The sequence below is a fragment of the Capsicum annuum genome, chromosome 2, assembly GCF_002878395.1.
Source record: "Capsicum annuum cultivar UCD-10X-F1 chromosome 2, UCD10Xv1.1, whole genome shotgun sequence".
Taxonomy (NCBI): domain Eukaryota; kingdom Viridiplantae; phylum Streptophyta; class Magnoliopsida; order Solanales; family Solanaceae; genus Capsicum; species Capsicum annuum.
The window spans coordinates 128,172,146-128,229,320 of record NC_061112.1 but is presented as its reverse complement, the minus strand read 5'-3'; the positions used below and the strand labels follow the sequence as shown (position 1 = coordinate 128,229,320).

Genomic DNA, 57,175 nt, shown 5'->3' with positions numbered 1-57,175 from the left:
CGTCTATGGTGAATAGTGAAGTGATTTGAAAGTGGAATTGTGAAAGTTATTCTTTCGAAAGATTTAAATGATATTTACATTATGAGAATTGATATTCTTGATGAACTGAAAGTGATTGACAAATTATATGATGACTCACATGTGTTATTGTACTTATTCATCCTCTCATGATTATGATGATTTTTTTCGGGCTATGTGAGTCTTTCATACATCCTACATATTTCTTATAAATATTTATGATGATGATGTTTATAAAACTGCATACACACCCATATACTCGGTCCCTTTCCATGGTACTAACCCACATCTTCGGATGTGGGCTATATTTTCTCGGAATGTAGGTTCAGGTGCTCAGTTCCAGGTTCGACAGTGATTCTTCGGGTACGTTGTTCTACATCATCTGTTGTGGTGATTCCTCATGTTCCGAGGACGTGATGTCTGATGTTGGTTTCACGAAATTATTTACATTTGATAATTGAGTGTGAGTCAGTTGGGGCATGTCTCAATGGCTCGCTGGTTTTATTGATTTTCTTAGAGGCTTGTCAGACTAGTATAGATATTGGGAGCTGACTAATAATTCATATTTTGTTATCTTTCTGAAATTCGTTTATTCTTGGATGATGATTACTCTGTTGATATTTGAGGGTTATTTATGGAAACCCCATTGATTTGTGTTGAACTGAATGAAAATGGCTCAAAGGGTTAGCTTGGGGCTACTCGTAACCTCAAACACCTTGTGACGCTCCGGGACCCGTTTTCCGGGGCATTACATCCGCATACATGCGTTTAGATTTTATGGTGGTAGTGTTAATTTGCTAGTGATTTACTTATTTTTATTATAGATTGCTGATTAGTTAAAATTATTGTCGTGGCATGATTTTTTTTATCCATTGCTCGCATATGTACACACGGTAAATATGGATTGCATTTTATTCCCTAGGGGCTAGAATTAGGATGTTTACCTATACCAGATGCATCACATTGCAATTCACATAGTTGTGTAATGTGGTCTTAACTTGGTGTTGTAAGTTGAATGTGAGGCCTATAGGGTATAGTAGACTATTGGTACTATGGTAATGTAGGAATTGGGCATAAATGAAATTGGCTGCAAGTTATCAGTAGTAGGTTATTGTGTTGTAGTTGTTATGGTTAGGTAAACTTGAGGCATAAGAAGATAGGTGATTTGAGACTATGGTTTGTTTGGTACGGATTGTTTTGTATTGTATTACATTTATTATAATGTGATTATAGTTGGTACCTGTCGAGCTTATAGATCCTGGATTGGTTGTTGGTTGATTGACTATTAATATTAGTTTTACGACTTATCTCATAGTAGATTAACGCCCAAAAAGCGGGGTCTATGTAAGTGACTTAAGCACGTTGTGAGATTGAGTAAGATTAGTAAACATAGCCTTCATCAAATTGTAGAGATCCATTTTAAGTAAAGAAACATATTTTCAAAAGAAAACACATAGCTCTGCAACTTTTGTTATGGACCCGAAATGGAGGACAAGTTTTATTTTGTTTTTTTCCAACATAAAAATCCTCTTGTGTTACTATTAGTATTCCAATGATATCTTTATTTAAAAAATGTATTTTGCGGTGATTGCGGACTCTTTGCAACCCCAACACGTTTACCTATAACTTTCATGAAGGCCATAAAGTTTGATTCCGCCATTTACCTATTCCAAACTAAGTCGCAACGCTAAATAGTGGGTCTGTCCAGATTTACCGCTTTAAGGATTTATTATAGTTTGCACAAACTAAGGTTACTTTAGATGCTAACCTTGATTCATATCAACGTACAGGAGTCATTGAGAATTGGTGAGGTATTTAATGGCGTGTCAAGGGTGTATATACTTGTTTATAATTTTAGGAACTTGAAATAATTAATTGGATTAGGCTATGGTTTGGTTGTTTATAAGACTAAGGTTTTCGTATAACTTGAACTTTTACTCTAGTTACCTACTAGTGTATTTGAAATGTCTATTGTATTATACCATCCAATTGTTTACTTGATCATTTGGTTAACAATCACATATACCTCGATTCGATATCACTTCTGTCATGTTAGGATAACGTGACCTTGTAGAGTTCTCATTAGTTTAGTTATATAATTCTATGTTCTTAATGGAAATCTGCAATTATTCCTAATTGAAATCTATCCACGTGCCTCAATAGTTTCCATGCTCACGTGCCATTTTTAAGTGTTCTCGTATAGTAAGCATTTATTAAATAGTCCATACCTTTTTATTTGAGAAATTACATGTCACCGTTCGAAATGCACACCTTTGAAATATTTAAATGTATTTTAAATGAACTATGTGCTAAATAGAATTATTTTGCCCCCCTTTTTATATACCATAGTGGTTCTCATTTATTGCCCTAGAGTCTTCACTTCTCACACGTCTTCACGGCTGGGTTGTGTATATTCATTGTGTCTAATAAAGTTCAATGAGTCCTATAAGTTCTAGAGTATCATATCAAAGTCTCTTTTTACTCCCTATATCATTATTGTTGCCTCGAGTATTTTATCTATATGTCTACCTCACATGTCCATAGTTTCAAAAGATCAAGGGAACTATGATCGCCAAGGTAACAATCTCAAAAGTTAAATAAGCAAAGTAACGTTAATCCGTGCTTATGGGTGGCAGCCCAAGGGGTTCTTATACCTAGCACAGGGCCGATCCCAGTTGATGTGTTTATAGGTGGCAGCCCAAGGGGAGGGCCAATCCCAGTTGATGTGTTTATGGGTAGCAGCCCAAGGGGTTTTGATACCTAGCACATGGCCAATCCCAGTTAATGTGTTTATGGGTGGCAGCTCAGGGGTTATGATACCTAGCATGAGCCGATCCCGATTGATGTATTTGTGAGGGTCTTCCTCTTCTACCATTGATTAGCTTGTCATTATATCATATGTTTCAAAGTTTGTAAAACTACGTAATGAATTTAATGTACATGATTCCATAATTATAAGGAAAAGGTGGTCTTCTATTCTTATCCATATATACATTGATATCTGATTTCATTTGAGCTTTTATTTTACATATAGTTACTTTATGCCTTACATACTCAGTACATTATTTCGTACTAATATCCCCATTGCCTGGGGGGAACTGCAATTATGCCTGCAGGTTATAGATTGAAGAAAGGTCCGTGTCGTATAATGATCGAGTTCAACTTATGATTGGTATTCTTCGTTCTTTCCAGAGTTGCCGAGTCTAGAATTTACCTTGGCTTGTATAATTAATGAATACTACGGGGTCTGTCCCGGCTAGGGATTAGTGATTTCTCATTATAGAGGCTTGTAGACGATTATTTTTGTGGGTCAGGTAATCGGTTATAGTCCAATTGAACTTTTATTATACTTTTATTGCATTCTTGTTATCTTCATTATGCTCCATTCTTTTAAAATTCAACTTGGCCTTGTCAGTCCACTAATGTTATTTGGTTGTATTTCGGTTAAATGGTATAGTCAAGTGTGGTATCAGGTACCAGGCGCATCTCTGAAATTTTGGGGTGTGACACAAATATCCTATTTAGTGTAATGTTTGAACTCAATAAAGTAAGGTACACGCGCGAAGCGCGTACACCTAAACTAGTAAGGAGAATAAGAGGGGACATGCATATACAAGATCATTAAGTACAAGTAAAAGAAGATAAGATAATTACATAGATGACAAGTCAATATAGCAATACAACACAATATAAACACAATAAAGTAAGTGCAATGTATATGATGATCATGATGCATGAGATCATCGCACAACCTCTGGGATCGTCGTACAATCCTCGTATACACCTACGGAGGCAAGCCTCTCAACGCAGGACCCATGAAGGATTCGTTAACCCGTATACAATCCACATATCTCATATCTCTTTTTCGATACATCCCTCGAAAAGAGTTTTATAAGGGTTATAATATCTCCTCTCCAACACTTTTCTCGGGAAGGGGTTTATAAAAAGTGTTGTCGGTATTTCTCAGATGGTGCCACGGCGATACCAATGTTTTATGAATGAGTATGCAGATATGAGGATGTAAGGCTTACAACCAATCACAATGAGTTTTTCCACAACCAACCATAATTATATATATATATATATATATATATATATATATATGTATGTATGTGTATATATATATATATATATATATTCACAATCAAGTGAGCTAATATTCACTCATTATTTTCATTTAATTTATGAATTTTCACATGTCTCATATAACAACAAGTGTGAATATATCACAATATACCAATGATACCACATTAGGCATTTCAACAACACAGTAAAATTATTCACATATATTCAAGGCTATCAACATCACATAGGACCCCACACGGTCGCACATATCACATAATATCTCAATTTCAATAGTTACATTACATATAGGCCCCCCACAGGCACAACACATATATAGCCATTTTTCATGATTAGTTCTCACCCTTAACATAAACTTTGTATCATCATTTACTACCCAACTTAGTCTGAAAGAGTTAAGTCATAACCTGTATCAAAAGTCAAAACTGGTCTGCTACACTTTGAATCCACGACTTTACTTTTCACGAATAATTCTGAACTCCACTAAAAACATCAATATAGAATCTATACATCAAAATAAAACCAACGACACCCATATTGACTATTTTTTGTTCGGGATCAAAACGAACCCCCGAAATGAATTTTCGAAAAGAAGAACAAAATTGTAACTTTACTTTAAAAAATGTGTTCTTCATATTTTTAGGAACCTACAGCTGAAAATTCAAGTAAAAAACGAGGATCAATTCGAAGTAAAATTATTTTTAAGCTTTACCAGGTAAAATCTTTGAAATTCAGGTTAAAATCAAGAATCAGAGTTGTTTTGAAGGTTAAATTGATGAAAAAATTACTAATTATAAGATTAAACTATTATTCAAGTGAAAAGGAGTGAAATTGGAGTTTAAAATCAAGCCTTAAGATTTTTTATTTTTGAGAAAAAAGTGTTCTTACCTTAAATTCGTAATAGAATCAAGAAATGAATGTTAATCTAGCTTCTCAAGCTCCACTTTTAAGCTCCCACACTATTAGGGTTTAACTCTCAAAAGAAAGGTGAAAGAATGAGAAAAAACTGGATAAAAAGGCTATTTATACTATACTCGAATACCAGGTAAAGTAAGGCATAAATCGTACTTAGGGAATGCAATTTACCCTTTAAATTTTCTAATTGCACCAGCAACCTAGTGCACCAGATTCTTAAGTCCAAACGGACTTCGACGGGGTATTCAAAATTTTGAGGGCATAATCCTAATATGTTGTAATGTAACTTGACTGACGGAAACTTATTGATGAAACATCACAAATAAAAGAGAGCACACATACAATCCAAATAGTTACAACCACAACGTATCGTATTATGTCCAATTTATAGAAGTATTTACCTTGTATAAAATTGGATTAATAAGAAGCCAAATACCAGTCCAACTAATAGAAGTATTATGGCAAAATGGCTCATTGGGCCCCTGTACTAGGTCGATTTTGTAAGTTAGACACTTCTACTTACATGTTTGTCATCTAGACCCCTGAACCCATTAAAATATAACATTTTAAGCCCTTTTTGGAGAGTGTACCACACTCTCCCACGTCAGCTGCCACATCAGCTGTCACGTGTGTCACGTCATCTGCCACGTCATTTTCAAGCATTTCATAAAATTCCAAGTCATTTTTAAAATGTTACATAACAAATTAGATATTAAAATTAATTTAATTAAATAAGAAAAATTTGAATAATCATGTTTTTATTTTTACTCACAAATTAAAGATCAAATTCATTCCAAATAATTAAAATTCTTCTACAACTATTTTAAATTTTTAACTATAAATTCATATATACAAACATAATGAATTTTTTATTTTTAAATTTGAATATCTTTAACAAATTCACAAAAATTTTAAGTTTTTTCAAGTTTATTCATTAAATTCACTAATTTTTCAATATTCACTATCACTCACTTTCAATTCAAATTTAAATTTTAATCCCCTAAAAAATATAAAAAAAAATTCAAATTTTATTTTAATCCCCCAAAAATATGAAAAAATTTAAATTAAGAGGAAAAATTAAAAAAATAAAATAAAATTTGAATGGGTGGAGGGCTGGAAATGGGGTGGGGTGCTGGGAATGGGGCTGGGTGGGGTGGGGGTGTTGGGAACAGGGCTGGGGTGGTGAGGGGGTGCTGGTAATGGGGCTGGGTGGGGTGAGGGGTGCTTGGAACGGGGCTGGGGTGGGGTGGGGTGCTGGGGCAGGGGCGAGGTGGGGTGGGGGGTGTCGGGACGGGGATGGGTGGGGTGGGGGAGTGGCTGGATAAGGGTTGGGGGTTGGGTGGGGGTGCTGGGACAGGGGCGGGGTAGGGTGGGGGTGTTGGGACGGGGGTGGGTGGGGGGGGGGGGGGGTGGGGGGGGGCGGGGGGTTGGGGAATTGCCTTTTTTTTAAAAAAAATTTATTATTTTTTAATTTTTTAAAATATTTTTAAATTTAAAAACTGAAAAAAAAAATTGAGTGTCATTTTTTTAAAAAATTATTTTAATATAAAATTAGCCCAAAATTGACCCCCACTCGCACTTCAGGCGTGTGACTACACTCTTTTTGTGCTAGTCAGCATTTGAATGCCACATAGGCTCGGTCAACGGTCGATCAAAGGATGCAAAATGTTACTTTTTAATGAGTTCAAGCGTCCAGATGACAAACATGTAAGTAGAAGTGTCAAACCTATAAAACCGACATATTACAGAGTTGCACTGAACCATTTTGCCAAGTACTTTATCAAATACCTTCTATAACAGTGGTTGATACACTAATTAATAATTATGGTTTGTAAGTTACAAGATTTTCTATTTCAACAATAAAGTTGGAAAGAATTCAAGTTTGTGTTGAGTACTTGGATTTTTTAAGTTGTTAGTATTTGAAAATTGAGGCCACCTGTAACCTGATTGTATAAAATAAGTTCACATGTCAATATGTGTCTACTCTTTGGAATAAAACTGGGCACATTCATGAATACAGTACTTGATTAGTATTGTGGACTTGTCACTTTGCAAGTATTCTAGATTTGCGAAGGTCAGATGAAAGTGGTCTAAACTAGTAGATTCGGTTCATGGAAATAACTTTAAGATGTCCTGTTGAGTTATATTTTATACACCCATGTAGAATATAATCTAAGGTCCGTGTTTTTACTTATTTAAGTGCTGAGATCTGCTATAGCCATTTATTTGAGATCTCGCAGTGATATTTGAAGCACAAACAATACATAGATGTTGGAATTCTTGTTTGTTTCTTCTCAATTTGCATAAATCATGTTATCTCCGTTTCATTTTACTTAGCTCCTATCGATTCGATCGGTCCATTTTCCGATGGAGCAGAACAAAAAGATTGACACGCCGGTGATAGTGGCGGCTCCGGCAACCGAGACACGAAACAAAGAGGTTCGTTATAGAGGGGTATTAAAGAGGCCATGGGGAAGGTATGCTGCACATATCAGAGATACTAAAATACGTATATGGCTTGGCACATTTGATACCCCGGAGGAAGCTGCCAGAGCCTATGATGCAGCAGCAAGGGAGCTTCGCGGTACAAAGGCCAAAACCAATTTTCCTCGGACGCTGATGCCGTTAAATCTCAGCAACCACGGCGGTGGATCCTCCGTTAGTACTGCTGCGAGTTTCACGGATCTCAAACAAACCAATCAATCTCGCCGTTTACCTATTACCGGAGTTTCTGCTCCGACGGCTGCGCGTGATTATCGTTATTTGGAGGATTTAACTGCGGCGGAAGTTAGTAACTGCGAACCAAGTAGTCAAAAAGGGACGGTGGCTTTCTTAGGTGGGGGTGATAGCGTGAGTGGGTGTCCAATGCAGAGTGAGTCTGAGTCAGAGTCGATGTTCAGCTACAGCTTTAACCATGTAGAGAAACCGACCATCGCCACCAAGGGTCTCCATTTGGACCTTAACCTTCCACCGCCACCGCCGGAGAACATGTGAAACGCCCATCCTTTTTGCCTTTTAACAATTTTGTATTATCTCTTTTTATTAATTAAGATAATATTCGGCTTTTCAAGTCAACCACAGATAATAATGTAAAATATTATATATTAATAATATTTGTAGTATTTATGTGTTTATATTTTTTATATAGTAATCTGTATTTAAGTTGATGTATTAAAAATAATATAGATATAATATAATTAAATAAAAATTAATAAAAAAATCTTTTATAAATATGATGAAAGGAATGTGGAGAAGATTTTGAGGAACAATTATAACTTTAATCACGTTATGCATGTATTAGAATTTATTTTATTGTTAATATTATAAGTTTTTACGCATTAGTAATACGCTCTTTAATATCAAATAAAGTGTATAATTATTTTAATTTATTAAATTATTTATTTTAGTGAAAAAAGTAAAAATAATAGTGTTTGATCATACGAATTATTTTAATTTAATAAAAAAAAATTTAAAAAGTGAAATTTTTAAAATTTTATTTTTCTCACAAAATTTCAAAAATAACTTCAATTTATATTTATAATCAAACACAACATCAACTCCAACTTAACTTCTATTCTTAAAAAAATTACTGTATTATTTTTCACCGTCAAACGAGACTATTAATATTAGAAGTAACCAGTGGTTGATACACTAATTCCTAATTAGGGTTTGTAAGTTAGTACAAGATTTTGTATTTCAACAATAAAGGTTGCAAAGAATTCCAGTTTGGATTGAGAACTTTGATTTTTAAAGTTGTTAGTATTTGAAAATTGAGGCTACCTGTAACCTGACTGTAAAAAATAAGTTCACATGTCAATACGTGTCTACTCTGGAATAAACTAGGCACATTCATGAGTCCAGTAATTGATTAATGAGATTAATCAATTAATAGCAGGTTTACCTGGAATAGCAGGTTACCCACTATTTTTAATTATATTTAGTATTATGATATATATCAATTATAGTGTATTTCTATCAAAATCTATTTGATGTCTATCAAGATTTGTTGTATTTATCTTTTAATGTAAAACTAAAGACAAATTCCCCCTATAAATAAAAGGTTTCCTTCATTGTAAATCATCCCTCAAGAAAAAAAAAGAATCATTCTCTATATTCTCTCTATTCTTTATTCTTTATTATTTTATAACACGTTATCAGCACGAGACTCTACCGCCTCAAATTTGAAGGCTAAGGCTAAGGTATTATTATTTTTCTTCCTTTTTTTTATGACTAACAATCTTACGAAGTGTGAGTTCGTTGCCCTTCAAAGTTCGGACAAGAACTATATTTTATGGGTGTTTGATGTTGAAATCCACCTAGATGCTATGGATCTTGGAGACGCCATAAAGAATGAAAATACAACATTTAGTCAAAATCGTGCTAAGATTATGATTTTTTTGCGTCATCATCTTGACGAAGTTTTGAAAATTGAGTACCTTACTACTAAGGACCCACTCATATTGTGAAATGAACTAAAAGAAAGGTTTGACCACTTAAAGATGATCATCCTCCCGAAAGCACGATATGAGTGGATGCATCTAAGATTTCAAGACTACAAGTCTGTTCATGAATATAATTCTGCCATGTTCAAAATTTCTTCTCAATGGAAAAAATGTGGAGAGACGGTCAATGATGATGATATGATGGAAAAGACATTCTCCACTTTTCATGCCTCGAATGTGCTATTACAGCAACAAGATCGACAAAAAGGTTTCAAGAAGTATACTAAACTGAGTTCTCATCTTCTTGTGGCTGAACAAAATAATGATTTGTTGATGAAAAATCATGAGAACCGACTACCTGGATCTGCACCATTTCCTGAGGTGAATAATGTGCACGCTCACCATGCTAGGCGTGGAAAAGGTTGCGGCCCTGGTCGTGATGACCGAGAAAGAAATCATGTTCCGGGTGTTAATCATTCATCTAACAAAAAGAAAAAAAATGCGAAACATGAAACAATTACTTGTTAGAAGTTTATGTTGGGTTTGAATCACCCTTTATTATTCAATATCTTGAACCATTAACGGGAGATATGTTCACTGCTCGATTTGCAGATTATCGATTTGATGAGATAGTGTTTCCAAAATTAGGGGGAGAAAATAGTAACATCAAAAGAGAAATTTTGCAAAAAAATTCATCACTATCTCATCTTGATCCGCGTGCTTCTATTTGTGAGTAATAAGTGCAAAAGATTATTCATCTGCAGAAAATTGCAAATCAAATGACGGACGCATTAACTGATTTGAAAAGGATTACCAAATCACATATTCCTGCAGAGGATGTCCCAATTCGAATTGATGTCTCTAAAGGACCATCCACTAGTGTCATAGCTAATGAATCTAAAGCACGCTTGAAGCGTGGCAGACCATTAAGTTCTAAGGATTGAAATCCTAAAAAAAAAAATGGTCAAGATGACACTACGAAAGATCCTCATATGGAAGCTCAAGATTTGAGCAATGTTGATGTTCATGAAGGAATCAATAAGCTTGAGACTCAAGAAAATGAGGAACTATGCATAAATTCAAGTGATGTTGAAACTAATTTGAATCGATCTGAAATAGTAGTGGAGCATGTCTTTGCATTCAATATTGCAACAAAAATCATGCAAGATAGAGAGGATCTTGAACCTCGATCTGTCACAAAATGTCGACAAAGAAATGACTAGCCAAAATGGCAAGAAGCAATTCAATCTGAATTGAATTCACTTGCCAAACGTGAAGTTTTTGGACCTATAACTCAAACACCTAATGGTGTTAAGCCTGTTAGCTATAAATGGGTCTTTGTGCGAAAAAAAATGAGAAAAATAAAATACAAAGGTATAAAGCATGACTTGTTGCACAAGGATTTTCACAACGTCCTAGTGTCGATTATGATGAGACATATTCACCAGATATGGACGCAATAACATTGTGTTATCTTATTAGTTTCACTATCCATAAGAGACTTGAAATGTATTTGATGGATGTGGTAACAACTATCTATATGAATCACTTGATAGTGAGATATACATGAAAATTCTCGAAGAATTTAAAATGCCGAAAGCATATAGTTCAAAGCCTCGAGAAATGTATTCCATTAGATTGCAAAGATCATTGTATGGTTTGAAGCAATCTGGACGTATGTGGTATAACCATTTTAGTGAATATTTATCTAAAAAAGGTTATACGAATGATGAAATTTGCCCATGTGTTTTCATAAAGAAAACAACGTTAGAGTTTGTTATACTTGCTGTTTATGTCGATGACATAAACCTTATTGGAACGTCAATAGAGCTTCAAAAGACAATTGATTACCTAAAGAAAGAATTTGAGATGAAAGATCTCGGAAAGACAAAGTTATGCCTTGATTTGCAAATTGAGCATTTAACAAACAATATTTTTGTCCATCTGCGTACACAGAAAAAAGTGTTGAAACGATTCTATATGGATGGAGCACATCCATTAAGTACTCCGATGGTTGTTCGATCACTTGATGTGAATAAGGATCCATTCCGACCTCAAGAAAAGAATGAGGAACTCCTTGGTCCTGAAATACCATATCTTAGTGCAATTAGTGCACTAATGTATCTTGAAAATACTGTAAGGCCTGATATTGCCTTTTCAGTAAATTTGCTAGCAAGGTATAGTTCTGCTCCTACTAGAAGACATTGGAATGGGATCAAACACATATTACGATCTCTAAAGGGGACTACCGATATGGGCTTATTTTATTCTAAAGAATGCAGTTCCAATTCTGTTGGTTATACTGATGCTGGGTACTTATCTGACCCGCATAAAGCTCGGTCTCAAACAGGCTATGTATTCATATATGGGGGTACTGCCATATCTTGGAGATCAATAAAGCAGTCTATCATAGCTACTTCATCGAATCACGCTGAGATTATAGCTATTCATGAAGAAAGCCGGGAGTATGTGTGGTTGAGGTCCATAATACATCTCATTCGAGAAAAATATGGCTTGAAATGTTACAAAGTACCCATAATTTTATATGAAAATAATGCAGCATGTATAGCACAACTGAAAGGTGGATTCATAAAAGGAGATAGAACGAAACACATTTCTCCAAAACTCTTCTATACACATGAACTCCAAAAGAATGATGATATTGACGTACAACAGATTCGTTCAAGTAATAATGTGACTAATTTATTCACCAAGTCTCTTCCAACTGCAACTTTCAAGAAGATGGTGCACAAGATCGAAATGCAAAGATTCAAGGATGTTCGCATTAGAGGGAGTTAATACGAGTTGTATTCTTTTTCCCTTACGAGGTTTGTCCCACTAGTTTTTCTTGTAAGGTTTTTAATGAGGCAGCCTATATGCGTATTGTTAGACATTCAAGGGGGAGTGTTATGATATATATCAATTATAGTGAATGTCTATCAAGATCTATATGATTTCTATCTGGATTTGATGTATTTGTCTTTTAGTGTGAAACTAGGGGCAAATTCCCCCTATAAATAGAAGGGCTTCCTTCATTGTAAATCATCATTCAAGAGAAGAAATAAAAATTACTCTCTCTATTCTCTCCACTCTTCTTCTCTATTCTTTATTGTTTTATAACATTTACAACTTTTTTCTTTCTCATTTTTGAACTCCTGCTCCGTAATTCCCTCCCTCCTCCATAAATCTCTCTTCCACTCTCTCCTTACATATTTTGATATCTATTTTCTTGTTTTAGTACCAATACAAGCGTATTATGTAAAATATAAGCGTGATTACATTGAAATTATGTGAAATATATTCTTGTTTGACTCTCCTAATCCAACGAAAAGTATATAATTTCTTCTCTATATAATTCTTATATGGTGAGTCAGGTGTGTTCCTACTAGAAGTGTTCAAGTTTGGATAAAATTGGCCTAAATTAAAAAATCAAATCGATTAAATAAATCAAACTTTATTTGATTTGTACGTACGTCAATATATAATATACAATTGAAATGGGGAATAAAAAGTTATTCTAAAAAGTGGTAATTGTGATGACTTTCAATGGTGAATGCTGCTGTTTTGCTTTAATGGTGAATATTATTGAAAAAAATATTGAATTGAAAGTAATAAAGAAGAAAAAAGACACAATGGAGTATTTGCAATTTTGGTAAAGGTGAGGCTGAGACGGATAGTGTCTATTTCGGAAAATCAGTTCGGATTTATGCCCGGCCGCTCGACGACGGAGGCAATCCATCTGGTGCGGAGGTTGGTGGAGCAGTATAGGGAGAGGAAGAAGGATCTGCACATGGTGTTTATCGACCTGGAGAAGGCATACGACAAAGTCCCCAAGGAGGTGCTTTGGAGATGCTTGGAGGTGAGTGGAGTACCGCTGGCATATACCAGAGTAATTAAGGATATGTATGATGGAGCGAAAACCCAGGTGAGGACGACGGGAGGAGACTCAGAGCATTTCACTGTCCGGACAGGATTGCATCAGGGATCTACTCTTAGTCCCTTTTTGTTTGCGTTGGTGATGGATGTGTTGACGCGGCGCATTCAAGGAGAGGTGCCGTGGTGTATGCTTTTTGCAGACGATGTAGTGCTGATAGATGAGACTCGAGGGGGTGTGAATGACAAATTAGAGGTGTGGAGGCAAACTCTTGAGTCTAAAGGGTTCAGGGTGAGCAGAAGCAAGACAGAATATGTGGAATGCAAGTTTAATGACGTGAGGCGGGAGAATGAGGTAGTAGAGAAGCTGGAAGCACAGGAGGTATGTAAGAGGGATAAGTTCAAGTATCTTGGGTCCGTGATCCAGAGTAACGGTGAGATTGACGAGAATGTCTCGCACCGTTTGGGGCGGAATGGATGAAGTGGAAACTCGCGTCAGGGATGCTGTGTGATAAGAAGGTGCCGCCCAAGCTTAAAGGCAAATTCTACAGGATGGTAGTCCGTCCGGCCTTGTTGTATGGAGCGGAGTGTTGGCCAGTTAAGAACTCCCACATCCAAAAAATGAAGGTGGCAGAAATGCGGATGTTGCGCTGGATGTGTGGACTGACTAGAGGGGATAGAGTTCGGAATGAGACTATTCGGGAGAAGGTTGGTGTGACTTCAGTGGAGTGCAAGATGCGGGAAGCACGATTGAGATGGTTCGGACACGTGAAGAGGAGGGGCATGGATGCCCCGGTCCGTAGGTGTGAGAGGCTAGCGTTGGATGGTTTTAGGCGGGGTAGGGGTAGGCCGAAGAAGTAATGGGGTGAGGTGATTAGGCGGGACATGGAACAGTTACAGCTCACCGAGGACATGACCCTAGATAGGAAGGTCTGGAGGGCGCGAATTACGGCAGAGGATTAGGGCCAGTTTGGGTCGCTAGTGTAGGAAATTACTTGGTGGGGGTTTTATTCCTGTTATGATTCCGTGTTCCGTGTTCCATGTTTTATTACGAATCTGTGTGCTTTCCTCTGCTTTCCTCTGTTTATATTACGTATGGGTGTCGTATTTATGATATGTAATCTGCTTCTGTGCTTTACTATGTGTTTGTGTGGTATCTCGTGCCTTGAGCCGGGGGTCTATCGGAAACAGCCTTTCTACTTCATCAGAGGTAGAGGTATGGACTGCGTACATCTTACCCCCAGACCCCACTAGGTGGGAATACATTGAATTTGTTGTTGTTGTTGTTGGTAAATAGGTCATACTCCTAAAAATATTCTGTTAGAATAAATATAGGCATCTTTATTATATCATACTATTCATTTTTTTTAATTTAAATTTAAAATATTTTAAAAGTGATTATATTTGAAAAGTTACTTTTATAGGTATTAAAATATCTCACGGTCTAAAAAAAAATTACACTATCAGTGATATTAATTAATCTCTTGATTAATATTGTGGACTTGTCAGTTTTCAAGTATTCTATGTTTGCGAAGGTTCTATGAAAGATGTCTGAACTAGTAGATTATGTTCATGGAAATTACTTTAAGATGTCCTGTTGAGTCATATTTTATTCAGCCACGTAGAATTTACTTTTAACACCTAAACTTAATTTTTACTTATTTATCTTTCTTAACATTTTTAAGAAGAAGGGGGCGGGTGGTGACGAATTTAGAAAGTAAAAATTATGATGGAAGTGGGGATAGAAGAAAAATGAAAGATAGAGGTGGAGGGGTATGTAAAAGATGAAGAAATAGGGGTGGGATATGAAGAAAATGGTTTTATTTATATCTATCTATATATATAGATATATTTTAAATTTGCATCAATTTAAGGAGTGAAAATAATATATTTTATAAATATTAAAAGAATAAATAAATAAAAATTAAATTTAAATATTAAAATGAATTAGGAGGAGAAGTTCAGTGAGAAAAATATCTCTTTTCCCTGTAATCTAAGGTCCGTGTTTTTACTTATTTAAGTCTGAGATCTGTTATATCTACTGTTACTTGTCTGTCAATACGATCGGTCCATTTTCCGATGGAGCAGAACAAAAAGAGTGACGCGCCGGTGGCGGTGGCGGCTCCGGCAATCGAGACAAGAAGAGGTTCGTTAGAGAGGGGTAAAGAAAAGGTCACGGGGAAGGTATGCTGCAGAAATCAAAGATCCTTATACTAAAACACGTGTATGGCTCGGCACATTTGATACCCCGGAGGAAGCTGCCAGAGCCTATGATGCAGCAGCAAGGGAGTTTCGCGGTACAAAGGCCAAAACCAATTTTCCTCGGACGCTGACGCCGTTAAATCTCAGCAACCACGGCGGTGGATCCTCCGTTAGTACTGCTGCGAGTTTCACGGATCTCAAGCGAAACAATCAATCTCGCCGTTTTCCTATAACCGGAGTTTCTGCTCCGACGGCGGCGCGTGATTATCGTTATTGGGAGGATTTAACTGCAGCGGAAGTGAGTAACTGCGAACCGAGTAGTCAAAAAGGGACGGTGGCTTTCTTAGGTGGGGGTGATAGCGTGAGTGGGTATCCGACACAGAGTGAGTCTGAGTCATTGTCCATGTTCAGCTACAGCTTTAACCATGTAGAGAAATCGACCATCGCCACCAACGTCGGAGAACATGTGAATGGCCGTCTATTTCTCACTACGAATTTTGTATTCATCTCCGTTTCTTGAATGTTTGCAAAACAAGTTTATACTTCATGTTTTTAAAATCAATCAACACATTAGGTTGTACATGTTAATATAGTGCTTTTCACCCCGAAAAATCAAACTCTTCCCTTGACATTGAACAATAACTATACCCTTCTCTTTATTTCATTCAATGTTTATTTTATCATTATAATTTTAATTTTATATTTATATAATATCTTTTTATATTATATGTGATAAATATTTTTTTAACATAGATATTATTAGTAATTTATTTAAGTTTATTAATTTTATAAGTAAATTAATATTTTTTTATAAGTTTATCATAAAATTTAATGTTATTTTTTAAGATCATTATTTTAATATTATATATATTCAAGAGTCGTTTAGTGTGAGGTATAATTATAATAATTTAAAAATAAAATTTATAATTATTTATCCTACATTTAATTAAGTGTATTAGGTAGTCTCAAAATTATTTATCGCACTATTTATACCACAGTGATGAGATAAGTTATCACACATAGATATTAGTATAACTTATTTTGTGATAACTAATCCCGGAATAACTTGTTTTCAAACAATCCATCCCTAAATATGTGTGTGTATATATGTATGTACATGCATGTACGTATGTTTTCATGTTTTATCACTCTCTTGCTACATTTATTTTATATTACTTAACTTTTTGCTGATATAACACAATACTTAAGAAAATTTTACTTAGAGAAATATTTTGCTAAATTAACCTTATTAATGATAATTTGAAACTTTAAATTTATTTATACTGTTACTTTATATAATTATTTAACACTAAAGGGTAGAAGAAAAATATAATATAAATCTCTTGATTTCACAAATCGAGTAGATAAATTAAAACATCTATTTTTAGTATGAGAATCAAGTGATAAGAAACGATATTATCTATTATTTATATCAGTAAATAAGTTATGATTGTCATTAATAGAGTATTACATATTTTATAATTCATATAAATAAATATAATTTTTAAAATTTGACCTTATTTTTATTTGAGAAAAACATCTAGTACCTCCGAACTATGACCAAATTTGTTACGACACACGTCAACTTCATGGGGGTCCTATTACCTCTTAAACTAAATTTTAACGTATTTTTGTCAATTTTTTTAGATAACGTAATACCTTTGGTCAATCATTTTAAATGGCGTGACACCTTTGATGTGGACTCTATTTTATGTAATAAAAATGTCACATTAGCACAAAAATTGACAAAAATATGCTAAATTTGAGTTCAGGGAATAGTAGGACCTCTGTGAAGTTGGATTGTGTCGTAACAACTTTGACTATAGTTCGAGGTGGTACTAGAGGCTTATCGCTTTCATTTATTGTTTGTATTTTCTGCATTGAAATATGTTTATAAAATTAGTATTACTTATTATTTTCATTTGTAAAATAAATATTATAGTTTTGATTATTATTAATTAAACTAATTTTTTTATCATGCTAATTTACTTCATAAAGATCATCATTAGGTTATATACTTAATCCTTAGTATTTCTTACTTTTTTTCCTAGAAGATAATGTTTATATTTTTATGAAAATTTTGTTATATGATTTTTTTTTAAATAAAAATATGATGATTTTAAAGAAGTTAAAAAAAAAAAGAATAAAAAAATTGATGATAAAATGGTAAAATAGAAATTTTAAAAAGTTAATTAGGATAAAGGGAGAAGTATAATTATTGTTCAAAGTTAAAAGGAGAAGTTTGATTTTGGAGAGGAAAAATGATTTTGACGCATATAGTACTATATAATATTGTATAAGAGTATATATTACATTATGTGGTACAATAATTATGTTAGGTAGGTATATTTTTGAAAATTAACTAATACCCTATTGAGAATATTCTTAATACATATTCGTAAGGTCTCTTAGATAAATAATTTAAGTTTCTTAGTATTTGGTTATGAAACCATAGATGTAATTTTTAACTAATTTTATGTAAAAAAAAAAAAAAATGAAGGATACAAATTAAGGTAAAATACCAGAAAGGAGTGCCTTTATGTTCTCTCCTCTATTTCAAAATAATTAAATTATTGAGCTATAAGACACTCTTTCAGAAAAATCTTTTTGGACATAAATTATAGGTTATTTTTCATTATTATTTTTTAATTGTTTTTAAATTACTCTCTTAAAAAATATGAAGTACTTAAGAACAGTATTAAATGAAAGCGTAAAATTTTAAAAAAAATTCAACACATCTCTTGAAAAATGAATAATTTATTTATTTGAATATTAAAAAATAATTCAACAATCCATTTTTTTTGAAATGGAGAGTAATGGTTAAGAGTCTTTTATTTTGATATCTATGTTACGGGACATAATATTATACTCTCTCCATTTTAAAAAAAATGACCTAATTTAACTTGACACGACGTTTAAGAAAATAAAGAAAATAAAGAAAATTTTTAAATTTTATGATCCTAAATTAATGTAATGTCAAATTTAACAGAATGTCATTTGATCTTATGATCTTAACCATACCATATGAAAAGTTGAAATTAAAGTTTTGCTAAAAAATAAAAGGAGTCATTATTTTTTAAATAGATTAAAAAAATCTATCATTCTTTTTGAAATGGAGAAAGTATTTGTAATACTATTAGGGGTCGTTTGGTAGAGTGTATAAGAACAATGCAGAATATAATGTATTAGTAATATTTGCATTAGTAATGCTTGTATTAGTTATACATGTACTGTTTTTTATACATTGTTTGGTTTGATGTATAAGAAATAATACATCTTACATAATTTCTATAAAAAAAATGTTTGTGTACAAAAATATCCTTTTTTTTATTTTGTACATTTTTTTTTTGCAACAGAGTTCTTTGTCGTCTCAAACATAATTAGTATTGTTGAACTAATACATAGAGGTTTAGGATTAATTGCAAGACCTTTATCTTTGCGTATGAAATGTTACGTTGACGGATTAACATAGTCGAAACAAAAATAAAATATAAAACGTAAAATTAAGAAATAGTTTTAATTTTTTTTAATCTTTATGATAGTCTTGTTTCTGTTACTACTTCCTCCGTTTAAAAAAGAATGATTTACTTTACTTTTTAATCCATTTTAAAATGAATGACCCTTTTCTTTTTTGGTAATACTTTAATTTCAATTTTACACGTGTCATGCTTAAAATCACAAGATTGAAGAACATTTTAATACATTTGACACAACTTTAATTTAAAATCATAAAAATAAAAAATCTTTTTTACTTTCTTACATTTCGTGCCAAGTTAAATTAGATTATTTTTTTGAAACAAAAAGAATATTTATTATGTTAATATTCATTATTTCTATATTATATTTTTTATAAACTATTTTTATTTTGGACATCAATTTCTCCACCTCACTTTTGAGATAGTGCTACTATTGCATTTCATTAGCTAATATATTTGGATATTAAATTTATTATTACTATTACATAATTAAAACAGTGAAACAAAATGATTATGATGAGACTATGGTAAAAATTTACACACATCTGATTTGTATACAAAATAATTCTTTTATCATAATTATATAATTAAATTAAGTAAAATATATATTAATTAATTATAATTAAGTAACATGAACTTTAAATTGCGTAAGTTTTACCTGACACCACTTAGGTGTTGTGTAATAGGTAGGGTCCAGGCGCCGCTTATGAGCTATCTCCGTTCACATTTGCCCAAAAAAGATCCCATTTTATTCTATTGTCAGTCAAAGTCAAACACACGCCATACAATTTTAGCTAAGCTGCCTTTTTCCATCACCAAATGACTTTCCTCCAATTTTTAAGAACTCAACTAAATGACAAAACTATCCCTCCATTCAACAACCCACCCACGTCAACTTGCTCATCTTTTTTGTCATTTCTCAATCCCCAGCTCATACCCACAATGAATGAATAGAGACAAAAAATAAAAAAGGCAAAAAAAAAAAGTAAACAAGAATTGCTTTCTTCTTTCTCCATCTCTAAATTCTTGAATTATACCCCCCAAAAAAAGGCAAAGAGACTCGTATGAAGATGGAAAATTTATTTTTACTTTAATTTTTTTTTTTTCAGATTCTGAGACCCTTTTGGGAAATTCGAATTGGGTTTGGATTTTCTTGGATGATGGCGTTTAATCCTAGTAGTAAAATGGACCCACAAACGGCTGCTGAAAAAGCCGTTTCAGTGATCGGGTTAGGTTATGATTTGACTAGTGATATCCGGTTGACGGCATGTAAAACCGGTCCGACCGGGTCCGGTTTGATTGAGGTTGATCAAAAGTCGACTAAGGACTTGGTGGTGCCTGGTGGGGTGGTGGTTTCTAATGTTTCGACTTCTATTAAGTGTGATAAAGGTGAACGAACTAGGTTTCGCTCTGATGCTCTTTCTTTTAATCAGGTAAATAAATTTTTTGTTTCTGTTTTTCTGCTTTAAATTTTTTTACTTGTATTTATTGAGTTTTTTGGGAACTGGGTAACTGTGTTTTTTTTTTTTTTTATAAAGATTTTGTATCTGATGCTGTTCATTTGCTGAAAATGATTTGAAAAATGATAGTGAAGAGCTCGTGATCAGTTCAATTTTGATGGTTTGACTGAATTGCTTTGAGGAAATGTAATTTGCTTTAAATTAGGACTGGAATTGTTTCTAAAAAAGGATGAAACTTGTGTGTTTTTCTTCCTACTAGTGGAGTTGGAACACTTCAAATTAATTTTTGTTTGTGATTAACTGATGCTTTTGAGCTGAGGGTATATGGAAATAGCTTCTCTACCTTCGCGAGTTAGGGGCAAGGCTGCATATACACCACCCTTCCCAGACTAGAAAAGTGGGATTACACTAGGTATGTTGTTTGATTAACTGATGTGCCCAAAGATAGAAAGAGTTACTAGTGTTGCTATTTCAAGTCTCATACTTGAAGAAAAAGTAATGTAGCTAAATTCTGGTGATTTAAGTACAATTTGGATAGAGGTGTTAAGCTATCTAGTCTTGGATAAAGTTTTGCTCGGTTCACGTAGTTGCATGTGAAGGTTTATGGTAACAGTTGGCCATAAAATAGGTCTTATTGAAGTATTGGTTATTGGATAAAGTTTTGTCTGGTTGGTGTAGTCACGTAGTTGCATGTGATGTTTTCTGGTAGCATTTAGGCCATAAAATAGGTCTTCTAGAAGTATCGGTTATTGTATGACAACTAAGTACGTCTATCTCTTTGGCTTCTGGAACTTTGTCACTGTTCGAATTCAACTTTGATAAATGAGGAGATTCAAGTTGTTAAGTGAGATTTGTTTTTACCTATTTTGGGGGTGGAGTAAATTTCCCTTTTGTTTCTTTTAAAAGAAAAACAATAATTTAAGAGGTCAGTTTGCGTTTCCTCTGGGGCATTTTAGTTTTTTTGTGCAGTTATGAGCTATCATGATTGTTTCCATTTGATAATTGCTTGGGAAAGATGACTTTTTGGTACCTGTTAGATTAAGTGTTGAAACTTGTTTAGCGAAACTCCAATAATTATGCTTTTTTTGATAATTCATTTCAGCCTAATGTTTTCTACGTTCCTGTGCATATCTGACTAAACTTACCTTCTCTGACCTATCATCTGCTCATTGCATTCAGATGTCAGAGCAAATGAATCAGGAGTTGTCACTGTCCGGTAAGATACCTTCTGGTTTGTTTAATGCGATGTTTGGTCATAAGGGATGCTGGCAAAATGATGCAGCTTCGACAAAGCTTCTTGCTTTTGATGGTTGGTTCATGACCTTGTACAATATCGAGTTAGTGAGATCTCATCTAACACTATCTGAGCAAGTGAAGCAAGATGTGCCTTCTTCATGGGATCCTCCTGCACTTGCAGAGTAAGAGCTTCTCATCCATAATTGTTTGAACAACTACTTTTCATGTGCCAGGATTTTATACATAAAGGCTGTGTGTGTTTTAAAAATCTCAAGGATATATCTGGTACATGCTCCTTTATGAAATAGGACATGAGATGAATTGGATTCGCAGAAGGTCTGAATTAGGAGCTGCAAATTTTAGCACAGAAGCATCTTTTCCCCATATTGTGCTTTGTGTTTGGAAACTAAGGAAAGGAAGGGAAAGAAGACAAACTGAAAAGGATGGATATCATGGAGAAAGAGAGATCTGAGATTGTTTCTTTTGGTTGGGTAAATTACATTAGGATATTATTGAGAGTAAAGATCTGTTTCCTCCTTTAATTTTCTTTTCCCTCCGCCTAAGTCAAATGAGAAAATATTCTCTCCTATGTGTTTCTGTCCGAAAACATTATCAATGCTTTCCGCTTTTTCTATCATGAAGTAGTGAAACTTTTAATAAGGGAGAAGGGAATGGAAAAAAAAATGACTGATGAACTTCCTATCGATTATAACTTATATACTAATGTGGATAATGGTGGAAAAAATTAACTATACACTTGTACGGTTTTCCAGGTTTATTGAAAAATATGGCACCCATATTGTTGTTGGTGTAAAGATGGGAGGTAAAGATGTAATTCACATAAAGCAGCTGCAAAGTTCCATTCTTCCGCCAGTCGAGGTGCAGAAATTACTTAAGCAATTAGCTGATGAAAAATTTTCAGAAGATGTAAATGGATGCCAGATAGCAAATTCTGTTAGATCCTCTGACAAATCAAAGGTAAACTAGATCTTATATTTCATTCTGTAGTTCAACTTCCTTTTCTTTTAATGTGTAGATTGTGTGTGTGTGTGTGGGGGGGGGGGGTGTGTGTGAATAGTGTGTTGACTAATGTTTGTAGTGTAATATTTTACCTAACTTCATAGTAAATAGTTGAACTTGAGTACGAGGAGCATGTTCTTTGTATTGATTCAACCAACTTTTCCATCATCAATTGCGGAAACAAATAAGTTAGAATATTTTACATGGAAAATGTTCCCGTTCAAGGGAAGTAAAACCACGACTAACATAGGAAGGAGCTCTTTCAAAACTTTACTAAAACAAATGAGCAGCTTTTGGTTATAATCTATAATCTAAAGAGACTAAATCGAGCCATTAACACCAATCTACAATCACTTTGACCGTAGCTACAACTTCAAGCTACCTCTAGCTAAAAGTACGATGTTTTCTCTCAGAAAATCACCTAAGAACAATGCTTCTAGAAAAAGCAAATTGAATTACAAATCAAAACAACTTGTAGCATTCATGGAACTTCAACACTAGTTGTAGTTTTGGTTCTTCAGTTTTATCTCTCTTCTTGCTCACATTAACTTGCTTTTGCTCTCAAGCTGCTCTCACTATAAGTGCATAAATTTGCAAGGAAGCAATTTCTTCAATATATAGAACACGCGCTAGCAACAAGGATTAAGTGATAGACATGAATTGGACAAAATCTGCTAACCCTAGAGTATAAAGGAAGTATTGAAGAAAACTCACAGCTTTCCTTAAACAACTCGTATTTTGACTCTACTTCCTTGTAAACTTGGACTTCACACTAACATGCAAGATCTGTATCATAATAAAACATGTTACACGTGAAAGTGACTCCTAGCTCCAGTGGGATCAAGTACCAGACATGTCGACAGAACCACATCCAAGGACCAGGTTCTTCAGCTTGTGAGACTCGGTCCAAAATAGCTTTATTGTTCGTTAATCATCAAAATCAAATATCAACATAGATTCTTTAATGTTTCCTTTTGTTGTACCACCTAAATGTGGAAAAAAATATTTAAGGCATGACAATGAGTACATACTCAAACCTTTAGATATTTTCAGATGCTTGTTGACTTGAGGATGTCTTTTGCTTGCCCAACTAATTCTGTCAGTTCTAAGATATTTCAGCTTACCAAGGGCATATGACCTTTGATAGGAAGATTTGGAGGGCATTGATTAGGGTAGAAGGTCAGTAATCAAGTGTTGCCACACTTTATGTGGGAGAGGTAGGGGCTAGCCTCTTCCTCCCCTTATTATTTTGTAACCTCTTAGTCTCTTATTAGTATTATTATTTAGTCACATAATGTCTTATTAATATTATTTAGTAGCACATAGTCTCTTATACTTCAATGTGTATTACACTTTGCTTCGTACCTCGCTATTTTTCTGTCATATTTTTGTTGCAAGCCTTCTTTGACAACCTTTCTTTTAAGCCGAGGGTCTATGAGAAACAATCTCTCTACCCCACACAAGGTCGAGGTAAGGTTTGTGATCAGATCCTGCCCTTCCTAGACCCCAGTTGTGGGTTTATTCTAGGCTAAGTTACTCGGACTCTTTACTTTCGGTGCCGCACCCGTGTCGACACGACATGGTCGTGGGTGTGGGATCCGTACCTGAACTAGTCAACCGATTTTGGGTACTTTGACCAAAATCGATTGGAAAAGTCCGAACAAATTTTAGAAATTCTGTAATCAAAACAAAAGTTAAGGTGAAATTGAAGAAAATGGAATACCTTGTATATAGAAATTTCTATGTTATTGCTTTTCTTTTTCTCTCCTTCCAAAATTTTCTTCTTGAACAATATTTTCTCCTCAAGTTTTTCATATAATATCTCATAATTTATGTTTAATAACTCTATTTTTAGATAGTTAAATTATTTTTTGCCAAATCCCCACACCCGTATGCATCCCTAGATCCATATCTCCGAATCTTTAAATTGACAATGTGAAGGGTCCGACCTCTAGAGCCGTACCCTTATCGGACAGCTGCACCCGAGTCCGAGCAACTTAGATACTAGGTACGTTGTTGTTGTAGGGTCATTAACCCATTTTACTGATGGGACTGGATGATTGGTGTGGTTTATGGCTGTTGAGGATTTAGGGGTTGCAAATGGTGTGTTGGCTCAAATTTGGGCGGATTGAAAACTAGTTAAATAAAAATGCGTCAAAACTCAAGCCACCCATATTTCATGCAGTTAAATATAGGTTGGGTCAGAAATGAGCTTTATATGTTAGAAAACAATGTCAACTTTTGGGATTAAAATATCGTGTCCAACGCCATTTATTCATGGCACAAATGTTGTTTGATTTTGTGAAAAGCCTTGTATATTACCGATTTAGAGTATAAACTTTTATTTTCATTAATGGGTAGTGTACGAGAAAGAAAATGTTAAAACGAAATAGGGAAGACTTATAAAAGTTACAATCATTATCTTTTAAAATAACCCCTTTTGACTTTTAAAGTAAAAGTAGTATATTTTGGCAATGAAATGCAAATAGAATTATGAGTAATGTTTCAAAAATCACTTAATAATGAATCAAATTTTCACGTTTTTCATTCCTAATAATTTTTTCCATTGTGCAACAAAGCACAATTACATATTTTACATAGGCGACGTATAGTAGGTAATAAATTACTCTATTTCCTTTTCTTTTCTTTCAATCAAACTCAATAACATTGGGCATTAATTGAGCATCCACATGATATGGAGCAATTACAGCTTACAGAGGACATGATCCTTGATAGGAAGGTGTGGAGGACGCGGATTAGGGTAGAGGGTTAGGGGGTGGGAGCGCGGCGGTAGTAATAGGGGAGTGCTCCTTTGGGTCTGGAGTTTTTGGTTCGTAGTGTTGGGGCTGTAGTTTTTGGGGTTAGTGGTGTTGGCTTTTTTGCATCCCGTACTAGTTTATTATGCACTTATCTTTTGTGTTTGTTCTATTGTTAGTTTGTTTTGTGCACCATACTAGTTTGTATCTGCTTACTTTTTGTATTTGTTATACTATTATTGGTCCTAAGCTGGGGGTCTATCGGAAACAACCTCTCTACTTCTCTTGAGGTAGTGGTATGGTCTGCGTACACTCTGCCCTCCCCAAACCCCACTAGGTGGGAATACACTGGGTATGTTGTTGTTGTTGTTGTTGCTCTTTGGCTCCAACAGAAGGATTTCTACTATAATGTAACGTGAACAAATAATGTCTAAGGTAATAATATAGAGTTGCTTGAGATATTGGACTAATCTTCAAAAATTCAGTTAATGTCCAAAAGAAGCTTAATAGATGAATTGTTTTTGGTAGCCTGTTAGGATTTTTAGGGAAGGATCGAGTCACAGGAATATCAAAATCAATGAACTTCAACTTTCGCTTGCCTTTGTTCTAATTCCTAGATTGACCTATTTTGTATATAATTCAGGTCGTTAAAGGGAAGTTGAAATCTTAAGAACGCAAAGGAAGAGTGAACTATGATCTCTTGTTTTTTGGTTCAAGTACAACTTGTTTTATTCCTCTTTAATAGGGAGTCTTATGACAATAAGTCTAATAATCCTTATGAAATTAGGAAACATAAATTCTATTCTAAAAAATAGCGACAGCTAAACCTAATCTTTATGAAACAAGGAAACATAGCTCCTCTTCTATATTAATAAAAAAAGCTACTAAAAATATAATTAAATACTTAATTTTATTGGCTTCCCTTCAGGCATATGTCTAGTGCACAAACACATCCATAACATAGCCTTAGCCTGATCACCTTTATTCAACCTATTTCCAACCCACATTACCTATTTTATTATGGATCGAGTATGGTTGGACCCATTTTAACCCATATTTTAAATGGGCAGGTTGGATATGGTTTTACAACAGGTGGGTTGAGCACATTTGGATAAAAATTGCCGGCACTAGTTTAAGTTTACATAAACAACAATTCAGAATAGACTTCTGTAGATTCATAGAATGATGCTGGCACTGAAGCAACAATATTCTGGCTAATATTAGTTATGGTGTTTGTTAGTTTTCTTTTCTTAAAGGACATTCAGAGTGTTCCACTGCCTCCACTCTCCAGTTAGTTTAAGCTAGTCTGCTCTCTTCTAAGATTGAGAATGATTTAACTATGCTATTACAATGGAAAAGATTTATCAATATGATTTTAGAATTTCTTGAAATGGTAAAAAGAACTACTGTAAATTTATGTGCAAAGTCATACTCCCTCCATTTCGATTTATATGCATAGTTTAGTTGTGCACTAAGTTTAAGAAAGAAAGAAAGATATTTTAAACTTGTGATCTTAATTATACCATACAAGACTTCTGAAACTTGCTATATTATTTGTGTGGCTATGAATGGCTTGTCATTAGGGACAAAATGGGAAGTTCAAGTTAAACTTTTTCCAAATTTAGAGAAGTGCCACTCTTTTGGATAGTGCTAAATAAGGAAATAGTGTCATTATTTTTAGAACGGAGAGAGTATTATTTATCGACAGTGTCATGGTAGGAATAATGTCAAACAATACAATGTAGTGCTAAATCAGATTCTTGTAGAAACATTTATTTGCTAGTGATCAATATTTTCAAGAGAATATAATACTGAAATCTGGACAAGCAAAAAGGGGTTGAGGGATGGAAATGTATTCTTTGTTATTATGACTGTGCCACTAAATCTACAAGCCCCCAGTCATAATGGTGATGGAACTAAGTTATGTATGGGTTGATCGAACAGACTTAGTGTAGATAGTGGCATGCCCATGGATTTCTCTAGGAAAGGTAAGCAAAATGGATAACACAATTTTCATTGTAAAACTTCATAAAGGGCTGCCCGGTGCACTAAAGCTACTGCTATGCGCGGTGTCCGGGGAAGGGCCCCACCACAAGGGTGTATCGTACGCAGCGTTACCTTGCATTTCTGCTACAGGCTGTTTCCAAGGCTTGAACCCGTGACCTCCTGGTCACATGGCAACAACTTTACCAGTTACTCCAAGGCTCCCCTTCTCATTGTAAAACTTCATTACAGGTATTTTTTACACTGATCAAACAAATAAATGGTCTGACAGGAATTTCAATTTTTTACACATGACAGGATGAAAAATCAATATTCTCAGATCCTCATCTACCTTTTGCAAACTCAATGAGACCATCTATTATGTCTCACTCAAAAGCTGATGTAAGATTGTTTTGTTCCCTCTGAAACAAATTGCTATTGATCTGATGATAAGCTTTTTGTAAAGGATTTGGATTTGAATTCGTCATGCAGGATCTACTAAGTATTCATATCCGTCGAGGAGGTCTTGATTTGGGTCAAAGTCATAGCCAGTGGCTTCCTACTGTATCACAGTCTCCAAATGTCATATCAATGTCGTTTGTGCCAATCGCCTCACTTTTGAGTGGTGTAAGGGGCAGTGGATTTCTAAGCCATGCAATTAATCTTTACTTGCGATGTGAGTATGTCTATTTCATTGTTGCTTTCTTATTCTGGTGGAAATGGTGCTCTTGTACGCCTGGGTTTTTGGCTATTCATGTGAATATAATGAGTATCTAAATATATCAAACAAGATCTAGTTTATTCTCTTCTCGCTTGACCCACACAATAAATTCCAGCACAGCAGACGGAAGGAATGGAAAATGAGAAGGGAATAGTTTGTGAGTATTTGTCTTTAGAGATCAGCTCGGAGCCTTAGTTTACCTGATGAAGACAGATAGATAAATCACTCGCCGGTGATCTTTTGCTTTGAATTCTTCCCTCTTATGTATGTGGATTTTGGAGCAGCATTACAGCCTTATACAACGAATACTTTGTTGTTATTGATGCCGGCGTAAAACCATTTTTTTCCTGTTATATTGATCATCTTTGAAGGGATATTAATGAGCCATCAGAAACTCTAATTTGCTAAAACAAACTATTGAATATTGGAATGAGGCTGTTCCAAACAAAGCAAATAGCTATCAAGAAATCATATAACTTGCACTATCTAGTTTGGGATTTTACCACAAAGGGATATGGTGGGATGAATGGATCCCTCCACCGTTAACCATAGGTCTCGGGTTCGAGCAGCGGGAATGGAAAAATTTCTCGTAGGGAGTGCGTCCCTCTTAGATGGACCCAATGTTGCACGAATCAGGATTATTCAGGTCAGAGTTCTGAATGCCAGATGGTTAAACTAAAGAGTTTGGGGTTGAGTAGTTGTTATTGCTATTTTTCGTATATGTCATAAATATAAGAATGTATTGGAATACAATTAGGCTGTCTGCGTTAGTTTAATGAACAGCTGAAGCATCACTGGATTGATGATAGTAGAAAACCAGTTGAAGAGTCCCATGTCGTGGACAATGAACAAAAACACACGTGTGTGCTCTTATAAAATATTGTGTCAAGTATTTTGGTAATGTATTAAATAGAAAGGTTGGAGAAGTTATCCCGTTTTGTGTCAACTGTTGTGAAGTTCTTTTCCATTTCTTCTTTCATTTAGAGCTATATGACTTTAATCTGCTTCTTATCTCTGATATCAGTTTTTTTTTTATGCAGATAAACCGCCAATCGAGGAACTTGAACAATTTTTAGAATTTCAGTTACCTCGGCAGTGGGCTCCAGCATATAGTGATCTTCCTCTTGGGCATCGCCACAGAAAACAAGCCTCTCCATCCCTGCAGTTCACTTTGATGGGTCCAAGGCTATATGTCAACACTATAAAGGTATATCTTCATGTGTGAGTAAGAACATCAAGAAAGCTTTTTTTTTTACTACTCGGGATTTTCAAGAGCAACATTTTAAAGTTTTCGTATTTATCAGCGGAGAGACCTAACTATAGTTAAAAAGTTCTCTTTTCCCTACTTGGAAGGAATAAAAGGAAATGCAGCAGGAGCAGTTCTTTGTTTGTTTCCTGTGCCTTTCAAATGTTCGTCAACTAGTTTTGTTTTACCAGTTTCAAAATTTAGAAAGAGGGTGCACTTCTATTATGAGCTTGATTTATGGCAAACCTTTATGTTATTTCTCCTTTTATCTATTTTGGAGTAGTAGAGATGATTATTAGTAGAGATGATCATTTTCTCGTCTTGGTGATTTTTTACCCACCAAACAATTTCTAGAAGCCCTATTAAATTTTTACTCTCGTGTTCGGGGAATAGGTAATCTACCCCTTTTACCTCCCGAGAGGATAACCTGTGGTTCAAAGTTCATTTTTACTTCAAATACGGATAAACTTTTCGCGGAAGGAGTTACTATTGTTGATTGTGTTCTATGATCAGCATTTCTAAGATCTTAGAGGGCTGAAGATTAGCGTAACCAAAATCAAGATAGTTGTTATTTTAGGAACATCTTAGTAGGGGTGGGAGGTCTGAATGATCAATCTTTTTTCCCTCTTGATAATATTTGCAGGTTGACTCTGGAAATAGGCCAGTAACTGGAATTCGGTTATACTTGGAAGGTAAAAGGAGTGATCACCTGGCTATCCACCTTCAACATCTATCAGCACTTCCTCAAAGTATCCAACTAACAGATGATCTTAGCTATGAGCCTGTGGATGAACCAGTTGAACGAGGGTATTTAGAACCTGTCAAATGGAGCATATTTTCACACGTTTGCACTGCTCCAGTAGAATACCGCGGAACACGAATAGATGACTCTGCTTCTATTGTGACCAAGGCCTGGTTTGAGGTGAAGGTTATTGGAATGAAGAAGGTCCTCTTCCTGAGGCTGGGATTCTCGATGGTCGCCTCAGCGAAGATCCGCCGATCAGAGTGGGAAGGACCAGCAACCACATGTCGAAAATCTGGTTTGATCTCAATGCTGATCACCACCCCTTTCAGTACGAAGCTAAACCAACCACAGAAGCCAGCAAAGGTGGACTTGAATTCTGCGGTTTATCCTGGTGGTCCGCCTTCACCGGCAAAGGCACCAAAGATGTCACACTTTGTTGACACAACAGAAATGGTAAGAGGTCCGGAGAAGTCACCTGGCTACTGGGTGGTCACTGGTGCAAAGCTCTGTGTAGAAGATAGCAGGATAAGAATCAAAGTGAAGTACTCCCTCTTAACCATATTTACGGAGGACTCATTGTTGATATAAAGGATTGAAAGATTGCATTTCATGTTGTTTATCTTGCTCTTTATAGGACATTGTGTATATTTCTTGATATGATAGTTGCGCAGATGCAAAATGTGTTAGCAGGGTCAAATTGGCCTAGTTAAAAGTTTTAGTGTGTAAAAGTACTTTGTACTTTTTGCTGAAAGAAACGGAAACAGTTAAACTGTTATTGGATGTACATGTAACTCTCGCAAAATGTACTTGATTAGTTCTGATCATTGCTCCTGCCGAGTATATTTTTTTTTCGTGTATATTATACATTCGTGCTTGAAAATGTTTTTAAGATGTTTTGAAGTAGACAGACGCCACAAAAGCATCCAGTTAGCATCTGATATTTGGAGGAGTTCTGTTGTGTCAGGTGCATAGTATTATTCTTTTCAATTTCATGCACTGCTTATGCATATCATATTAATTACAATGAGTATAACCTTCAGGTACTAATAAGGAAAGAAGCAAAATTTCTAATATCATGAACATCATTTGTCCTATGTTGACAAAAGGAGCGAGATCCATAGTCGCATCAAGATTCGACGACGTACATTTTCAGCCTCGCTTATACTATTAGATCGCGTAAAAGATAATTATATGTAATTGTTCATAATAAGCGGGATATCTTGAAAAATAAGGCAGACAACCCACTAGACCATGTTGATACAAGTATTGGATATACAAGTGACCGAGATAGTCAAAGAGATCAAGAGAATCGAGCTTGAGTTGATTTGGAGTTTAATTAGTGGCTAGACTATTTTTACTGTTTCATTACTTACTGTTCACAAAATCTGTTATAGCTGTAGCTGTTAGTTACTGTCACTGTTACTGTAGCATTTTCAATTTGTAGTTAGTTAGAGGTAGTTACTCTCAATGGTGTCTATAAATACTCTCATTTGTACTCTACAGATTCATTAATTGATAATACAAAATTTTCTCTCCTTAATTCTCTCTTCTTCTCTAATTAGCTGAATTCTCAGAAGTTTCATCCCTGATCAACCATAGTAGTTCATCGAGCTTAGCTCCTTGAGCTGCAGTTCTCATTTACGTGCATCAATTGGTATCAGATCCAATCGTTTCTCAGCTCAATTAACCATGGTAGTTCGTGATAAAAACTCAAGACAAATCGAATGAGGAAGTCGACGGTAAACTTTTTCAGATTCAAGATCAGTTATAGAAATTAATGGAGGGTATGTCGAGCATTTATGAAAGAAATGTTCAAACTGATAAAGAACTTTTGGGGATCAAGGAAACCCTAGGATTGTTGATGTCCAGGGAGAAAGATAAGGAGTAGGGAAGAGCTAAATCTTCCACCATCAGAAGTTGTCCAGCTGGGATGTAGAATGAAGGTCGCAATAAGGATTTCCATGGAGTTGGAATTTATGGTAATGGACAGTTTTTTTACTCTATTCTCCAAATTGGATTTCCCTCATTTTTCTGGCTGTGATTTGCGTACTTGGTTGTACAAAGTTGATCAAGTTTTTTCCATGGAAGAAATTCCTTTTGAACAAAGGGTTAAGGTTGCTTCCATTCATTTAGATGGTGAAGCCATTGCATGGCATCGATCATATATGAATTCTCGCAATTCTTTAGCTGATATATCATGGACTGAGTATGTTTTAGCCTTGAATGAGAGGTTTGGGGATGGATTTGAGGATCCAATGGAAGCTTTGAATACCAAGCTGAATTTGATAAATTATTAACAACAGTTAATCTTTCAAATGAGATGCTATAAGTTGTTATTTGGGAAGATTAAAGCCAGAACTGAATAAAGCGGTTAAGATCCAAGAACCCAAAACGTTATCTCAGGTTTACAAGATTTCTAGATTACAGGAAGAAGTATTTAAAGTACAAGCTAGCTCATGGGGTTTCAAATCACTGCATAAAGGGGGTAATGCCATCTTGCCCACTCCAACTACTTTGAGAACCTTTAGCTATCAGAAAAACACCACTTCCTAGCCTGTTGTTCCTAAACCAAATAAATTTAGAAGGCTAACTGCTGTAGAAATAGATGCAAAAAGGGCTAAAGGCCTCTGTTTTTTCTGTGATGATAAATATGTTGTTGGTCATAATTGTAAAGCCAATAAACAATTATTCATGGTAGAAATGATCGATGAAGATGAATCCTTTGACGGGAAAGATGATAGTCTGATTTGAGAAGATGTCCAAAATGTCTAGAAACTTGATGAACTCATGACTATTTCCTTGCAAGCTTTCACAGGTGCACATGGTTATCAAACCATTAAGGTCACTGGTTATCATGAGAAAAGACCCTTACAGGTTTTAATTGATACTGGTAGCACCCACAACTTCATTGATCAAGAGATGGCTAAGAAGTTAGGGTGTAAGCCTTGTGATATATCTGAACAATCTGTTAGTGTAGCAGATGGTAGACAAGTGCAGACTACTGTTGTATGCAAGAACTTGCAATGGCTGCTTCAAGGCACTACATTTGAATCTGATTTCTTAGTATTACCTTTGTGCAATGTGGACATTGTATTGGGAGTGCAATGGTTGAATACTCTTGGTAGAATTTTGTTTTATTTTAAGAACAAAACTATAAAATTCAAATATCAAGGGAAGAAACATGTGTTAAGAGGTGCAACTAGCCAACAAAATCTTCAAGGGCTAGTTCCTTACTTAAAGGTGTGGGGTTTGATGCTCAGTTCTACATGATGAATGTTCTTGTTGCTGCGAATTTTGGCACTTATTGTTACAACATTTAAGCTTCACAAGGTACTAAACTACATCCTGAATTGTCAGCATTACTTCAACAGTTTACTGCTATTTTTGAGCCTTCTACTACTTTATCACCCATAGGGGTTCATTTGACCATAAAATACCTCTCATGGACTCTGTCATACCTTTCAATAAAAGACTATATAGATATCCTGGTGTGAAGAAGGATATTATTGAGAAATTGGTGCAGGAGATGCTAGATCAAGGAGTTATTCAGCATAGAACTAACCCTTATGCTTCTCCTGTGGTATTGGTGGGTAAAAATGATGAAACTTGGAGGTTATGCGTGGATTACAAAGAATTAAATCAATTGAAAATTAAGGACAAGTTTCCTATTCCTATCATTGAGGACTTATTGGATGAATTATGTGGAGCTTCTTTATTCTCTAAGATAGATCTTAGAGCTGGTTACCATCAACTTAGAATGATTGATAGTGATGCTCACAAAATAACTTTTAAGACGCATGAAGGCCACTATGAGTTCTTAGTGATGCTTTTTGGGTTAACTAATACCCATCTTCCTTCCAAAGTTTGATGAATGTTGTGTTCAAGCCATTATTGAGAAAATCTATCTTGGTTTTCTTTGATGATATTCTTATCTTCAGCAAGTCTATGGCTGCTCATATCAATGATGTGAAGGTAGTGTTTGAGCTTATGGTTCAACATCAATTATATGCTAAAATGTCCAAATGTGCATTTAGGGTTCCTAAAGTTGAATATTTAGGGCATGTGATCAGTAAAGAAGGTGTAGCAACAAATCCTAAAAAGATCCAAGCTGTACAGCAATGGCCTATTCCTGTGAACATTAAGCAGTTGAGGGGTTTTATAGATCTTGCAGGTTATTACAGGAGGTTTATTAAAGGTTTTGGTACAATTTGTAGACCTCTACATGATCTCCTCAAGAAAAAAGGGTTCTTATGGACCTATGATACTACTAAAGCATTTGAGGCTCTTAAGGCTGCTTTAATCTCTGAACCAGTACTAACTATGCCTAATTATGCACTAAACTTTGTGGTAGAAACAGATACTAGTGGTAAGGGTATTGGAGCTGTATTAATGCTAGATGGCCATTCTCTTGCTTACATTAGCAGATCATTGGCTCCTAAACACTAGGCTATGAGTGTTATGATAGAGAATTGTTGGCTTTACTCTTTGCTGTTTTTAAATGGTCTCATCACTTATTGGGTAGAATATTCATTGACAAAACTGATCAGAAGGCACTTAAGTACCTGCTGAATCAGTCTATTCATACAAACTTTTAGGTGGCTTGCATTTTCAAATTAATGGCATTTAATTTTTGCATTGAGTATAAGAAAGGGACGGAGAATAAGGTTGCTGAAGCTTTATCTAGGAAACCTAATGTTGAGTTTCTAGCTATCTCGGTGTTAGGTTGTCATGGTGATCTCTTGGATAGGATTAAAAATTCTTGGACAAATGATCAGTACTTACAGGATATACTTATAAGGCTCAGTTTTTTCCTTATAAGTCCTTTACTTGGCTTAACAATCAATTGAGGTAAAAGGGCAGGTTAATGGTTGATCAAGATGCTCAACTTATAAGGGACATCATATCCATTTGACATGATTCTACTCAAGGTGGACACTCTGGCATGGATGCCACTATTAAGAAGCTGCAGTCCTTATTCTTCTGGAAATACTTAGTGCAAGACACTAGAGACTTTATTAATAGGTGTGATGTTTTTCAAAGACATAAGTATGATGTTGCTGAAAGCCCAGGTCTGCTGCAACCTTTACCAGTGTCTGATGGTGTGTGGACAGATATATGCTTGGATTTTATTGAAGGATTGCCCAAATCTAGTGGAAAAGAGGTCATTCTGGTAGTTGTTGATAGATTAAGCAAGTATGGCCACTTCTTAGCTTTTGCACATCCTTATACTGCTCAGTTAGTTGCTCAGTGTTTCCTTGATAACATCTTTAAATTGCATGGCATGCCCATACATTGACTAGTGATAGAGATCCTATCTTCCTAAGCAACTTCTGGCAAGAATTGTTTAGTCTACAAGGGGTCCAGCTGCAGAGATCAACAACATACCACCCTCAAACTGATGGCTAGACGGAGGTATTGAATAGAACACTGGAGACTTATTTGAGATGTTTTTATTTTGATAATCCCAAAGAGTGGTGTTCTTATTTACCTTTAGCTGAATGGTGGTATAATAACACCTACCACACTTCTATCTGATGCACCCCTTATGAAGCTTTATATGGACAAAAACCTCCTATTCATCTTCCTTACTTAACTGGTGAATCTCCTACTGAGATGGTGGATAGATCCTTGGCTTCTAGAGAGGCTATTATTGAACTGTTGAGGTTCCATATTCTCAGAGCTCAGCAAAGAATAAGGGAAACTGCTAACAAACATAGATGAGAGGTCTTTTGAGGTAGGTGATTGGGTTTATCTGAAGCTTCAACCCTATAGGCAAATCTCTGTGGCTGTAAGAACATTTCCAAAGTTGGCTGCTAAATATTATGGACCTTAGCTTACAGGTTGTTACTTTCTTCTGATGTCCTAATCCATCCAGTCTTTCATGTTTCTCAACTAAAGAGATGTCTTGAGGTCCCTTCTAGTATTAACCACCCACCTGTGATTCAGCTTTCTAGTCCTTATTGTCCTCAACCTGACTCTATTCTCGACAGAAGATTGGTGAAAAGAGGTAACAAAGCTGTTGGTCAAGTTCTGGTGAAGTGGTCTGGCTTTGATGATTCTCAAGCTACTTGGGAGTTTGAATCAGAGTTGTTTCATAGGTTTCCTACATTTCATTCTTGAGGACAAGAATATTCTTTACGGAGAGGTATTGATACAAGTATTGGATATACAAGTGATCGAGATAGTCAAAGAGATCAAGAGAATCGAGCTTGAGTTGATTTGGAGTTTAATTAGTGGCTAGACTATTTTTACTGTTTCATTACTTACTGCTTCACAAAATCTGTTATAGTTGTAGCTATTAGTTACTGTCACTGTAGCATTTCCAAATTGTAGCATTTCCAATTAGTAGTTATTTAGGTGTCTATAAATACTCTCATTTGTACTCTACAGATTCATTAATTAATACTACAAAATTCTCTCTCCTTAATTCTCTCTCCTTCTCTAATTAGCTGAATTCTCAAAAGTTTCATCTCTGATCAGCCGTAGTAGTTCATCGAGCTTAGCTCCTTGAGTTGCTGTTCTCATTTACGTGTGAAGTTACATTGGCAGTGCAAAGATTTCAAAATTTAACACACTTTTAGTGCATAACAGTTGAATTTTATTAGCATCGATCGTTGGCCCAATTTTAGCAGAGAATTGAAATGGCCAATAATACTGAGAGTTGTAACAAAGTACTCACGTCCACCCGCATAAAATGAGATGGATGTAGACATGGATCACCATTTTTTGCTGACATAGGATCTGAAATAGCAAGTTACCAATGTGGGAAATAGGCTAGCAGCTGCTTACACAGAATTTCACGCAAGCGGTGTTGGTTTATTGTTAAATTCGGAGGGGGTGGAAGAACTGCTTCACGAAGGTGATTCCGTACCCAAGACTTGAAATTCAAGACTTCTGATTAAGAATGAAAGAGTACTTACTGTTCTACTCTACTACAACTGCACTAAGTATTATGTGCCAAAGAGTGAAAAATAAGATGGAGAAAGCCAGCATACATTATTCAAGGACATCGTGCTACAATTACATTCATTGTTGATCAATTGCAAGGTGAACTCCGAAATACTATTATGAATAAATCCATCAAGTGGATGAAATGAACATATTTGTAGAGTAACCTTGTTATCAAGCTACTTACACAACAACTAACATACCCAGTATATTTCCTCAATGTAAGATTTGAAAAAAATAAAGTACATGTAATCTGAAACACTATCGAGCGGTCTTTATTATTATAATAATAATTATATACAAAAGAGTTGAAAGGTTGTTGTATTACTTGAAACAAGGCAAAATCCTTTCAATGATTACAATACATATAGAGAGAACATATTTTCTCATCATAGGTATTCTCCTCCCTTTTCTTTGGGACCCCAACAACATAATATAAGAAATAGAAAAGAAAAAAAAATGAAATATTTACAAAAAGCATTGCCGTTGGTGCAAGCTTCCTTCATCTCGTGATCATCATCTTCACCAACCAACAAATCCTAAGAAGCTGCACTCAATAAAAATTAAACCCATATATTAAAATTAAATATAGTCAAAACAAAATTTCAGCTCATAATGCATACATAAAACTATATTCCTCGGAAACTTGATTATCGAGAAAACTTCTTATTTCTATTTTTATTCTAGAATCAATTTCCCTTTTGATCCTTATAATATCTAATTAAGTATATGTACTCGTCACTTATTCGTTTTCTGATCCTTTTACATATAAAACATATAGTAATATTTAAATTATTTTTACAACTATACTACTCTTAACATTAAATCATTAACATCATATCAATAATTGAACGTTTTAGTACTTAACAATTCTTTAAAATTGTAAAGATTCTCATTTAGAAATACGTAAATTATATACGTAAATTCTTATGACTATTCATATCGTGTTCCATTTAAACTCAACTAGTTACCTGAGAGAACGAATGGCCATATGTGTGGAGAGAGCATGGAAGAAGAAATTTACTCCATGAAGGAACATGACAACACCAGTACAACCTAGCACAAAGATTTCAAACATCCTTAATTAACTTTGCTTTTCTTCAAATCTTAAAAAACAAAAACAACTTAATTGGGACTGTTTGTTTATGTGTTTGTGTGTTTTAAGGTTGCAGATAGATATTTGATGGTGGAGAATAGAGATGTTTATGATAGTTTAAGAGGTTGGGGGATTGTTTATAAAGAGAAAAAAAAAAGGACAAGGGGGAATAAGGTAAGATGCATTATTATGTTTTTTTTTTTGTTCATTTAATTTAAAATGGGATAAATGATTGGTGGAAATGACGTGGACATATAAATGTTGTTAATTCACAATCAATGAGATTTTAGGCTGGCTTGGGTGGGCTTATCGTTTAGGCCTAAAAATGTTAGATTGTGACAACTGAGCCCACCTTAATATTTTACTTTGACTTTTTTTCTTCTTTTTTTTTAAGAAAATAATAATTTTGGCATGCTCGTTTTTTGTTTTCTACATTGGGAAAAAAGATAGAGAAATATGGTGAGAATCGAAAATTACACTTATTACATTTTCGGTTCGAATTGATACAATAAAAAATAAATATGAAATGTACAGTGCTAGCATACTATTTCGGATTAAATTTGTGATTAAATAATCATAATTAAATGTAATGTAAATTTAAGTAAATTTTGCGTATTAGAAGAAATTGACAAACGAAAAGAATAACATCAACATACTCAGTAAAATTTAATAAGTAGAGTTTGAATGCAACATTATCTTTACTTTGTAAAAGTAGAGAGATTGTTTACTGTAAACTGTAAACACTCAAACAAATTCACAACTGAGGAAAGAAAAAAAATAATGTCAAATTTCAAGTTAAAGTGATCACTTTCTTCGTATAAAAACTTTCATCTAATTTATCATGCAGTTTGAAAATTTTAATAGCTCTGATTAATTATCTGAATTGATGAAGATTTGATTCTTCACCTTGTAATTCTCTGTGCAATTTTTAATAAAGAACTAATATAAACAGTTAGGTATTACTTTAATTTTGATGTCACACCTTTCAACTAATTGCCCTTTTTTTTTTAATCTCAAATCATCACATGTTAACGTATAATAGATTTAAATTCAAGACGAGTAAGATTTGTTAAAGAAGAAAACACTTAAAGTTTTTAAACTTCGATTTGAACATGAGATCTAATTAAAAATTGAACAATCTTATTCATCCCACCACAATCGTTAATTTCTCTCTTCCTTTTACTTGCGACTCACTTGTATATAATTAAGGGGGGGGAAAACAAGCATCCACACATCTGAATATGACGATAAAAAAACAAAAGTAAAACGAGTAAACGGGACCAAGTTGGAATATTGTGTTTTATATTTAATTTTATCCAACCAACAATAGCATAATGCTTTTTCAGCTGTTTGTTGACAACAGTCAGCATTCTATCTTACTACTGCACCGTCCTACGTAGCTACTGGCCGCCCAATTGCTGGTTGGACTGTCACAACTTGCTATTTACTGTACATTCTTTTGTTAGGTACCAAATCTTTTTCAAACTATATTACTAGAGTATATTTTTCTGGTCATATGATTTGTTAATTAAGTCTCAGTGAGAGATTCTCTAATTATTATTATTATCATTATTGCGAATATTAATTACTTAAATATTAGGAGGTATCTAGTGGTCTACACCAAACTACCAAGAGACAGCTCAAAATGAGAAGCCTATAAGCAATTTGTTGTACTAGTTCCTCATTTTTCTTTTTAATTTGGTCATTACACATACTTAAAGTCCTTGGATACAAATGGAATAACTCATTGCCACATCAAGAATGACTTGACTCTGTATACAGAGGAGTGAGGACCTTCTAAATTGGAATCCATACTTTATTTTTTAAGTAGCATTCTTAAATTTAACTTTACTGATGCGTACAATACACTCACAATACACTCCTATGGTGGGATCCTTTAGTGCATCCGACTACCTTTTTTTTGTCTATGTCGCTCTATTTAAGACCTCGAACGATCAACCACAGTTATGTCAGGCCATGATGAATCTCTGGAGTGTTAGATTTTGCCTCCTGACAACCTGAATAAAGATCTAAGTGGAGCAAGGCATTAACTTTTCCATCCTCTCACATTTAATTTTGGAAATTAATGGTCACAGACAGCTAGATCTTGCACGAACATACAGTGCAATTTCGTTTTAACAAAACAGGCCTATATGCAACATGACAGATAATTAACGATGCCCACGAAAATATTAGTATAGATCAAGTTAGGAGTTGAGAAAGAGGTGACCAATAGAAGAAAAAAAATAAACTTTCTTTTTCTTCTTTGTATCACAGTAGAATAAAACAGTGACAGAAGGAAAACTATAAAGGAAAAATAATTCTTTTAAAAAAAAATGGCGCAACACTAAATGTATTCTAACAAGTGAACACATGTAGTGCTGCTGCCCTGATTAAAATTCTTCTTGTCATGATAAAACTACTTTCCCGCAATGCCTAGATTACAAATTACAATATCATAATATCATTAAAGCAAAAAAACAACTAGGTAGTAATCATTCTTAGGGACCAGATCTCTGATTGAGAAGACTTATGGAGATGGATGATTAATCATCGGTATGCTGCATCAAGAAAACAAGAATTTAGGCATACTGGATTGTTCAACAAAATGAATCGATTAAGAGGCCCTTTATCTGAATTTTCAACTCGAATTATTACCTTGCGGTGCAATACTTACTCCTCTCCTATTATTAGTCAGCTAACAATGAGGAGGCAAACAGATCTTGGATAAAGACAGCCCTTCCAGTAGCCTGTCTTATCCTCTTTTCTCGCTCTTCCGCACTTAGTGAAGGGTCAAAACTGCAAGAAAATGAAGACGGAAAGATAAAAGAACTTGTCGAATAGATCATTTAGGATTTTGATGTAGCATCGACAACCACAAGGATCATCAAAGGCAGCTAGAGCTTTTGTCTTGCCTACAAGTAAAAGCAAAGTGTAATTTGACTGCTTGCACTGTCAGGACCCTTCTTTCGATATCCATGATAACCTCAACTTCAGCTAGTTGGAAACAATACAAGGGCTAAAGAAACAAGGGGAGAATTTGGTAGATTTGCACTGCAAGGAAAAATAACTAGCATAACTACCTTAACTTCCATATATGCTGTGATGTCACGTTCTTCGTAGTAGAGTCCTCAACGGTGGATAAAACAGATTTTGAAATTTCCTCTGCTTCAAGTGTGGGGTAGTTCAAAGCTAGAGATGAAAGGAAGGGGTCACTGGCTGCCGCTGCAGTGGTTGATGCTGCACTGCTTGATCGATATCCACTGCCTCCTAAAAGTACCTGCAAATGAGCTTCACGAAGATCTCTACCTAATAGAGAGAGTGCCTGACTGCTGGGAATTGCAACTCTACGTAATCTACGGCGCCGCTGCACGTGTTTCAGAGTTAAAGAAATTTCACTAGGATGGGAAATTATTACCAAAAAAAGAATTTGCAGCATGATCTTTCAACAACGAGTTATCTTTACAAAGTAATGATAAATTGAAAAGGATATCCTGAGCAAGTGTGCATGTTGCACCGTAATATGACTTAACATGTCCCTCGAAACTTTATGAGAACAAATGGGACAGACCTGCAATGGAAGGTGAACAGAATAGGTAAATGCCTATCCAACAGGTTAGAATCACTACAAGATAAGATACGAGGAACAATTAAATGGTAAAAACAATAACATTGCAAACATTATATGCTGTAATCCATCACTTTCCTCTGGAGAGATTGCATTTGTAAAGGTAAGACAACAACACCACACCCAGTATAGTCCCATAAATGGGTGTATAGGAAAGAAAAGAACGAGGAAAAAAAAAAACTGAAGGCGAAATATTCCTCAGGTACTAGAGCAGATGAAAAAAAAGATTTATCTAGCGTTTCAAGCAGATTAAAGAATTAAGAAAACAACTAATGGAACAAGAATCCAAGACTCAATCCTGATTAAGAGCAAAATTTTCCTAGGTTGGAAAGGCAGCAAGGCACTAAGCAACTTTTTTTTTTTAAAATACTGAGTAATGAATGAAACATGCCCAAAATGAGTGGAAAACACATAAAGGATCCATATAGCCAACCACAACTAGTTTGAAATTCAAATGCGGTTGTTGCTGCAAAAGGTACTGGAGATGACACAAGAGGATAGTGTAATCCTCAGCCACATATCAAGAACTGCACCTCAAAAGCAATCTAGAAGCCAGCACTCCAATAATCTGATAGTTTGGCTTCTAGACATTCACATTTGATCACAATAACCTTGCAACAGAAGAAATTACCAAAAAATAGGATCTGTTTTTTTTTTTTTTTTAAATTTCTTCGTTTGTCTCTACCTTATGTTTATATAAACTTTTTAAATTAAATATTTTCTGCTTATACATTCTTCAAGAGGCTGAATTGGAACTCACTATCAAACTAAGTTACTCGGACTCTTCACTTTCGGTGCCGCACCCGTGTCGACAAGACATGGGTGTGGGTGTGGGATCCGTACCCGATCTGGTCAACCGATTTTGGGTACTTTGACCAAAATCGACAAGGAAAGTCCGATAGATTTAAGAAATTCTATAATCAAAACAAAAGCTTAGGTGAAATTGAAGAAAATGGAATACCTTGTATATAGAAACTTCTATGTTATTGCTTTTCTTTTTATCTCCTTTCAAGATTTTCTTCTTGAACAATATTTTCTCCTCAAGTTTTCCACATAATATCTCATAATTTATGTTTTGTAATTCTATTTTTAGATATTTAAATTATTTTTTACCGAATCCCTGCACCCGTATCCATATCTAGATCCATATCCCCAAATGTTTAAATTGAAACCGTGAAGGATCCGACCTCTAGATCCATACCCGTATCGGACACCAGCACCCGAGTCCGAGCAACTTAGCTATCAAATTAATGCTAAAATGAAATACTCCCTCGAGGATCCCAATTTTGCCACCAGGTGAGAGAGATACAAATAGAAGCGGTTCCACATCAAAGAAAAAAAGGACATTCTGTATGCTCTCCGTTCCACTTTAAGAAGAGGTATTAAAGGAACCGACTTGTGAAAATGAAAGACAACTTGTCCTAATCTTCTAAATGTGCTTCTTAAGCGCAGAGCACAGAAGGGAGTGGCATCCAACTAATAACTTTGATGCTGTAACTCAAATATCCTCTGATAAGAGAAATGAAATCAAAGACCAAGAGGCTATTTGATTAATTGCTCAACTACAATCACAAGGATAACTTTGGTGATCCCAATGTTAATACAAGAGAGAAACCTTAAATCTACTTTTAGAATTATGTCAGCAGTGTAAAGGGTCCTACGAGAATTATCGAAGATTACAAAGCATGGGCCATATGATATCTATATAAAGGATTGAAAATATTTTGACATTAAATCTTGACCTTGGCTCAACTCCGACACGGCTGGCATCACCTACATGTATTTCAAATTAGGCAAAGTGCCTTTGAGACGTTAGAGTATTAGGCCTTATCAAACTTTTCGATGTTATATTAAGGAGCTGCAAGATGCTAGCCAACGGAGATAGATTGCATTTGTTCCTATTATAAGAATAAGAAGATATTCAAATTAATATGAGCTGCTAAGGCTGCTTTTGTGTGCCCGTAACGCTGCGCGACCTGGATGGACACTCGATGAAAATTTGAGAAAGAGTGGTAATGCATAGACTTAGAGTCATTCACAGAGAATCAATTCGGATTTATGTATAGTAGATGCAAAAACAAAAGCTTTATTTTTGATAAGAACATAAATGTGTATGGAGAAAAAGCAGGATCTCTACATGATATACTTTTTTTTTAAGTCACCCAGAATTTTGTCTAGAGCCAACTCTTTGGCCCAACTACAGCCTTCGAAACTTGGGGATGATGGGCGCCCTCTACCCTTCTCCACTTGAGTACTGGACTTAGTTCGCTTGACGTAGACTCAAACTTGTAACCTAAAACACAAGTCCTTAACTTTTGCAAATTGAGCTAACCCCCGAGTGTCTCTAGATGATATTCATTAACCTAGAGACAGCATATGTCAGTTTCAAACAAAGCCTTGTGTGAGGCCTCGGAGAAGAATGAATTATAAACAACAACAACATATCCATTGTAATCCCACAAATGGGGTCTGCGGAGGATAAGATGTACGCAGACCATACCCCTACCTTTGTGGGGTAGAGAGGTTGTTCCAAGCACAAAAAGTGAAGTTATTCGGAAAAGGGTTGCAAGAAGAAAAAGAAATGACACCAACATGTCAAGCTATGAAACAAAATGGAAGAATGGTAGCCAAAAAATTAAAGAAAAAGAAACTATGTGATTACTAAATACTACTATTAAATACAGACAAGAGCATATGAGGTTAGCCCCCTGCCTCTCCCACCTAATGGCCGACAATACACAGCTAATCTAACCTTCTACCCTAATCGTCAACACTCATACCTTCCTATCTAGGTTCACGTACTCAAGAAGCTGAAGTTGTGACATGTCCTCTCTAATCACCTCCCCTCAGTTCTTTTTCGGCCTACCTCCTAACATCTTCTACACTCTACAGCCAACTACTCACACTGCCTAATTGGCCCATCTGAAAACCTCCTCTTCACATGCGCAGCGCGAACCATTTCAGTCTCACATCCCTCATCTTGTCGCCACTGATGCAACTCACACCTTGTCCCACATAACTTTGATCATGATCACATCTCTCCTAGTGTGTCCACACATCCATATGAGCATCCTCATCTCTAATATATTCATCTTCTGAACGTGCTCATTCTTGACTTGTCCGCACTCTGCCCCATACAAAAATGTTGGTCTAACCACCTCTCTATAGAACTTACCCTTAAGCCTTGGCGACAATGTTGGTCTAACCACAACTCTGAAGAAATGAAGTTATACCAAAGATATTAATGCAAAGCTGTCACAATTGTGAGAACACTAGCTAAGTAGTTTCCTATAACCATTAGTTTACAACATGTTTACCCTACATGTGGTCAAACTTGGCAGATGACATCGGATGATTTAGGTTGAGTCATGTAACACTTTGTCTACTAATAAAAGTTTTGACCTATCAACAAGAAAAGTAAGACCTTGCAGTTTCTTTGTTGTTAGTGTCAGGGTTTAACTCCAGCTCTATTAGTGATGCACCAAGTAAAAAATATACCACCAATTCGTGCCAGCCATGGTTAGGTCAGCAGCATCTAAGCATAGATTATACAACAACAACATACCCGGTGCAATCCCTTAAGTGGGGTCCGGGAGGATTGAGTGTACACAACCTTACCCTACCTTGGGAGGTGGAGAGGTTGTTTCCAATAGACTCTCAGCTCAAGGAGAAACATAGCAAAGAAGATCGAAAAAGATATAATGGAAGTGAAGAAAAATGGCAATTTACTATAGAAAGCACGACAAAGTAGTCTGTAACTACAGCAAAATAGCGTGATAACTGAAGTACAAGAGACAACAGATAGTAAAAAAAACTGAAGGACAAGAGACTAAACAAGAAATACTACAACAACTAGTATGGAAGTACAACGACAGAGCAGATTATCTTGATGGAAATTTAAATCTGGTATGGATTTTGGGTGACCTGAAAACTTTCCTCTGTCACACCATTGGTTCCGATATCTTTCCTATTAGCTTATGTATGAGCAATCAGTGAACAAGAAGGGTTACTCACATGGTGAGCACCCTCCACCTCCAACTTATACGCACCAATTTCTTTTTTCTTTAAAAAAGGTAAGAGAAATGAGTGACCAAACAACCAAGATAGTACCTTTAATAGATTTGCCCTTAATATATGTGTTCTCTACATACAAGAGACTTATTTTAAGAAAATGGAAAGGACACGTGATATTCAAATTTGTATTTGCCCAAATTCAAATAAGCTAATCCAAACATTTAAACAAAATGATTCGACATACGAAAAACCAAACATTAAAAAAAACAGGGACATAGTTACATATAATGATTTAGAAAGAAACTTACAGTGATTCTGGATTCGCAAGAATGTTCCTCTTCAAGATGCGAACAAAGAGAGGCAATATCAAAATCCTCATAACAATACGGACATGGAAAATCGGGTCGGACCTCTTCTTCAACCTCGAAATCATCGATGCTCAACCTATCTACTACAACCCAAATCATACAAAATTAATTTCTTTTTCAAATAAACATTTAAAAAAATCATTTTTTTTCTTATACAGATCAATAAAAAATAATAATAATAAGATCCAAAAAAACAAACAAACCGAGTTGAGAAGATTGATGATTGTAGGAATGATGTTGCTGCAAATTTAACTGGCGTTTAGCAACTGCAAGACGAGAAGTCCAGAAATCTGAATCCATGGAAAAGAAGAGGAGCAGAGAGGGTGAGAAAATGGATTTGAGCTGAAAAAATGAAGAAGAAGAAGAAGAAGAAAAAAGCCAAAAAAGGGAAAATGGTAAATTTTTATTTTTTTCTTGATATTGATGAAATTAAATTAATTATATATTCATGTAATCTACTACTAATTTTCTATGGATGTTGAAAATCGCACACTGTTTTGACTTTATTTATTTTATTACTATTAATAATAAATTAATACAATGATAATAATTGTGAATTGTTTAATAATATTTTAATAATAAGGAGGGGGAGTGGTTGGTTACGGTGGGTTTTGGTTATGGATGGGAAGATTAGAGTAGAGTAGAGATATTTGTGTGTAAGAGAAGTGAAAGGGACATGACACGTGGCAGACAAGCAGGCTAGCTTACGTTGCCAAATGTATGTTGGATTTTTCTCATATCTATTTAAGGTTATTATGATGACAGCAGTTACCCAATCTAGATTTTTATTACCAGCAAGAGTTTTTGATGGAGTGGTAGTAATCAGAGTTCTCGGATTCATTGACTACGAAATCGTCTTTTGTTAAGGCATATTTTATTTTTAATTTGAAAATTTTTAATACATTCATAATTAATCTAGCTACGATGCAAGAATTGTACGCCAAACAGAAAATGGAAAAAAATATTATCTTTTATCTTTGATTTCTTTAATTTGTGTGATGTAATTTGATAATTTTTGTTTAGGTGTGGTATATATTGACATGATTAGGTAATTTTAAAGTATATATTTTAAATTAGTTATAATATTTATGCAGCTATAATAGATTGTAGTAAGTATTAAATAAAAACTTTTTAGATTAAAATATTTTTAAATTTAGAAAAAGATTGCTTTATTAAAATAGATTTAAAATATCAGTACATCTATAATTTATAATTTATATTTATATCTATATCTATAATATATTAAAAATGTGAAGAACTTAGAAAAATAATTTGAATTTTTTGTCCTTCATTAAAAGTCCCTGCTTTAGATAAAATCGTCTTTTACTATTTTTTTTCTTTTATTATTTTTATAATATTAAATATTAACTATAATAAACATATTAAAAATTAAATGAGGAAGGTTTTTTCATTATGATTAAATTCTTAAGTTTATGATGTCTTTGTTTTTCCTTTTTTTTTTTTGTACGTGCAGCACCAGGCAAAATTCCTTTCCACCTAAAATAGATTTGGTCCCAAAAAAAAAATTAGAAAACCCCCCAAAAATAGGTCAAAAGAATCCTTTTCCAACTAAAATATGCTTGATCCTAAAGGTTTTTTTATACGCCAATTTCATATTTTCCTTCTCACACTTTTGGTCAGTTGTCTCTTTTTTAGATTTTTAAATTTAAATTCTCTTCATCAACTCACTTTTGCTTCCCTTTAGTTGATAATATTGATCCATGTAATTTTATTTTACTGCTTTTTAGAATTTATGCTACATATGAGACTTTAGTTTTGTTTTTATTTTCTTGATCCTAAAGTGTTTTACGAGTAATTTTTATTTTATCGTTTTAAAAAATTAATTTTATATGCTTCACTATTTATCTTTTCTATTTGTGATAAATATTCTGAGTAAGAAAGACATTAAACTTCTCAATTGGAGGAGATCTTGAATTAATTGTGGAAGATAAGGTTAGTGCTAAAATCCTTTAGATAAGGTAAGTGATCAGTTTGTGTATTCTATATTGTAATTGCAAGAATCATGTTTTATATTTTTCATATTGTTAAATAATCAGTTGGTGTGTTCTATATCGTAGGCTTGCAACACTTAATTTTAAGCAAAAGTTTGTTGAACTTTTAAGTAATTTGGTCGTGTTTATGTATTCCTTCCATAATAATTATTTTATCATTAGTGCAATTACATACGTACGTATAGATAAGAATGTGGTAGTCAAACTATTTTCATATTCGTGGAAATTTAAAATCACATAATTTGTTAATGATTAGGAGGGTCTATCAAGCATTGCTGACTTAGCCGCATACTTAATGCCATATAAATTTATTCTGAGTGTCACCAATAAAAATAAGAAAGATAAAAATAGCTAAACAATTCTAAACAGAGTGCACAAACAAATGAATATGCCGAGTAGTCAACTAGCCTCTTTGATAGTTAACTTTATTGTTTTAATAATATTAATTATAATCTTAAGATCTTGAGATATCCTAAAGTATATCGTAAGAGTAACATATATGAAGAACTGATATTCTTTTTTTTTTTTTTTGTGTATGTTAAAAAGGAGTCCTAAATATATCAATAGGTTTAATGAAAATGATTGTTACGATATCTTGATTATCGTATTGATTTGTTATTGTTTATGTTCTGTTGCTTAATATATGTGGTAAATGAATGTTCGATCAACTTTAAGAAATTTTTGTGTAAATTTTAAGTTTAAATCATATTGTCCTATTATCTCGATTATCGTATTATTTTGTTGTAATTTATGTTTTATTGCTATCTACTATTTTTTTCTGCTTAATAAAGGTGGTATATGATTGTTTGGTCTTGCTTTAAGAATTTTTTTGTAGAGATTAAGTTTAGTTATATTGTTATGATACTTTGATTATCATATTGCTTTTTTCTATGGAGCTTGCTCATTTTAAATCTTTGAAAGCAATATCTTTTGTAATTTTACCTCTTCTTGATGATATTTTGTCAAATCTGAAATTTCTAATTAAAAATAAAGAAACGTTATTACTCCATCATGTTTTGGAGAAACTTTTATTGTGAATAACAATGTCATAAGTATGAAACATATTAGAATAATTAAAGAGAGAAAAATTAAATATACACAAAAAATATTACTCAAAGAGGTATTAAGTGCCTTACAACTAAGTAATATAACTAAATCATGATTTGATACAGGCTTTGTTCCTTCTAATTCTTAAGATGTATACCTATCTGTTACATTCCTCTTCTATATCGTAAGGGATGCTATTTCTTTTTGATAGTCGGAAATGGATTGGTTAATCTTTTATTTTATATACTCAATTGTATGTGATGAAGTTTAATTTGTGGAAAACATATTCAAAACCCAGCGTACTGCATGTGTAGCATGTTAATGCAAGATAAAACCAATAAGAAAAAAGGGTCCTCCAAGTCATGTTTTTAGCTAAAAAAAAGGTCTTTAGAGTGCTGAAAAATATGCAATATATATTTTAATTACTTTGATTATTTAAACGAGATTGTGGGATAGAGCGTTAAATTGTGTGTTATTTTTCTACTTATCTATAATCTATAATCTGTCTCTATCTATCTATATATAATTTATCTATAAATATATTAAAAATGTGAAGGCTATAGAAATATAATTTGAACTTTTTGTTATTCATTAAAAGTTTTTACTTAAGACGAAATCGTCTCTTCATTATTTTTCTATAATATTTAAGAGTTAAAAATTAATTAAATGTATTTATGTTAAAATTTTTCCTTATTAGAAGTCATCAACATTATTGACAACTAATACTTTTTTTCATTAGTTTAAAAATTATAAATCAACTAAATTTGATTTTAAGAAGGTTTGAAAAATCTGGAAATCTATATCTATAATATATTAAAAGTTTGAAGACCTTTAGAAAAGTGAATTGAACCTTTTGCCCTTTATTAACAGACCCTCCTTTAGACAAAACTGTTTTTTAATATTTTTTTTCAATTTATTATTTAATTATTTTTTATATTAACTAGACTTCCTAAAATATATGAGACTCCTAAAATATATTTTAGGAGGATTAATTAATATTTTCTTATCTACTAGACTTCCTAAAATATATGAGACTCATAAAATATATGGTAGGAGAATTAATTAATAACACTCTGCAATAGATAAAAAAGTCTTTTTACTATTTTTTATTTTAATAATTTTAAATTAACTAAAATTAAATATACTTTCTTATTTGAACTAGGTAAGAAATCCTAATATTTTGATATGCTCCTAAGTTTGATTATGCTTGGAAACTCTTTCCAAAATTAATTCTATTCATGACATAAACTAAATCTAACTATTAAAAGACAAAACCCGGCAATAACGATCGGCAGGCTAAACAAGCTTAAACATAAAGTCAAAATAAACTAAAAGTCCTATATGAAGGTAAAATTTTATTATTCAAACAAAGATTCAAGTAATTCTAGGAGTCCTCTTTGCACTTTGGAGTTTCTTTTATTAGTCACACACATTAAATTCATTGATTTTTGAGTGTTGTTTTGATGTTTTTAATAATATAATTTTGTAATATTTTATGTGTGCTTCGTGATTTTTTAAGATTTTATCTGTAATTTTTGTTTAAATTGATTCTTATTTTCTAATTAACATAATTTATATTTGCTAGATTGTGACCTTACCCGGAATAATGTGGAAAAACTGAAAATTTCAGGTAAGATTGAAGCTTTGTTGTATTCACAAAATAAAGTAAAATTTGGTTTTTCAATTCATGTAATTATAATTCGCTAGGGGTCGCAATTAATGAAAATTACTCCTAAAATAGGACTCTATTAAAGAAACACTTCTATAAATATTGACATGTACGTTAAACTAGAGAACAAATCGGTTTGCCTACTGGGAGAATATGATTGATGTTAATCTAACTTGATTCGATTGCATGTTTAGATTGGTGGATGCTTGAATTTCTAACCCTCAAAATCGAAGCTTTGTGATCACTATTATATTTTTTTTTTATAGTTTACAGGTCGTAGATGAATGTTGGTTGGTTTTGAAGAATTTCTTGTGTAAAGGTTAGGTTTAATTGTATTGTTATGATATCTTTATTATTGTATTATTTTATTTTAATTTACAATTGCTAGATGAAGGTGCCACCCAAGCTTAAAGATAAATTCTATAAGGTGGCAGTCTGCCCGGCTATGTTGTAGGAGCGTAGTGTTGGCCAGTCAAGAATTCTCACATTCAAAATTTAGAGGTGGCAGAAATGCAGATATTGCGTTGGATGTGGGCTTACTAGGGGTGATAGAGTTCGGAATGAAACTATCTGGGAGAAGGTTGGAGTGGCTTCAATGGAGAATAAGATGCGGCAAGTCCGATTGAGATTGTTCGGACACGTGATGAGAAGGGACATGGATGCACCGGTTCGTAGGTGTGAGCAGCTAGCTTTGGATGGCTTCAGACGGGGCAGGGGTAGGCCAAAGAAATACTGGAGAGAGATGATTATGCGGGACATGGAGCAGTTACAGCTCACTGAGGGCATGATCCTAGATAGGAAGTTATGGAGGTCGCGTATTAGGATAGAAGGCTAGTATCAGTTTGGGTCAGTAGGGTAGGGCGTAGCTTGGTGGGTGTATTATTCTTGGTATGCTACCTTGTTGCTGCGATGGTGTACTATTCTTTGGTTGCTATTCCTTGTGGGTGGTGTATTTATGTCTTGTCATCTTGTTAGGTGCTTTTTTGCGGATTTGATTAATATTCTTTGTCTTGAGCCGGGGGTCTATCGGAAACAGCCTTGCTACTTCTCCGGAGGTAGTGGTATGGACTGCGTACATCTTACCCTCCCCAGACCCCACTACGTGGGAATACATTGGGTTTGTTGTTGTTGTTGTTGTTACAGTTGCTAGATGAATATCGGTCAGTTTGAAATTTTTTTTTAGATAAATGTTAAGTTTAATTGTATTAGATGAATATCGATCGGCCTTGAAATTTTTTTGTGTGGAAAATTTAAGTTTAATTGTATTATTTTGATATCACTTTTATCATATATAGTATTTTGTTGCAGTTTTACATGTGATAGATAAATGTTGGTCGATTTTGAGGAATTTTTTTATGTAAAGGTGAGGTTTAGTTGTACTATTTTGATATCTCTATTATTGTATTATTTTCTTATTGTTTACAAGTGGTCTATGAGTGTCGGCCGATTTTGAAAAAATTTTTGTGTGTAAAGATTAGATTTAATTGTATTATTTTGATGTCTCTATCATTGTATTGTTTCGTTGTAATTTACATATGGTAGATGAATATCGATCGGCTTTTAAAAATATTTTTGGTAAAGGTTAAGTTTAATAAATAAATTTTCCATCTTTACATACTCAAAAGATATTAAATTTAATTATTATATTCATCTTTATTATTTAAACAAATATCTTATTTAATATAATGTTTAAACTCATAAAGTGAGGTACACGCGCAAAACGCGTACACCTAAACTAGTAAATTAAAATGAGTGGAGTATTTTGTTGGTGAAAAGTTATGTTATTTTAAAATATTAAAATAGATATCTTTTAATAAATTATTAATCTTTAGTCTAAAGTTAGGTCATTATTTAACTTCCATAAAATTTAAGAAAGAAATAAAAAAGTTGTAGTCTAAAATAATTTTTTTAATTTTTTTATAATTATAAATTATTTTATTACAAGTAAAAGTGAAGTTACTTTTAATTATGAAAATGTAACATTATGTGCATTTAAATGGAAAATGTTAAATTTTCGAAGTTATTTTTAAGTAGTGCCTACTTCAGTACTGAGAAAATTTTTGGTTGTCTTCACCGTAATGTCAATATGACTTGACTTTTGGGTCACTTAAATTTGTATATCATATTTTATGTCTTTAGCATCTCTCCTAAATTATATACAGTGTATTTGAAAAATCTATACTCCATATCATTTCACTTGTACTAGTATTACTTTTACAAAATTTACCACTTTTATAATGAAAATTTATTTGATTACTTAAATTTTGCGTTTTAATTTGGTATTTCTTTATATTATCAGTTATAGTAATTGGAAAGATTCTTTTGCATAGATTAAGAAAAATGTACAAATGAAAATTATAGTGTTTGGACAAATTTGATTGAACTTAATAGATATATATTTAAAACAATAATAACAACAAAAAATTCAGTGTATTCTCATAAAGTTGGGTCTGAGGAGGGTAGAGTATACACAATCTATATCGCTACCTCAGATGAATTAGAGAGGTTGTTTCCTATAGACTTCCGGCTTAAGACAGATAACAAATATAACAAAACATAAAAGTAAACAACAAACAAGGGGTGACACACCACTAAATAAAAAAGAAAACAAAACACCCACAAAGTAATATTATAAATTTTCTATACGAAATCATAAACGTCACCAAAACACCATGAACAAGAGGCTACATGACACTACAAACACCAATATAAATCGATCACTCTTTCTTACTATTACGAACGTACTGCTACCCACTAGCCCTCTACCCTAATCCGCCTTATCTGCACCTTCCTATTAAGGATCACGTCTTCCGCAAGCCGTAACTGCCTCATGTCCTGCCTAATCACCTCCCTCCAATACTTCTTCAGCATACCTCTACCCCGCCTAAAATTATTCATAGCCAGCCTCTCACACTTTCGAACTGGAGCATCAACGTCACTTTTCATCACATGCCTGAACCAACACAACCTCACTTGTCGCATCTTGTCCTCTATCGAAGCCACACCCACCTTCTCCCGAATAATCTCATTCTTCACCTTATCTCTCCTGATAAATCCACACATCTGCCGCAACATCCTTATCTCCGCCACCTTCTGAAAAATTTTAGCATAGCCAATCAAGCTCAAAAAGTTGAAAAAAATAGATATTCAAAAAGAAAGTTGAAAAAGTACTATTGCATGTTTAAATTGTGTTTAAACTTAAATTTCACTTGAAAATAATTATTTTTCATATCTAAATTCTAAAGTTCAATATTCTCAAATAACGGTGACCAAAAGATTATTTGAAAATACGAATTCAGTAATTGCGTATGGCCGAAGACATTTGCATATTTGCATATGAATTGAAGTCAGTGATGAAACACCATAGCTAGAAGTTAAGTACCAAAATGTAAGAGAAGGAGACACATTCACTTAATTATATGCTTAATTAACACACTCCTTAAGTGTATGCCAAGCTTTTCTATGGACTAATTAAGTAAAATTTCTTTAATAAGTGCATGCTGATGTGTCATGCCTCAAAATCCATCATTTCTATTTATCTAATTTCTGATTTTTTTGATCTTTTTTTAAAATTTAATTTCTCTTTTAAATTCTACCCATTTATTTTTTAATAAATTTGTTAGATATCATTTAATTTCACACTTTATAGGTAGCAAAAAAAAAAAAATGAATGCTCCGTCTTCTCCTATTCCCTTCACCAAGTATGTTAACAATTTTTCTACCAAAAAAAAGATAAAAGAAAAATCAAAACTCCATTTGCTTTCTCCATCTCTTATTTGAGAACATATATCAATATTTAGTTCCATTTAGATTTTTAAGGTGAATCAGGTTCTTATTTGAAATGTTGAGTCTCAGCCTAATCGTAATGCTACCTTGGGAGTAAATAATTATTATCGACCAGACTTGGTGGGTTTTCTAAACAACAGGTTCAGTTTGTCAACTTTGTATTCTTATAAGTGTTCAATTTCAATTAATGAGCCTGAGAAGAAGATGGTTCTCCCAATTAATGAGCCTTGTAAGTGTTCAATTTCATTGAAATTTGTCAATTTCATTTTGTAGCCCTATCGTACACATATGTTTCCTCCCTGGCGGTTGCTATTTTTTGGCGTCCATATCAGTATTTAGTTCCATTGAAATTTTTAAGGTGACCTTGAAAATTTATTTCATTTTGTAGCCCTATCATACACATTTGTTTCCTTCCTGATGGTTGCTGTTTTTTGGTGTCCATATCAGTATTTAGTTCCATTGAAATTTTTAAGGTGACCTTGAAAATTTTTGGAATCAGGTTTTTATTTGGAATGTTGAGTCTCAGCCTAATCGTAATGCTATCTTGGGAGTAAAAAATTATTGTCGACCAGACTTGGTGGGTTTTCTAAACAACAGGTTCAGTTTGTCAACTTTGTACTCTTATAAGTAGTAACTAATAGTCCATATTTACTTGCAGGTATTGACTGGACATCAAGACAATGCTGAATTTGCGTTTGCAATGGGCCATTCTGAGCCTTTTGTGTTCTCTGGAGGTTGACCGACCCGTCATTGAATGTTATCTTCTTTCAAGTATTTTGTGATTAATTTTATTCCTATTTAGGAGTTATATGGTATATTTTGTTTCTAGAAGAGTGTCACATGAACTATGTTGAAGGGACTATAGTTTCTTCCTTAATGGTGATTTGTAGTTGACCTTGGGAAACTCTTGGAGCACATCAGAGTTGAGCCTCTTACTATCGTTAATGCCTGCAGTCAGTTATTATTACCTCCTTTAGTTGTTACCTCAGATAGATGAACTTTTCCAATCTAGTGTACAATAAAGCTAATGTAATCATGGATTCATTTTTGCAGGGAAGGATAAATCGGTTGTTCTGTAGAGCATTCATGATCATGTGTCTACTTTGGCAGTAGACCAGGGAGATGTAAAGTCTCCGAGATATGGAGCAAGTTATCCAAAACCTTCTGCAGAAGGCCCTACTGTTCAAGCTCGAGGTATTTTTCAAGGATATGATGATACTGTAGAAGATAAAGAGAAAAAATTGAAAAAGACAAAAGAAAGAAAATTTATTTATTCATCGCTCTAGCTTAACACATCCTTACTGGATTATTCTTTTTGTATAAAAGTGCACATGATTTTTTTTACTGTTGGAGATTATTCCTGCCTAATACCGCGGATGCAAGAAAGTAGAAAACTGCTTGAGCTATCTAATTCTTGTCCCAACTTGGGCTCTGTTGTATGCAACCAAAAAATGTGCATGTTCATATGCTATTTCTGATGTCCTCATTGTTTGTTGAGATACTAGGAAATTTAGGTTGGAGCCTTGGAGGCTCATCTTTTACCATCAATTCCGTAAATCTAACTTATAAATAATCAATTCTAAATACTTGCAGATTCTGTATTTATGGGACAGTGGACATCTGGGTGTATATGAGATTATGCAAGTGGAACTAACCATGTTCTTCCGACTTATGGGGCTTCTTGAATGAGCTGATAAGACAAAGCTTAGTTGAAGTGGTAAGTACATTTTGGGAAAAAGTTTTTGAATGAAAGATTCATGATCTATTTCGGGATCTTACCGTAAAAAAGGCATTGAAGGTAAACTTTTTTGACATTTATGATCCAAGAAAACTGTAATACCCCGTATTTTCGTGGTAAAATTCTAACCGTCGTTCCTGCGCGTCCAAGCTGTAATCCAAGTGATTCTCACATGAATACAAGTTGCATGATCATTATCCTAGTCTATGGAGTAGTTTAGAGGTGAAAAATGTTCATAACAATGACCTAGAACAAAGTTGAGCTAATACTAATTGATTCATCCAAAGTTTGACATTCGATTCTACAAGGGTCAACTTCAAACTTTTATATCTCTTAATATACATGGAATTTTTTATCCCAAGACCTATCAAATTGTATATAATTTAATTATCTTTCCAAAAATACCAATTTCGCAAAAATCCGATAGCCGAACGAAGAGTTATGCCCATTTTCGTGAGAGGAAGTAAAGGTGTGCGATGGGCAATGCGCCGCCCAATCAAATGTGTGCGATTGGGAGTGAGAGGCATACTTAAATGTCTGCCATAAGGTGTGTGACGCACACCTTAAGGTCTGCCATGGTTTGTGCGCCGCATACCTCACTTCCAAGTGCCAAAAACTTCCCTATATATGTCTATAACATGGGATTAAACTCCCATAACACCAAAATAAGTTTACTTTCTCTCAAAATCACCA

General features: G+C 34.1%; 4 protein-coding genes and 1 long non-coding RNA gene across 6 annotated transcripts; 3 read left to right on the top strand and 2 right to left on the bottom strand.

Annotated features, from left to right (window-relative positions):
* Positions 1-7,383: 7,383 nt before the first annotated feature.
* Positions 7,384-8,010, top strand: LOC107858158 (ethylene-responsive transcription factor ERF096). The gene has a single exon (XM_016702868.1). It carries the CDS (start codon positions 7,384-7,386, stop codon positions 8,008-8,010), a length of 627 nt encoding a protein of 208 aa, XP_016558354.1.
* Positions 8,011-15,410: 7,400 nt separating this feature from the next.
* On the top strand, positions 15,411-16,053 carry LOC107858156 (ethylene-responsive transcription factor 12-like). The gene is made up of 2 exons (XM_016702867.1): positions 15,411-15,477; positions 15,527-16,053. The coding sequence occupies exons 1-2, from the start codon at positions 15,411-15,413 to the stop codon at positions 16,051-16,053; spliced, it is 594 nt and encodes a 197-aa protein (XP_016558353.1).
* A 3,792-nt stretch (positions 16,054-19,845) lies between these two features.
* On the top strand, positions 19,846-31,000 carry LOC107859355 (MACPF domain-containing protein NSL1). The gene is made up of 7 exons (XM_016704338.2): positions 19,846-20,442; positions 21,649-21,887; positions 22,479-22,683; positions 27,783-27,866; positions 27,957-28,140; positions 29,226-29,392; positions 30,075-31,000. Exons 1-7 carry the CDS (start codon positions 20,167-20,169, stop codon positions 30,762-30,764), a joined length of 1,845 nt encoding a protein of 614 aa, XP_016559824.1. The 5' UTR covers positions 19,846-20,166; the 3' UTR covers positions 30,765-31,000.
* Positions 31,001-37,373: 6,373 nt separating this feature from the next.
* Positions 37,374-38,720, bottom strand: LOC107861213. The gene is made up of 2 exons (XR_001671768.2): positions 38,096-38,720; positions 37,374-37,671 (listed from the first exon to the last, which is right to left on the bottom strand). It is a non-coding gene; the product is annotated as an uncharacterized LOC107861213 (long non-coding RNA).
* Positions 38,721-40,453: 1,733 nt separating this feature from the next.
* On the bottom strand, positions 40,454-46,848 carry LOC107859354 (protein DEHYDRATION-INDUCED 19). Of its 2 annotated transcripts, none has more exons than XM_016704336.2 (6): positions 46,434-46,848; positions 46,171-46,313; positions 41,714-41,791; positions 41,304-41,593; positions 40,879-41,019; positions 40,454-40,781 (listed from the first exon to the last, which is right to left on the bottom strand). In XM_016704336.2, the coding sequence occupies exons 1-5, from the start codon at positions 46,528-46,530 to the stop codon at positions 40,911-40,913; spliced, it is 717 nt and encodes a 238-aa protein (XP_016559822.2). In that variant the 5' UTR covers positions 46,531-46,848; the 3' UTR covers positions 40,454-40,781; positions 40,879-40,910. The 2 variants fall into 2 exon arrangements, with proteins under 2 accessions (XP_016559822.2, XP_016559823.2); XM_016704337.2 differs by having other exon boundaries at positions 46,171-46,310.
* Positions 46,849-57,175: the final 10,327 nt, after the last annotated feature.

Bases quoted from the DNA above. Each gene is read 5' to 3' on its own strand.
- LOC107858158 (XM_016702868.1), top strand. From the start codon at position 7,384: ATGGAGCAGAACAAAAAGATTGACACGCCGGTGATAGTGGCGGCTCCG.
- LOC107858156 (XM_016702867.1), top strand. From the start codon at position 15,411: ATGGAGCAGAACAAAAAGAGTGACGCGCCGGTGGCGGTGGCGGCTCCG. The intron at 15,478-15,526 runs GTTCGTTAGAGA...GGTATGCTGCAG, and splicing joins GGCAATCGAGACAAGAAGAG to AAATCAAAGATCCTTATACT.
- LOC107859355 (XM_016704338.2), top strand. From the start codon at position 20,167: ATGATGGCGTTTAATCCTAGTAGTAAAATGGACCCACAAACGGCTGCT. The intron at 21,888-22,478 runs GTAAGAGCTTCT...ACGGTTTTCCAG, and splicing joins GATCCTCCTGCACTTGCAGA to GTTTATTGAAAAATATGGCA. The intron at 28,141-29,225 runs GTGAGTATGTCT...TTTTTTATGCAG, and splicing joins AATTAATCTTTACTTGCGAT to ATAAACCGCCAATCGAGGAA.
- LOC107859354 (XM_016704336.2), bottom strand. From the start codon at position 46,530: ATGGATTCAGATTTCTGGACTTCTCGTCTTGCAGTTGCTAAACGCCAG. The intron at 46,314-46,433 runs GTTTGTTTGTTT...TTTGGGTTGTAG, and splicing joins TCATCAATCTTCTCAACTCG to TAGATAGGTTGAGCATCGAT. The intron at 41,594-41,713 runs ATATCCTTTTCA...ACTCTGAAACAC, and splicing joins AACATGCACACTTGCTCAGG to GTGCAGCGGCGCCGTAGATT.